Source organism: Mesocricetus auratus, unplaced genomic scaffold (genome assembly GCF_017639785.1).
Source record: "Mesocricetus auratus isolate SY011 unplaced genomic scaffold, BCM_Maur_2.0 Super-Scaffold_100004, whole genome shotgun sequence".
NCBI classification, from domain to species: domain Eukaryota; kingdom Metazoa; phylum Chordata; class Mammalia; order Rodentia; family Cricetidae; genus Mesocricetus; species Mesocricetus auratus.
The window spans coordinates 33,960,795-34,032,883 of NW_024429189.1; the positions used below are offsets into that span (position 1 = coordinate 33,960,795).

At 41.2% G+C, this 72,089-nt stretch overlaps 1 protein-coding gene across 2 annotated transcripts; it reads right to left on the reverse strand.

Annotated features, from left to right (window-relative positions):
* Positions 1-459: 459 nt before the first annotated feature.
* Slc38a11 (solute carrier family 38 member 11) lies at positions 460-51,725 on the reverse strand. Of its 2 annotated transcripts, XM_040745465.1 has the most exons (12): positions 51,532-51,724; positions 50,989-51,109; positions 49,337-49,411; positions 44,711-44,845; positions 43,429-43,494; positions 42,042-42,148; positions 39,222-39,301; positions 18,680-18,750; positions 17,868-18,029; positions 14,474-14,586; positions 10,682-10,813; positions 460-909 (listed from the first exon to the last, which is right to left on the reverse strand). In XM_040745465.1, the coding sequence occupies exons 1-12, from the start codon at positions 51,568-51,570 to the stop codon at positions 616-618; spliced, it is 1,395 nt and encodes a 464-aa protein (XP_040601399.1). In that variant the 5' UTR covers positions 51,571-51,724; the 3' UTR covers positions 460-615. The 2 variants fall into 2 exon arrangements, with proteins under 2 accessions (XP_040601399.1, XP_040601400.1); XM_040745466.1 differs by lacking the exon at positions 17,868-18,029 and having other exon boundaries at positions 51,532-51,725.
* Between the last annotated feature and the right edge of the window lie 20,364 nt (positions 51,726-72,089).

Below are 72,089 nucleotides of genomic sequence, written 5' to 3' on the forward strand. Positions count from 1 at the left end.
AGCCTGGAGATAATTTTGATGTCCTACACAGGATTGCTCTCCCCATTATTTGAGCTTCTTAGCTGGGGTGGGATAGGGTGGGGAAGGGTGGGGGGTGGAGAGGTGGGAGTGGGGGTGGTTGGTTGCTTATTCATCTAGGGACCTGCTTCCTTGTCAACAATGGATGCTCCCAAAGTTACTACAGAGAGCTTTCTTTGTTGCTGGGATAGCTATCCTACTAACAGATTTAGCAGAGTTGTGTTTCATTCTCCCTTCAATTCTACACCCTTTTTAAGCATTCGCCTTTTCCTGAAGGTACCCCAACCCCAGTTCTAATGTACAATCGCCTACTGATTTGAAAGCCCAATACAGTGACTCATGTACAAGATAATAATGATTTGGGCACTGAAAGCAGATACTAATGGTTTCACTGGTCCTCAACTAGATGAGTACAGTCACAATAAAACACCTCTGTCCCAGTTTAAGGTAGAATATATATTCGATTTTCTTTATTTTTCATATTGTTGTGAAGAGTATGGACAAGCAAGTCTTGATACTTGTCAGTGACGACAGGTGACAAAGAGACATAGGCATAGGCAGCCCTGAAAAACATGCATATTGTGTGAAGCAGCCAACTCACTGGAAGATGCTAAGGTTCCAAGGAGAAAGCTGTGTTGTCAGCTGAAGATGAGAATGGGAGACGTTTGTGAGGGAGGTGTTGTCAGGAAAGCAGTAGAACATTTCCTGCCCATGCGTGCAGTCCTGAGGATTTGTAACGGCCATGATGAATCCCACTACCATCACCACCGCACCAACTGGAATCATGATGCAGGCCATTATCTTATCTGCGTGTGTCCTTGGTTCTTCAGATAATTTCAGATAACACACTGAGGGGATGATAAAGATCAAAGGAGCTGCACAGAGCACACCCTGTGTGTTGGAGACAAGACACAGGTTAGTGTTATAGGAGCGAATTCCTTGGGTGACTTTATTCATTTTTTATTTATTTATTTTTTCTGAGACAAGGTTTCCCTTTGATTTCAAGGCTGGCATCAAACTGGTAGTAATTTGCCTGCCTTACCCTCCCAAGTGCTAGGATTACAGAGGTGAGCCATCTCACATATCTTCTCATATGGCTTTTAAGAAGCATTAGAGAAACATTTATGGGGGGCTGATTCAGTAGAGATAGGCACTTGCCACCTTATAATGAAAGCCTGTTGGCCTAAGTTCCATCTCAGGAACAGATGGACACACAGAGGGAACATGAGAAGTGATGTTACAAAGTTGTTCAGTCTTCCACACAGAGGCCATGGCATGTGAGCGCTCCCGTCTCTATATCACACATATACATACACATACACATACACATTGGTAATATGTAAAGTAGTCCAGCGTTTTTAAAGTTTTTTCATTATACATATTAAAAGTTTTATAGGTTCAGTGAAAGCAAAAAAGGAAGGAAACATGTTAAGGAAAGACTTAAATGTAGGTTTTTTTTCCTTTCCAATGGAATAGTTACAAAGAGGGGGGATAGTAATAGTAATGTCTAGCAAGCCTAGGGAGAGATTAATAGACAGTAAAGCAGATGGTAAGATGACCTTCTGGAAAACTTGAAACCCATTTTTTCAGTCACATCATCTTTCCTAATGTTATCTAGAAATTCCTGTATATCTATAATGCCCTTCCAAATCTGAGTGGTTTATCTACTGTTAGTGCACAGAGAGGGGCATTGGGAAATTGGATGGGCATTTCTCTTTTTTCTTCATTCAAGTTAGAAAGTGGTGCCTGTCTGTGTCAGAAAGAAAAGCCTAACCCTCGGGCTTAGCATGAAATCCCATTCCTAGGTCTTCTTTCAAGTGAGGCTAAATACATTAATTACCCTAGAAAATTGACAGCAGAACGAAATGACTGTCACTTGTTACACTCCCCGAACTAATTGCCAATAAATCCAACCTAAGGGGGAATGTCAGATTGAAAATTATGGGTAGTAGACTTGTTTATTGTAAAAAACGGGGACATATACTGACTTCAAAGGGAAAGAGATTTTTCCCCTTCAGTCGAACTAATTCTCACTAGAAACTTTATAAATGTTAAGATTCACTGTGCTTTAGGTAAAACATTTTTCTCATCATGCCAAGTGCTATATGTTAACAAAAACATTAAAATTTTATGACAAATGTTTGTCATACATCATAAAAGTTTTCTTTTTAAGTAAGACTATGTATATTAGAAGTTTACAACATGGTACAATGAGACACATGTAGATAATATTACTATGATGGGACAAATTTAGAATAAAAGTCAATCCCTTTTGCATATATGAAAAGAACTTCTGAATATCTATTATTTAACCAAATTCTCAAAATGTAGTACACTGTTGTTCATTAGTCTTTCTTGTTGCATCTTCCACCTCTAGCCTATTAAGACTGTAAGTCTCCTATCTGCATCCTCACCCCACACCTCTGCTTTTTCTCTTTCCCTCCCCCCAATAACCACGCATCTAGTCTCTGACTCTATTTGTATTTAAAAAATAAGTTCCACATACTTAGTAAAATCATGCTTTTTCATTTCATTCTGTGTCTAGCTTGTTTCACTTAGTATAGTGCTTATTCACACAGTGCTTTGTTTTTAAAGTTGAGTTACATTCCATGGTGTATACAAACTCTGTTTTCTTTACTCATTCGTGTTGATAGACACGTAGGTTGCTTCCATATCTTGGCTAATGCAGATAATGCTGCAGTGAACGTGGTGTGCAGATAAGGGTATGAGATGGTCAGTCTGTCTCCTTTGGGTATAAACTTTGGATAGAGACTGCTGGCCCCGTGGTTGGTAGTTGTTGTTTTGAACTGCTTTTAAGAACCCCCACAATTTTTTCCATAATAGATGACAACCTACATTTCTCCCAAGGGTTGCCTTTACGAATATTTGTTTTCTCTTGTCTTTTGATGGTAGCTTCTTACTAGGTGTGAAATGATCTGTCAGTTTTCTGAGGATTTTATTATACTTGATTATACCTGCCATCTGGTTTTTAAGTTTTCCAGGAGAATGGACTGTTCAGGTTATTTAACTTTTATTTATTTATTTTTAGAAGACAAGTTCTCACAATGTAGCACTGGCTGGTATGTTCTCACTATGTAAACTGGGATAGCCTCTAACTCACAGAGATCTTCCTGCCTCTTCTGTCTGAATGAGTGTTTGGATTAAAGACATGTGCCACCACACTTGGCTTTTTTTCTTGTTTACTTATTTGTTTACTTCTGAGACAGGGTCTCATTAGTTGTACAGTATTTCAACCCGTGCAAGCTGAATTTGAAATTGGGTGATGAAAACTACAGATCATACCTTCAATATCTTTAAAAGTATGAGTTTCTCAATACTAGCCAATAAAATACATTTTTTCCATAGTAAGTGTCATCTCCAGAATAGAAGCTTTCAATAGTATACTTCCTTTTAGTGTTTTTTTTTAAAGTTACAGATAAATGACTTTGTGGAATCAGATTATCAGGTAGCATCTAAAATTTTGGGGAAGAATGCCTAGAAAATATTACTATAGTAAGAGATAGGAGAATGACAAAATACTAAGAGGTCTAATTTTAAAATATATAGGACTAAGGAGAGGGCTCAGTCATTAAAGTTCTCAGCATGCAAGTGTGAGGACCAGAGTTCTGATTCCCATAACAATGTAAATACCAGGTGGATGTGGTGACCTCCTTGTAATTAGTTCTAGCCTCTAAAGTCAGGATGGAGACAGGACTTCAGAGATTTGTAATATTGCCAACATTGGGGTTTGATGGAGAGACCCAGCCTCAACAAACAAGGTAGAAGAACAGCTGGAGATGATTCCCTACATAAACCTCGGGCCTCATATGAATGTGCATACATACTCAAACACACATGTGTCCACATACATGCAGACATGCATACATAACACATGTGTGCCACATACACACATATACACACAAAGATAGGAGAATAAAAATAAATATATACACAGTGTTGTTTTGCTATATAGTACTTGAATAGACATAAATATCTATGAAAGGGACATAACAAATAAAAAATAATCAAATGGCTGAAATTAAGAGGACAATGTAATATTTTAAATGGAGTTATGGAAAATATTATGGAAATGAATCTGCATCTTTGAAGTAAGAAATTGGGTAGTGAAATTAACTCAGCCTGTACACAGTGGTCTGTGTGTATAGACTCTGCTTATTGTAGGAACCATGTGTGAGGCGAACTCATCTGGAACAGAGGGTGTGACACTACTATCAGGAAGGAAACTACCACCTGCTACTGCTCAGACGCTGTCCTCAGCCAGCCTTTGGAGACTCTTCCAAATCCAGCTTTCCAGGCAGGCAAGGCAGTGGGTGTTCCATTTGCATTACAGTCCTTATGAGTTGCTGTGGTGACGTGAATGAGAATGGCCCCCTCAGGCTCATGTATTTGACCGCATGGTCCCCAGTTAGTGGAACTGTTTGAGAAGGATTAGGAGGTATTGCCTTGTGGGAGGAGCTATGTCACAGGGGCTAGGCTTTGAGGTTTCAACAGCCCAAACCATTCCCATTTAAATCTCCCCTTCTGGCCCCACACTTGGTGCTTATGTCTCAAGATGTGAACTCTCAGCTACTGCTCCAGTACCATGCCTGCCTGCCTGTTGCCATGCTTCCTGCCATGATAGTCTTGAGACTCTAACACTCCGGAACCTTGAGAACCAACTAAATACTTTCTTTTATAAGTTGCCTTTGTCTTGGTATCTTGTCATGCCATGAAAATTAATAATAGAAGAAATAATTAAGCTGGGAAAGTGACAGTTACAGAGCAAATGTCACAGCTGATATTTGTATCGGAAGAAACCCAGTTGGCTATCTTGTTCATGTCTAGCTACTTGCTAGATGGCGTCAAAGCTCCATTTTGCTAGAAGTCATGACTGGAACTCCAGACCAATCTGCTCTATGTAAAGGAGTTCACCCTACTAACCCAGTTAACGTAGGTCTGTCTGAGGATACACCACCAGCTTCAGAAATTGCTTGGCAGGTAATAAAACCATAACTGCTAATTAAGGAGATGGTACAAATTTTGTCTTATTCATAAAGACAGTTCAATCCCATCCATTGCTGATGCCAGGACATTTTGTAATCTGCATCATAGAAAGAACAAAAGTTCTGTAGGACATTTTCAACCAATACAGATCATAAAACTGTGTTTTGTTGCCTGAACAGAACCTGTTAAATGTTGCAAGAAGCTAAAAACTAAATAGGAATGAAAAAAATTAATCCTGACAGGACTGTGCAGCCATGGTGAAGAAAATGTTTCCCATCAGCCTCTAGGTGCACTGGGAACCACTCCCACCAGAACCCACCCTGGCATCCCTCCCTGGCATGGTCACACCCTTGGTCCATGAGACACCTCAGAGATTGGTCATCAGCTGCATGTGCCCATCACTGTGGCATGCTGGCTCCTTTAGCCTGGGGGTTGCCAGGTAGACCAGCTGCTGCTGAACACTGTTGGAGATTCCAGGCCTCCAGGGCCTCCAGCAGTCAGGTGGGGGATGGGATCCATTGATAGGAATGAGGGCAGGATCTCACTGGGCCCCTGGCTGCTGCTGTCCAGTAGAAGAATCAGCCTTGCAGGTTGGTGCCACCAGCATAGACCTCAGGTGCCAGGGTTTGCAGACAGGGTTTCCATAGTCATGTGCATCAGTCCTATCTGGGTGGCAGGAGGAGCCCCCAGTCCCTTGAAAGTGATGAGGGTAACCAGCAAGACCCACTTCTGATTGCCCCTGCCTCTGTTCTTGCTCATACCCCTGAAGGGAGTGAGGCATATGGCTTCCCTGGGTATGGGGACACAGCTTCTGAGATTGTCAAAGGTCCTGCAGGGACCAGACTGCCAGCTGCGTCTCTATAGCAACCAGAAGGGGATTCAGGAAGATGGATAGGACCCATGTTCCTTGGATAAAACATAGACTTAGGGTGTACAGGGAGTGGCAGCTGGTGGTTTCAAGGTGAGGCTTTCTCAGAAGCTCCTTTATCCTTGCTGTTGGTCCTTGCCTCCCTAGCAAACCTTCTCTTCAGCCTCCAGAGTATGCCTAATGGCCTCTTCCTCGGGGTGACTCCTGATGAAGCACAATGCCCTGAAGGTCAGGACCACTACTCCCCCATTCCTTCACCCCCCCCCACCTCTGTGGCCATATTCCAGTCGTTCCTTGTTCCTTTGGCTGTGCTGAGGAGCAGGCCTGGATTTCCCTGGGTCCCTTCCTCTGTCCTCCTCTCACGCCCACAACCATCACTGCTAATATTTCAAAGCAGAAGTGAAAAAAAAGACAAAAAAATTACCCATCTTTTAAATTTCTTATTTACAATCAGCTGATACTGGTGAAAGTTATTCCTGTTCCTTAGGAACAATTCAAAGGCTGTATCCTAGGAAGTATGCCAGTGTGGGCTCTGGTTTGCTCCTGCAATGATTACGTCTGTCTGTCTGTCTTCTCCCTGGCCTGCTTTCTTCCTGTCAAGTGAGCAGCACACAGTGCTTTGGCGGCTGGTTCCTGTGGCCACAGCACCAGCTGTTTCTTTTTTTTTTTCCTCTTTGTTCCACAAGTAGAAACCCATAGGGCCCAATTACTGCAGATACCTCTTCCCTAGCAGCACGTCCAGCCAAGATGCTGGAGTGTTGCAGCAGAATAGGTCAAGGACTAATTTTCTTTGCTTTAAAAATGGACTCTTTAAAATTGAGACTGTCCCTGCTTTGAGAATATTTCATCGCTGGCCTCTGCTAGGAAAACAATGAAACAAAGGTGGAATTCTAAACTGGCTTTGAATTTTACCAGATAATCTGAATAATTTAGCCTGTATTTACTTAGTTTTAGCAACGACAGGATTTCCCTGATTTTGCAAGTTCCGACTCTAACAAATGTCTCAAATCAGTGTGGGTGACTATGATATCTGAAAAACCACAACAGAGAAGAATTTCTAAAACAATTAGTGACCGTGACAAAGCTCTGGGTTGTCCTTCACGTCCCCTCACAGAAATCCTATTAACTAATGTGAAAGCTGTGAACAAAAAATAATGACAAAAAAAATCTTTAGTTCCAATTTACTTACAGCCTGGTATTTACTTTAGTCCATTAAAAATGTTTCATATGTAGCATGGATTATTCTTAAATTTAGTCTCTCTGTCTGTGTTGGACCCCCCCCCCCAATACACACACACACACACACACACACACACACACACTATCATTTTTATGTGCTATGGATAGGATGCAGACCCTTGCATAAATAGGAGAGGCAATCCATCCCTAAGCTATATCCCCGGGTTTTGCATGCGCAATGAACATGGTGTATTCAAATGTATGCCAGTGTGTCCATGCATGTGGCAGCTAGAAGACAACCTTGGGTGTCCCGTTACGTCAATCTCGGCCTTATTTCCTTGAGACAGGGGCTCTCATTGAATCTGAAACTTGCAGTTTCTGCTAGACTGACTAGCTATTGGGGCAGGAGAGATGGTTCAGTGGGAAGAGCACTTGCTGCTCTTGCAGAAGACCCAGGTCCAGTTCCCAGCACCCACATGGCCACTTACAACAACAGTTCCTCGCTCCAGTTCCAGGAGATTTGGTGCCCCTCTTCTTGCCACTGTGAGTACCAGGTATGCATTCACATAAGTGCAGGCAAAACATTCATGCTCATAAAAATAAATACATTTTAAAGAACAGAAATGGTCAGGCTGGCAAGACAGCTCAGAGGGTAAAAGCTCTTGCAGCACAAGTCTGACAGCTTGAGTTCAAGCCCCAAAACCTGTGGTGGCAGGAGATAACCAACTCCAAAATACGGTCCAATGACCCTTATGTGTTTAAACAGTAGCATATACGTGCCTGCTTGCTCCCTCTCCCTCTCCCTCTCCCTCTCCTTCCCTTCCTCCCTCCCTCCCTCCCTCCCTCCCTCCCTCCCTCCCTCCCCCCTCACACACACACACACATACACACCATGAATACATAGCGAATAAATAGTTTAAAAATATAAAATCAAGTTAATAAACTTTGGCAACTCAAATGAGCTATTTCATAAAACCAGGAAACAAACAAACAAACAAACAATCAACAAAAACTGTTTGGCAGTATTGTAGCTTGTATGAGAAATAGGCCCATGTATTTGCACACCTGGTCTCCAGATGGTGGTGCTGTTTGGGGGAGTCATGGATCCTTCAGATGTGGCCTTGCTGGAGGAAGTACATTATTGGGGGCAGCTTTGGGGTTTTATAGTGTGAACTCATTTCCTGTTCTCTCTCTGTATTTCCTGTTTGTGTGTGTGGATAAAATGTGTGTTTCCTAAATGCCAGGCTGGCCTCATACTGCTGCTGCTGTGATGTCCCAGTCGTGATGAACTGTGAGCCCAAATAGCCTTATCTTTCTGAAGTTGCTGTGGCAGGATATTTTAACACAGCAACAGGAAAGGAACTGCTGTAGGGGCTCATTATTTCAGACATCTCTACAGTATAGTTGAAATTTTATTACTACTGACAACACTGTGATGTGTGTGTGTGTGTGTGTGTGTGTGTGTTTGTGTGTGTGTGAGAGAGAGAAAGGGAGAGGGAGAGAGAGGGAGGGAGGAAGGGAGAGGGAGAGGGAGAAGAAAGTAGGGAGGAAGGGAGGGAGGGAGAGAGGGAGGGACAGGTGTTTGCATATGTATTCCGTAATTTAGTTCCTGCTTCTATTCAAGTAGATACTCTTATGTTCATGAACATTTCTAGGTCCTAAACTGTGGTCACAAGGCATAGTCATTCATGTAATAATTTGAGCCCAATGTCCTTAGCTCAGTGCCCAGTGTGGTAGGCCATGAAGAAAGTCATTATATATGCTTATCTTCAAAGAATTTACCATTTGGTAAGTAAAGATAATTCATGGACAGTTCAAATGTCATATGGTCTAAGGTCTTACATAAAAGTTATTTCATTAAGTTAAACAGGGACCATTCAAAGAAATCACAGAAATCAAGACTATCATATGATTTTAGTTCTGGTTCCCACCTCCCATTTGTTTTAGAGATAAGGTCTTGCATTACTGCTCAGACTGAATTCAAGAAATCCCCTAGCTTAGTCTCCTGAGAAGCTGACTTGCTGGAACTATTGGACTGATCAACATATCAAAATCAACAAACCCTTTTCCTCTTGTTGATATAATGAAACTTCCCCAGTGTCCATGGTGTCTGGCACTGGGGACGATGGACACTCTCCCTTTTGCATTTCATCTGATATAAGAAAAGTCCAAATTATTTGTTACTCCACAGGCTATCCTCCTGTTTTTGTCCAGAACTTCAAGTCACAATGGCATTGGGAAAGCACAGTGACATGAGTATGAATGATAAACACTCATTTATCCTGCGGTTCTCATAACCAGGAGTGTATGATGAGCTGGAGTCTCTCCTGCATAACTCTACATTCCCTGTGGTGCATGACCAGGAGGTGCAAACTGGTTTCATTCTGATTAGAAATCCTGCAAGTCTTGTGGAGAGGGAAGAATCATGACCCTGCATTAGTGGTTTTCATCTCATTGCTATCTCATCAAATGGCACCATTATCCTAGCTTCACAAAATACAGTGGACTCATTCTTGATGTGCTTTTCTGTCCCTCTATGTTCCCAATGGAATCTGCCACTAAAGTGTGTTAATTTTTGTGTGTGTGTGTTCATCATTTACCCAGCAGTTGAACCTTCATGTTAGTGGGAAAGGTTAGATTCTTTCAAATTTCCTTCCATCTCTGTATCTCTACTGTGTAGTACAGAGTAATTGCTCAATGACTATATGGTCAATGAATAAGTGAGTTAGAAGTTATAGTTGACAATAGTCTTCATAGGATTTAGGCAGATATACAAAAATAATCATTGTAAGAAAGGGAATGAATGAAAAAAACAGACAGGGTAAAGGAGAAGAGAAAAGAGTGATACGGCACAGTCACAGGCTGAAAATAAATCTGGCAGCTAAGGGACACTTTGGAGAAGGGTATTGGAAAGAAGTTTCCATAAAGGCAAGGGCTGGGTTACTGAACAATAACATTTCTGATTGCTTTTAAAGAAAAAGATCAGTGCAGACGTGACACAATAGAGACCTACATCTGTGTGGATAGAGATGACAAAAGAAAGGTCTGGGGAGAGAAAAAATATTTAAAGGAAAATAAAGTGATTATGTGATCAGGACAGAATTTTATTCTTTCTATAATTTCAACAAATCCACTAGACATGTCAATTCCACATACAATGAAGGGTGTAAGTCAACTTGAGAAATACCTGGACAGTACAGGCACAGGACATGCAGCCATGGAATTTTTGACACTTTTAGTCAGACACATTTTTGTTGTGAGGGATTGTTCTGAACATCATGAGATATTACTGTGTTCCTGACTTCTTCTCACTATATACCCACAGCATTACCATTCTGTTAGTCAACCAAAGATGTGATCAGACATTACAAATGCCACCCTCCTGAGTGGGGAGCAAAAACACCCTCTTTGACAAGCGCTGCTATAAACTGTATGCTTCCATAAACAGCAGAGTCTCATCATTATCAATCTTTATTATATGTTGCCAACAGATTTCCATTATAATTCAGAAAGTGAAACTTTAAAAAAAAGGGAAAGCACGTTTTGCATTAGATGGAAACATTTTAAGAGAGATTTTCAGAAAGGACGGAGCAAATCTTTCAATGTACTTACATTGAGTTCTAAAACTATTCCAAGGCAATCAATCAGCAATGACACCAGTGTGGCTGCAGTAATGATAACCACCGTTAAGATGATGCGGAACACTGATGAAGGATTCCCACCAAGAAACACATTGGCAATGACCTGGCGAATAAACAGAGCAGTTTGAGAGGTGTTCTTGAGGCTTACTGGAATCAGCAAGAGGCTTTCACACTGGTACCGTGTCTACATACACCACCAACAGTACCAGTACAGCAACTCATCAAACCTTAGTTTACTAGGAATGTTTCTGACTTTTTGAAGAAATTACATACCCACATACATAGCAATAAGTATTCTTTGCTGTGAAAGTTGTCAGTCAGTGGCACACCAGTGTTATAATATACACATTCTTTTAAGGATAAGAAAGCTCTGAAAGTTGTCTATCCTTCTTGAAATGGGAAGACTGTCAGTAAAACAAACTACAAATACTAATTGATTTTTTTAATGGCCTCTAAGGAAGGTGTTAGTGCTTACCCTCTTAATGATACTGGAGGAGTGCTACTATTTTTTCAATATATGTTTTTATTTAAATTGGAAATGTGCATGCTTCACATGTCAATCCCAGCTCCCTCTCCCACCCCTCTTCTCTTGTCCCTCCACCAGTCCCCTCAAGCCCCCGGCCCAATCCCCACATCTTTCCCCAGGGAGGGTGAAGCCCTCCTTGGGGGGATCTCCAGAGTCTGTCATGTCATTCAGGGCGGGACCTAGGCCCTTCCCCATGTGTCCAGGCTGAGAGAGCATCCCTCCATGTGGAATAGGCTCCCAAAGTTCATTCGTACACCATGGTGAACACTGATCTCCTACCCAAGGCCCCAGAGATTTCTGAGGCCTCCTCACTGACAATGCATTCATGGAGTCTGGATCAGTCCCCTGTTGGCCTCTCAGCCATTTCTACTATCGTTTATTAAGAGGAAATCAATTTTATACAAATGAAACCTACAAAGAGGAAAGACATATTAGATACTTTATTACTATTTTCCAAGAATACGCAGATCAGGAAGCTAATCTATAGTCAGCTATTGGATGTATCCCACCCTGATAAATGTACAATAAGGGAGTGTCAAAAGAATGATTCCTATTCTCAAGAATTGTCATCCCAATAGAAGACCTATAACTGGTATAAAGAAACAAATAGAGATCAGTTTGTGGCAGAATTAAAAGGACCAAGTAGAATTTAGAGGACTGTTTAGTTGTCTAGAATGGTCTCCTCTGGGGAGTTGAGAAGCCCTGGATGAAAGTGCAAGGAGCAGATGAAGCCCCGAATGAATGTGTAATGTTGACATAAGCACAGCCATGTCAAGGGCCCCAATGCCTCAGACTAATATGATTGCAAAACTTCCCCAAGTCTGTGAAAATGTTGACAGAAAGTACACTCTACTGTCTGTTCTTCTTCCTAGATGTTTATACTCTAAGATCTCCCACCAGGACTAGCTATCTCCTCCTTATTCTGTGTATAATAAACACAACAGTTTCTGGGCTGTCATAGTAGGTGCCCTCCATTGGAGCAAGCACACCCCACACAACCTGAGATTTTCTGTATGTGTGTCTGTATTTCTCCATTACCGTGTCACCCAGTTAGGCTTCTGGGACCACGGCACACAGGTCATGGCAGCCTCCCTTCTTTTTGACACTTCTGAAATGTGAGTGACCTATCCGAGCTTGAGGTGGGGATAAAATTTAGAGCAAAATTACAAGCTGAGGTTGTAGTGTAAGGAAGGGAAAAGGAGGAAGGATAGGAACATTATCTATAGAGGACGGAAAGAAGACCTGAACAGGGCAAAACACCAGTGAAGCAAGGACTGTCAGTGCAGAGAGCGCGTCAGCTGTCAGTACTGGGACGATGACAGCTGTTGAAAAATGACCTAGCCAGATGATATCCCCACAGATCATCTGATCCGATGCTGCTGACGGAGACCTAATGGTGATACTAGTAACACAGATGATGTAAATTCACTGTTTCCCCAGATTTATCTTCTTTAAACACAACTGTTCCATACATCTCTAAGATGTCATTATGAGGATGAAATAACCACTTAGGCAGGATCAGAGGCGTACAATCTTTTTTTTAATCCTCTTTATATGTACCTGGCTATTTTATCTACGAAGAGAAATGGTTGTGTTCATGTTGGCTCTGTTTGTGTGTATACGTGAGCAGATTAAAACAGCAACCAGTGAGGTTCATACAGCATCCCTCTGGGAGATACATGCTGCCAGGGAAAAAATCTTGGTCTTATTCTGCTTTCCAGTTATAGCAGCTAGGATGGAAACTCATTTCTACATAGGAAAGACAGACACTGCCGGTGAAGTGACCCAAACCATCCACATACGGTTGACAAGAAGGCATCCAAGCTTGCGCCATCCGATTTGAACCTGGGCGGATGCTGAAGGAACAGCCTTTCCCAATCAATAGTTAGCAAAGTTTTGAAAGAATCTTGAAGCTCAAAAATATGCATAGAGTTTTCTCTGAAGGAAGGGCACGAGCCATTTGTGAACCTGAGTGCCACTGGAAGGAACACACAGCACTGAACATCCCCTCTGTGTCCCTGGCTCTCATTACCAGAACTGGCCTACAGTGAGAAGTCAGTTGCCTTGAGATGCCTTTGGATTAGACAGGGGATTTAAGGCTCTGTTGGTGGTTCTCTTCATATATTATATGAAGTCACACAGTGCACAGCATAAACAGCCCGTAGGGATAGATCCTGACTCAGCCCTTTCCACAGTGCTGTGGGTGCTGCTACTCAGCACAATGGCTATTTAGCCAACAGCATTAGAGATTCCTGACAAGCCATGTTACCCAGTATTGCATAAGAATAGGTTTTCATTTGTCTACATAACTGTATCTAAAGTTTACATAAAACATTTGTATAAAAATATACACCAAAATGTATCTATAGACCTATAGGTTTAAGTTGAAGTTTGATTCCCCATGGAATATAATATGTTATTTTTCAAAATAAAGCCAATTACTCTGTCTGGCCTATGGTAAATAAGCAATGACTTAGGAAACATCCTAACACAAATGGGAACAGTTTCTTTAAACGTTCACCCTTAATTTACTTTTGTCATTTCTTTAAAAATAAAGGCAACCACTTAGATTTGGCTGTTCTGAAGGCTTCTGTTCACTTGGGAACCAACTGGTGTGTTTGTGTTCTTGATCATCTAGACTCGACCTTAGAGCATGACATACAATCATGACATCTAAAAGAAATTTGTTTTGTAAATATTTGAATGAAAATGAGGACATGGCCACTCCTAGGTATGTTTGGGAAGAACGTTTTATTGTAGATATGAGGGAGAGAAAACAACCAGAGAGTCGTCTGGAAGAATCCAGAGTAGGGAGAGAAAGAAGTAGGGGGGAGGGATGCAACCGAGAGAGGAAGGGAAGAAGAGAGGGCAAGCTAGCCAAGAGAGGACCCCACCTAGAGGTCAAGAAAGCATGTGGCCAAAGTGTCTGGGTTATATAGGAATCATTTTATAGGAAGGTCAAGGGATGGAGAGGTTTAGGGTAGGGGGTGGGGGTGAGAAGTGCTGAGATAACCTGGCAGGCCATTTGTCCTGGGTTTCTTTGTGACCTAGCAATAGTCATCTGTAGATTATTCATCTGTAGATTCTGATACGTGTAGCTTAAAGAGAAGGTTGTATGAATCTATCACCTGTCATCATGCATTTAGAGAGTTTAAGCTATTGAATTATCTGTGTCTTCCTAAATAAATGCAGTAGCACAGTCATCAGGGCAAAGGGCTGAGAAGAGCCTATGCTTACCTCTCTAGTGACAAAGCATTCAATCGGGTATGTCAAAATGACAGTGATTCCATAACAAAACCTTCCAAAGGTCACCAGGTCATCACTTCTGCAGTAGTTTTCAAATAAGTCTCCTGGAGAATAGGAAAAAAATATTTATTTGCAAGGTATTGGGAGTAACTGGCAAACGAGATAGTCTTTTGTATAAAAGTGGCGGCCTATTATATTTCATTTCATATAAGTAAAAGAATAGATTGCTAGGTCTAAGTATAGCATACTGCCTTCCATAGCCCTGCATTTATTAAAACTAGTACACGTTCCACTTGAAGGTATTCTCATCACTGGTAGAGTTCTTATTTGTTTTTGGTAAGTTTGCCTTAAAGTTGTGCCAATTTTTGAAAAACTATTTTGTTCATTGTGTTTTTTTAAATAACAGAATCAACTCCCTAAATTCTTATGCACTGCCTTAACAAATGGCTTCTGGTCTTTGTTCCTGGTGATTGTATTATTTTAAACAAATGTCTATTAAAATAAGCAAATTTCTCTTTGAAATACTATTTTTAGATGGAGGACAATCCCACAAGGAAGAGTAGGACCCGGCCATGTGGGGAGCTGAGTTTCCTGCATTTGAGGTATAGGTCCAGATCTTAAGCTCAGGACCATGCCAAGGAATCCAAAAGATACACTGTCTTTCCTGATATTTGATGCACCCAAGTGTAAAAACAGATTTCACTGGCTCAAACCTAAAAATAGTACTGATTCCAGGAAAGGACACTAAATTTAATTATTTCTAAATCAAGTAACAGGACATATATATGTATATATCTTAGGCTGGTTCTTATTGAGTCTCTGTATGCTTTCAGGAGTCTATGAAAAGATTCAGGGCCCTGGCCAGCTCTCTTCCGGCCTCTTTACCTTCTGAACATACCATGGTTAAGTTTGGACACAGCAGTTGCCGTTTCTCAACTAAGCCAATCAGAAACTTAGATGAGAGCTACATATTTTCCCACACTGTTGCAGAAGAAGGCAACACGGCTTGTGCGTATTAAAGAGTGAAGGCGGCGGCCGCTTGAACTCCCTCTTTCCAAGACACACTTTAAGTGGCCGTGTCCCTTCCCCCCCACCAGTGACACCAGATGTGTCTGACTTTCCTAGTGTCCCTTCTGGGCAGAAGAAGACGACAACACAAAGTTGTAGTGGCAGAGAACAGCTCCAGCACCAACTGAGGGTTCAACGCTGTGAGAAAACCAAGAACGGAAGTTCCCGTTGCTTTCCTCCTCTAATAGCCAGGCCCTGGATCTGTTTTGAAGTCACAAGAAATAGCAATGGGGTGCTAGACTCCTGCTGCCTTATTGGCTTGAGTTTACCAGAATAATAGGGGAGCATGTAGCTTGTACGAAAAAGATCAGATCTGCCTAAAGAGAAATGAGCTAAAGAAGCAAAGTTGGCTCATTCTAGCTGGAAAATTAAATGTGTGTCAGGGAATTATAGCTGGGGGGGGTAGGGTGGGGACAAGGGCAAGAACAATGACACCAAATACATGTGAGCTTTGTCACATAAAGATGTGTGTGTGAGACAGAACGTGTGTGTGTGTGTGTGTGTGTGTGTGTAGTGTGTGCACACAGGTGTGTGGGTATTTGCACCTGTGCACGGGCTTCTGGAGGCCAGCAGAGGACATCAGGTGCCCTGCTTCATCATGCTCTGCCTTATTATTTTTGAGACAGGATCTCTCGCCGAAGATAGGCTGTGGCAGCCAGGAAGCCCAAGTGATCCTACTGTCTCTCCCACGTCCCAGAACAGGTGCATGTGGGCACACTCAGCTTAAAGAGCCCCTATCACACTTCTATTTTAGAGAGTGTTTCTATATAGCCCAGGCTAGCCATCCTCTTGCCTTAGTCTCCCATGTGTTGTGTCGGGATTGTGCATGTTAGAGACCACTCACAGCTGTCCTAAATATTTAATTACAGCAGGGCGATTACCACTGCTAAAAACACTAGGGAGGTATTACTAGCAAAACCAGACATCTATAAAGCGCATTCAGGGAGCCCTTAGCCTGTTCAACTTGGCCTACTATGTAGCAGTTGTGATTGGTACATGGCAGTGCTTGAAACAGGTCTTACCTAGACTTTGAAGGTTGCTTTTAACTGCACTATCCTGGTATGAACATATACATGTATGTACATACACATATGTATGTGTTTGTATATTATATGTGCATATATACATTCATGCATATATAACTGCATTGGTATCACATTATCACTAGTTTTTTTTTAATGTTTCTTATTTTCTGAGAAACACACGCACATAATCACGGAGACCTATGATCTCTGTGCAGATCAAGGCATCCCAAGAGTACCACAGTGTCACAGAAAACGAAGCCAAGAAGAGCTGGACTCTAACAGATTATTGGAGGCTCTGTGTTGATCAAAACTGGGGAGGCTGACAGAGGAGGTGGGCCGGAGATCTGAACTCGAGCTTCAGAAGACCACGTGCATTCTGGCTGTTACCGGCCGGCTGGGGCAAGTTACTTCTCTTTCTGTGTAAGCAGGAAGTAGAACTAGTTATTCCACTTACCTTCAAAGGGTTGTGGGAAGGTCAAGTGAGATCCTAGACCTGCAAAAGCTTCGGAATATGTGAATCATAATGCCTGGCCTGCTGTCAGGCTACCCTGAGTATTACACTTTGAAAGATTGGATGACAGGATCTAAAGCTGCAAAGGGAAGACCACTTAGTAACCAGGCCCGAGAGAGACACAAGAAAAAAGAAGTCCCTTTGAAGTCAGGGAGGGTAAGGACTGGCTTTATAGGAAATATGATGTTTGTGATATAGTCCAGAATGAGACAATTAAGCAGAAACATCCTACAGGCTGCAGATGCAAAGGAAGACCTGGGCTAGAAGGAAAAGGAGGAAATCACCCAGACTGTTTGTCAACACAAAAGCAAGCCCCCAATGTCTGCGTGGGGGATTAGAAGTCCTTAGGAAGAAAAACAAATTAGCACAGGAAAAGAAAAACCGTGCTAGTACAGTCATTCTTTCCTCAAGTGGGAGGCAGTTCAGGACAGCTAGCTGACTCGGAGAAGGCCAAAAGGACCAGAACCGGAAAGGTTATCAGCTCAGTACTAGGAAGCTCGGGGTGCCCAGGAAAAGTACAGACTGGCAGTGGAGAGGGGAACCAGAGTTCATGTCTGGAAACAAATGTGTCTGGAAGCAGGGAGTATGGGGTTACAGAACTAAGTCTCAGACGTTGAGAAGAGAGAAATTATGGAGCCGAGCATAGAGAGGCAGGAAGGTAGAACAGAGAGGGGGAGGAAGGGGGATGATGTCGGACAGACCCCCAAGAACACTGGCCCAGATATAGTGGTACCAGTCTCCATGTGCACCAAGATCGATGTGGTTTAGTGTTTCATTTTACCTTGAGTGAAGCCGGTAAAAGTCAAGTACCCACATGTGGCAAAGAGCACACAGATAAATACAGAAACCAAGATGGACGTGTGGATGACCCGGCACCACTTAGCTACCGTGGGCTCTTCGAGAGAACCGTAGACTAGGAAGCAGTTGTGGTGACAAATGAATGCTGTAACACAAAAGAAAAAAATCGTTACTGGGGAAGCAGAAGGGCTGTGTTCTCTACTCTGCATCGAGAGATGCACACTGCCTTAGAATTGCAACTACCTAAAATGAAAATACATTAATTTTGTGACACTAAAAAGCCAGAAAGTAAGTTTTCTATTAAGTCTACAAATGAGCAACTACACAGAGGGCTTACCTGATCTCCTCATGCCACTGTTGACATGAACCAGGCCTGTCCAACTTATTTTCCCCCTCTTCCTAATGGCTCTTCCTATCTTAAGGAATGACCTTCCACTGCATCTGGGACATAGAGGAGCTATCGACATTCAGCCAAGTAGTAGTCCTTTCTCCAAAGACTTTGAAGGAGTCAGTGATATTTGCTATACTTCCCAGTTAGGAATCACACTAACTGTAGTGAATGTCTATCTGGGAAACACTTTCCTCCAATTAGAAGCAAATTTTACTAATGAACGAGGAAGGCCTCTGACAGGCAAGAAAGGCTTGAGTCTAATTTTATACTAACACGAACTAGATTGTGTGCTGCTAAGGGGGAATCCAAACTTAGAAGACGTGCTGTAGACGTACAGGGAACAGTACCTTTTCACAGAACAGATGGAATTATACTGGAAAAGGGTTGTGAAGCCAGGTACTCACCAAAAGACATCACCCCGATAGCCTGGATGGCGTTGGGCTTTGCAAACACCCAAGCATCTTCGGTCTTTGGTCTAGAAGAAAGTCAGTTAATTAGATACATTATTAAGCAAGTATAATAAGAGTTTTTGGGGAATAAGAAATAGTATCACACATAAAAATTTAGTATCTTTCAATGGGAACTTAATAAGGGGACTTAAAAGACAGCTGAGAAGTTAAAAGCATTTGCTGCTCTTGCAGAGGACCCAGGTATGGTGCCTAGCATCCACATGGTAGCTCACAGACATCTGTAACTCCAATTCCCAGGGGTCTAATACCCTCTTATGAACTCCTTGGGCACCAGGTACTGGGGATACACACAGACACAGACACAGACACAGACACAGACACAGACACAGACACAGACACAGACACACACATGCACGCAGGCACCATGCAGGAAAAATACCTATACATATAAAATAACTTGCCAAAAAGAAAGAAATTAATAAGGGGTTTCCATTCATCTCATCAACATACATTTCCTGGGCTCATCAGTGTCTCATCAAGCCCAGTGCTCTAAAATGCCTGTGGATGCTGGTAAGAGTCTGTGCTTACACATGTAAAATATGCACTAAGGCCCTGCTGGATCTAACCCACCTAGAGACTGCCAGCATCATAGTCCCTTTCTCTGCCCACGGGACTAGGTAAGCCTGGGCCTGTTTTCCATCTGCTTTCCTGTGCTCTGAGCACAACCACCAGAAGCCTGGGGACTGCCACTGTGGTTCCCACACTGGCGGGAGCCAACCCACCGAGAAACTACCAGCATCACAGTCCCTTTGTCTGCCCACGGGACTAGGTAAGCCTAGGCCTGCTTCTGGGCTGCCTTCCTATGCCCTGCCCTCAACCAGCTGAGGCTTAGGGACTGCGGACTGCAGAAGATACAAGAGTATTGGACCTATTTGCACCCACCGGAAGGGAACCCTGGTCCTGTACCCACCAGACTCCTTCTGCACCCACTAGAAGAAGGGATGGGAAGGAGACAATATAAAACACACTCAACAACAGAAAAACCAATATGACTGCCAGAGTCTAGAGACTCTATACCAGCAAGACCCAAATATCCCAGGGCAGATGAAGCAGAAGAGAATAACCTAAAAAACAATTTCATGAAAATGATAGAGGCCCTCAAATACGATATGAGAAAATCTTTTAAAGAGATGGAAAAAAAACTAACAAAAATGCAAGAAATGGAGAAAAAGACAAAGCAAAAATGTCAAGAAACAATTGAAACAGTGCAAAGGTTACAAGCTGAAATAGAGATAATAAAAAGTCTGAGGGGATGGTGGAAATGGAAAAATTGGGCAAACAGTCAGGTACTACAGATGCAAGCATAACCAACAGAATACAAGAGATGAAAGACAGAATCTCAAGCATTGAGAATCTCAAGCATTGATGATAAACTAGAAGAAATAGACTCATTGACCAAAGAAAATCTTAAGTCCAACAAATCCCTAACACAAAATATCCAGGAAATATGGGACACCGTGAAAAGACCAAACCTAAGAATAATAGGTATAGAAGAAGGTGAAGAAAACCACCTCAAAGGGGCAGAAAACACATTCAACAAAATCAGAGAAGAAGACTTTCCCAACCTAAAGAAAGACATGCCAATGAAAGTACAAGAAGCTTACAGAACACCAAATAGAGTGGATCACAAAAAGTCCCCTTACCACATAATAATCAAGACCCCAAATATACAGAATAAAGAAAGAATAGTAAGAGTAGTTAAGGAAAAAGGCCAAGTAACATACAAAAGCAAACCTATTAGAATTACAGCTGACTTCTCCATGGAAACTCTGAAGGCCAGAAGGACGTGGACAGATATTCTACCAACACTAAGGGCCCACGGATGCCAGCCTAGACTTTCAACTAGCAAAGCTTTCAACCACTATAGATGGAGAAAACAAGATATTCCATGACAAAACCAGATTTAAACAATACATATACACAAACCCAGTCCTACAGAAAGTTCTGGAAGGAAAATTCCAACCTAAGGCAGTTAACTACAACCAGAAAAACATAGGTGATAGATATTCCCACTTTACCAATAGCCAAAAGAAAAAAAAAGGTGGAAATACACATACCATTCCACCACTACCAAAAATTCCAAAACATACAAGAATGAGCAATCAATTGCCATTAATATCCCTACATATTAATGGTCTTAACTAGTCCATAAAAAGACACAGGCTAACAGAATCGATTTGAAGACAGAATCCACCCTTCTGCTGCATACAAGACACACCTCAGCTTCAAAGACAGATGTTACCTCAGAGTTAAGGGTTTGGAAGAGCTTTTCCAATCAAATGGACCCAGGAAACAAGCGGGGGTAGCAATCCTAATATCTAACAAATTAGACTTTAAAATCAATCAAAAGAGATGAAAGAGGTCATTTCATGTGCATCACAGGAGAAATCCACCAAGATGAAGACTCAATTCTGAACATCTATGTCCCAAATACAAAAGGCAGCCACTTTTGTAAAAGAAACATTACTAATACTCAAAACACACATAAAACCTCACACACTTACAGTGGGAGATCTCAACACCCCACTTCCACCACTATACAGGACTACCAGACAGAAACTCAACAATGTAACAAAAGATTAATAGAAGTTATGACCAAATTGGGTTTAACAGACATCTATAGAACATTCCATCCAAACACAAAAGAATATACCTTCTTCTCAACATCACATGGACCCTTCTCAAAAATTGACCACATACTTGGCAACATATCAAACTTCAACAGGTACAAAAAATTGAAATAACTCCATGTGTCTTATCAGACCACCATGCTTTAAAGTTAGAATTCAACAACACAAATTGTAGAAACCCTACAAACTCATGGAAACTGAATAATGCACAATTACACCATTCCTTGGTCAAAGAAGAAATAAAAAAAGAAATTAAAGACTTCCTAGAATTCAATGAGAATGAAGACACAACATCCCCAAACTTATGGGACACTTGGAAAACAGTGCTAAGAAGAAAGTTCATAGCACTAAGTGCCCACATGAAGAAACTGGAGAATAGTCACACCAGAGAATTAACAGCACAATTGAAAGCTCTAGAACAAAAAGAAGCAAACTCACCCCAGAGGAGTAGACACCAGGAAATAACCAAATTGAGGGCTGAAATCAATGAAGTAAAAATTAGAGCAACAATGCAAAGAATCAATGTAATGAAGGATTTGAAAAAATCAACATGATAGATAACCTTTATCCAAACTAAGCAAATGGCAGAGTGTGAACATGCAAATTAACAAAATCAGAAATGAAAAGGGGGACATAACAACAGACACTGGGAAATCCAGGGAATCATCAGGTCATACTTTGAAAACCTGTACTCCACAAAATTTGAAAATTTAAAGGAAATGGGCTATTTTCTGGATAGATATCATTTACTAAAATCAAATCAATAACAGATAAGCAATTTAAATAGACCTATAACCCCTAATGAAATAGAAGCAGTCCTCAAAAGTCTCCCAACCAAAAAAATCCCAGGTCCAAATGGTTTCAGTGCAGAATTTTACCAGAAATCCAAAGAACAGCTAATACCAATTCTTCTCAAAGTATTCCATGCAATAGAAGCAGAAGTATCATTGCCAAACTCTTTTTACAAGGCTTCAATAACCTTGATACCCAAGCCACACAAAGACACAACTAAGAAAGAGAACTTCAGACCAATATCCCTCATGAACATTGATCCAAAAATACTCAATAAAATTCTGGTAAATCGAGCCCAAGAACACATCAGAAAAATCATCCACCACGATAAAGCAGGCTTCACCCCAGGGATGCAGGGATGGTTCAACATACGAAAAATCCATCAATGTAATCCACCATATAAACAAGCTGAGAAACAAAAATCACATGATCCTCTCATTAGATGCTGAAAAAGCCTTTGACAAAACCCAACATCCCTTCACAATAAAGGTCTTGGAAAAATCAGAGATAACATAATAAAAGCTATATACAACAAACCAACAGCCAAAATTAAACTAACTGGAGAGAAACTCAACACGATTTCTCTAAAATCAGGAACAAGATAAGGCTGTGGCCTCTCACCATACCTCTTCAATATTGTACTTGAAGTTCTAGCTAGAGCAATAAGACAACAAAAGGAGATCAAGGGGACACAAATTGGAAAAGAAGTCAAACTTCCACTATTTGCAGATGATATAATACTTTACATAAATGACCTGAAAAACTCTACCAGGCAACTCTTACAGCTGATAAACACCTTCAGCAAAGTGGCAGGATACAAGATCAACTCAAAAAAGTCAGTAGTCCTACTATATACAGATGACAAAAAGACTGAGAAAGAAATCTGAGAAACTTCACTCTTTACAATTGCCACAAACAACATAAAATACCTTGGGGGTAACCCTAACCAAGCAAGTGAAAGGCCTGCATATCAAGAAGTTTGAGTCTTTAAAGAAAGAAATCAAAGAAGATATCAGAAAATGGGAAGATCTCCCATGCTCTTGGATAGGTAGGATCAATGTAGTAAAAATGGCAGTTTTGCCAAAAGCAATCTACAGATTCAATGCAATCTGAATCAAACTACCAGTACAATTCTTCATAGACCTTGAAAGAACAATTCTCAACTTTATATGGAAAAACAAAAGACCCAGGATAGCTAATACATTCCTGTAAAATAAAGGAACTTCCGGAGGCATCACCATCCCTGACTTCAAGCTCTATTATAAAGCTATAGCCCTCAAAACAACTTGGCATTGGCACAAAAATAGACAGGTAGACCAATGGAATCAAATTGAGCACCCTGATATAAACCCACACACATAGGGATATATGATTTTTGACAAAGAAGCCAAAATTATACAATGGGAAAAAAGGCATCTTCAACATATGGTGCTGGCATAACTGGATGCTAGCATGTAAAAAACTGCAAATAGGTCCATGTCTATCACCATGCACAAAACTTAAGTCCAAATGGATCAAAGACCTCAACATAAATCCAGCCAAACTGAATCTCTTAGAAGAGAAAGTGGGGGGGCGGTGCCCTTGAAGGAACTGGTCCAGAAGACTGCTTCCTGAACATAACTCCAGTAGCATAGACACTGAGATCGACAATCAAAAAATAGGACCTCCTGAAACTGAGAAGCTTCTGTAAGGCAAAGGAAACAGTCAACAAGACAAAACAGCAGGCCACAGAATGGGAAAAGATATTCATCAACCCCACATCTGACAGAGGGCTGATCTCCAAATTTTACAAAGAACTCAAGAAGCAAGTCTCCAAGACACCAAAGGATCCAATTAAAAAGTAGGGTACTGATATTGATAATTCTCAATAGAGGAGTCTAAAATGGCTGAGAGACATTTAAGAAAGTGCTCAACATCCTTAGCCATTAGGGAAATGCAAATCAAAATAACTCTGAGATACCATCTTACTTCTGTCAGAATGGCTAAAATAAAAAACACCAATGACAGTTTATGCTGAAGAGGATGTGGAGAAAGGGGAACACTCCTTCACTGCTGGTGGGAGTGCCAACTCATACAGCCACTTTGGAAATCAGTATGGAGATTCCTCAGGAAAATGGGAATCAGTCTACTACAAGATCCAGCACTTCCACTCTTAGGCATATACCCAAAAGATGCACAAGGACATCAGCATTATTTGTAATAACAGAACCTGGAAGCAACCTAGATGCCCTTCAGGTAAAGAATGGATAGAGAAAATGTGGTACTTTTACACAATGGCGTGCAATTCAGCCGGAAAAAAAAAACCAATGGAATCTTTAAATTTGCCAGCAAATGGATGGCACTAGAAGAAACCATCCTGAGCAAGGTAACCCAGTCACAAAAAGAAAAACATGGTGTGTACTCACTCATATATGGATTTTAGACATGGAGCAGGGGAGTGCCAGCCTACAATCCCACAGCCAGAGAGTCTGGGAAACAGGGAAGACCCTAAGAGAAATATGCATGTTATCCCAGAGAAAGCAATGTGACATATTCAGAGCATGGGGGGAGGGGAGAGAGAGCTGGGAAAAAGAGGGGGGAAAAAAGAGGAGAGAGGAGGACATGGGGGAGCAGGAAGGGTGAGTTGGGGGAAGATCAGAGAACAGGATGAGAGATACCATAATAGAGGCAGTCATTATAGGTTTGAGGAGAGATCTGGCACTAGTGTGATTTCCAGAGATCTACAAGGATGACACCAGATGGCAATCTAAGCAATAATGGAGAGGCTACCTTAAAAGCCCTTCCCCAATAATGAGATTGAGGACTACCTTGTATGCCATCCTAGAGCCTTCATCCAGTGGTTGATGGAAGCAGAGGCAGACACCCACAGCTAAACAGTGAATGTAACTCCTGGTACCCAGTTGCAGAGAAGGAGGAGTGATGAGCATAGGAGTCAAGACCATGCTGGTGAAATCCACAGAAACAGCTGACCTGAACAAGAGGGAAGCTCATGGACCCCAGACTGCCGGCTGAGAGGCCAGCATGGGACTTATCTAGAACCCCTAAATTTGGGTGTCAGTGAGGAGGCATTGGGTAGTAGATCAGTATTTATCCCTCGCATATGAATGGACATTGGGAGCCCATTCCACATGGAGGGATGCTCTCTTCCTGGACACATGGGGGAGGGCCTAGGCCCTGTCCAGATGAAAAGACAGACTCTGGAGATCCGCCATGGAGGGCCTCATCCTTCCTGGGGAGCAAAGTGGGGACTGGGTGGGGGGTTGGGGAAATTGGAGGGTGGTTGGGGAGGAGGGGAGGGAGAGGGTGCTGGGATTGACATGTGAAACATGCTTGTTTCAAATTTAAATAAAATATATGCACTGACTGCGTGATTTGGGGGATTGATTTGTTCAATCAGTTTAACAACCAAGTTATTATGGAGTAATCACACAAGATCCTGGGGGAGATTGGGTGGGGGACTGGGGGGTCTGGTGGGGAGAGCAGGGGAGGAGGGGAGGAAGAGGGAGCTGGGATTGACATGTGAAACAAGTTTGTTTCTAACTTAAAAAAAAGGAAGAGAAAAAAATAAATTACCAACATCCTATAACTATTCTTTATTCACCTCTTCAGTTTTTCAGATTTGATTGATCTGAGAGAAATTTATGTGAGTTGAAGCTGCCTGAGAGGGAAATATACTCTCATCCATTTGTTTTTTGCAGGTGCACTCAAGAATTGTCACCATTTAGGCCAGTCATAGTGGTACACACCTTTAGCCTTAGCACTGAGGAGGCAAAGGCATGGGGATCTCTATGAATTCTAGACCAGTCTGGCTTACAAAGTGATTTTTCAGGTTACCCAGGGTCACACAGTGAGATCCTGTCTCAAAACAAAACCAAAACCAAAAGAATTATTGCATCTATCATTAAGATAGTCACTGTATTATGATCTAGTTTTCTTAGCTTCTTGGTGTGTCTCACTTAAAATCTTTTCAGACATTGGTCTCAAGTTTTCACCTGTTAGTGCTCTTCTCAGAAGGAGTTTTGAACACACACACACATATATCTCAAAAGTTATTTTTCATTCATTCATTTGTTCTGAGACAGTCTCACTGTCTAGCCAGGCTGGCCTCAAACTTGTGATCTTTTGCCTTAGCCTTTTTAGTCCTGGAGTTAAAAGTGTGGCTTCATCATGTCCAGTTAGTCACTCACTTTAAATCCTCAAGTAGCATATATCCCAGTGGAATTGAAATATCCAGCATCAGTGTGGACTGACCTGTCTAGTAAATACTCTTGCCTCTCCCTCCAGTAATGCTGAATATTACAGCCTTGAATCTTTTCTTCTGGCCTCTGCTATTTGTTGGCTAAGGTAGTCCTTTAGCTAAGTTAATTGATCTGTGTTTCAATTTCTACATCTGTGAAATGAGATTAACCATAGTTTCTAATTTCTTGAGCTATTTTAAAGATTAAATGAGATAAAACATGTAAATCTTCTGAAAGAGGGATTATAAAATAGAATATATTCATTATATATATTCATTAGATTTATCAGTACTATTTATTCATATTTGATTAGTATCCTTTCTTACATATTCAAAGGTAAATAAATGTTCGCAAATACCACCTATATCCATAGACAGGTTGAATGAGATTCAGAAGAGTGCATGGAGATAGACAAGATGCCCACTAGAGAGCATGAGGGTCCTGGAGGGTTAAGTAAAAAGGGGAATTCTCAAGATGAAAACTCAACTTTCATGTTTGTGACTCATTGTCTGTATGAAGAGGACACAAACGAAATCTATTTGCTTTGACAAAGTTTGTGGAATTTGTGCGGTATATCATCTTTCTATAAATGAAAGTAGCAGCTCTCAGGGGGGACAAAAGAGCCTTACAGAAAAGCCAGTCTGAGAGGAGGCCTCCTGCTGTTCCCTGACCTGCTGGGAATCTCTCCTCTTGGAGTAGGAACTACTGCCACCTGCTGCCTCCAGGGCTCTTTCCAACCAACCTGGAAGACTCCAGCCTTCATGTGCAATGTGCACACTTATTTAATATGCTTATAAAACGATCCACACTGGGCAGTACTCACTGAAGATTATCTAACTTTCTGATATGCTGGGTGAGTAATGTGTTCCAAATCTAGGGGAAGGAATGAGGTAATGGGATGTTGCTTTCCAATCATTTGCAACAACCTAGGAGTGAGTTCAGAAACAATTAGCTCTACAGAGAGGGAGGGAGGGAGGAAGGGAGGGAGGGAGGGAGAGAGAGGAGAGATGGAATGAATATTTCTCCTGGTATAATTTATGGGATGCAATAAATTTTGATACCCAATCTGGATGAAAACAAATGAAGTTATGGTTCTTCTATCTTTAGACTATAGATATCAAATACAAAAATAATAACAATGCATCCAAGCAATGTGTATGATTAAACTGTCACCAAAAATGTCCTTCCTAATTATTGCCAGGGTAGTCTCATAGAAACATCTGTTAATGTGTTTACCACATTAGTAGATTAGTGTGAGGAGGCATATGGATTTTAGCACACACACAGAAACATATGATTCAGTCTTTGTTTTTATCAACACACCAAGCAAGCTGATTAAGAACCCCCGTATCCCAAGGACGAAAATCTACAACAAGCATATGTGTAATGAATTTGGAACTTAAAGGATAGAAATGTTACAACCAAGGGAAGAAACCAGATAAGACGATTTTATATCCAATTGTTGGTTCTTAGTTCAAGAAGTCAATGAGAAAATGCCTAATCACAAAAAAAGTGAACATAGACAATCCTAGGGCTCTTGTGGTCAGCTGTTGGAGATCGTAGGGTATTTAACAGAAGGCTGAATATAAATTCAGTTCACACACACACACACACACACACACACACACACACACACACACCAGTAAAGTTGATGTAGACTACTGACATGTTTTAAAGGCTGGCAGTGACAACAAAAAGCCCTATTTTGAGGGAAGTTTTAATATCATGTTATACTTCTATTAAATATATAAAGAAATGTAGAGATATACATTTCTTGCCTATATTTCTGCAAGGAAGACTCAATATTGCACACATGCTAATTCCTCCGAACTTAGTATTCAAAGAATAAAGTGTATTGAAGAGCAACTTATGAAAAAAGATAATATCGGAATCTTAAGGCCAATACTGGTAAATGACAAAATCAATTAAAGGTGGTATAAAACATTTGTAAATGATATGATTCATGTGCAAAGTTAAGAATATAAATATTTAATTGGAAAAAGAGATTGTGGATTGATCATACATAAAATAAGTGAAATGTTTATTATCTAGTTTATAGTAAATATTCTGTGATTCAATACGAAAAATAAAGCATAGTGAGCAATGGGTGAATCGATTGGTAGGAATGGAATCAAGACCAAGCTAATAAATATTAACCTTAACTTTGAGTGTGTCAGATGCCAGGGAAATGGCCTTCTGCATGCCAGGCAAGTGTCCTACCACTGAGCTATATGTCCAGATACTTCTCACTTTTTTGAGATGGAATCTTGCTAAGTCTTAATTGGCCAGCCCCTCTGTAGCCCAGGCAGTCCTTGAATTTGCCATCTGTCTGATTAAGTTTTCCTAGTAGCTGGACTGACAGATATGTCTCACCATGTCAGTTGCTTCAGTTGTTAAGTGTTACATATATCAAAATAGAAATGGATGAACAAGTGTGGCCACTGTAACCTGTTACATTAGGTTTCATCAGTTTCAACCTTTCTTTTTTGAGTCTAGCCAAGGGTTCACTTGGTAGCTGAGGATGGCCTTGAACATTGATCTCCATCCCTCCAGTTCCTGAATTTGGGGATAACAGGTAGGCACCAATAGGCCCAGTTTGATGTGGGTGCTGAAGGTCAAACCTAGAGTTTTGGCCTGGCATTCCTATAGATCTGTCTATTTCAGTCTGCCACGTACTAGGAGTAAAGGCATGTACCACCAAGCCTTTAAAAATATCTCATAAATGAGTGAGGTCATGTGGTACTTGTTATTCTGTTTGTGACATATTTTGCTTTTCCAGTTCCATGTTATGGCAAGTTGACACAACTTTATTTTTTATGGTAGAATAGTATTATGTTGTATGTGTTTGTCATATTTTCCTTATTCATCAGTGGGTGGACACTTAGATTTCTTCTATATCTTCATTATTATAAAAATGTTGCAATAAGTAATTAGGTAATTTTGATGGCAACTCTTGGTTGTCAACTTGACTGATTTGGAATTAACTAAAACCCCAAAATGGGGCATACCTGTGAGGGATTTTTGCTTGCTTTGAAGTGGGAGCATCTACTTTTAATCTGGCTCTTTGAGGAGGTAGGACACATCTTTAATACAGATCTTTTGAGATGGGAAGGTCTCCTGTAGAGAGCTGCGAAGTGCCGCACCTTTAAGATGGTGCTGGCTTCCGCCTTCTGCTAGCCCGACAGCAGGTGCTCTCTGTGATAAACAACTCCTTATTTGGTCAAGGCTGGATATCAGGCTTGCTTCCTCGTATGTGGACCTATCTGCTGTCGCCACATGGCTTACCGGGGTTGGCCGCCCAAGGGCCTTTTTAAGCTGTGGGCGGGCACTCCCTGGGGTCAGAAGATTTGTTCAAGGTTCCTGAATAAACTGCTTGGAGAAGAGTTCCTGAGTTGCGTCTTCCTTGCTGGTCGAGGTGGGCGTGACAATCTACCTCTAGACTGGGCCATGGCTTCTGCTAGAAGCCTATATATGGACCTGGAAAAGGGAAGCTTTTGCTTTTCACTTGCTTGCTTTCCCCATGCTAGAAAGTCCATTCCTTCATTGGTCTTGGAGCCTGCTTCTTTGGGATTTCATATGTAATGACGATTAACTGAGAAATCCAGCCTCATAAACTAAGTACTAGATTCTTGGAACTTCTATTCCTAGGCAGCCATTGTTGGATTAGTTGGACCACAGCCTGTAAAGATAAATCTATCTATCTATCTATCTATCTATCTATCTATCTATCTATCTATCCATCCATCCATCATCTTCAATGATACGTTACTCTAGAGATCTCTGGTGAATACACCATCCTTCTCTATTAGATCAAGTCTCCTATTCTTCACAGCAGAATATAAACTCCACATGAAAGGAAGTAAACTTCTCTAAGGCATAAACTGTCTTTTCAATAAGTGATTGTTCACTTAGAATTTCATGCAAACCAATAATAAAAATTTAAACCTGGGTGATAGAGAGATGGTTTGTGAGTTGAAAGCACTTCCTGCTCTTCCAGAGGATTCCAATTCTATTCCCAGTAGCCATATTGGATAGCTCACAATAGCCTTCTGGCCTTCCTGGATACACACACACACACACACACACACACACACACACACACACACTCACTCACACTTAAACTTGGCTCTTTAACTAAACCAAAGTAGAAAGGCCACATGGATTTCCCTTCTGTCCTGAGATCGTATTAAAGAAATTTAAATGGTTCATAAGAGAGAAGCTGGTGGCAGAAGAGACATCAGTGGAGAAAAGGAAAAGTGGATGCTTATGTACAGAGGACACTTGCTGTGAGAGAGAGTGGCTTGCTTCATGCCAGCCAGGAGTGTGTGGAGTGTGCGAGGCTCAGACAGAATAGGGAATAGGTAAAGAGGAGCCCTCAGGTGGTGGGTGGTGGGTGGTGGTGCAGGAGCAAACTGACAGGCTGTCAGTCTGTCTATAAGGCACAGCAGGACAGGACTCCTGTCAGGCTGACCCATTATCTGATCTGTCTGAGTATTTGGAAGAGGCTTAACAAGAGGGATCAAGTCTAAAAGTCAAACAGGGTAAACTGGCTAAAACAAAACCAAAGGCAGGAATTGAGCATGGAGAAAAAGGAGAAGGCTGATGGGAGGAAGGGTAAAAGAGGAAAAAACACTTAATTGTAAAAGCTTTAGTGTCTATGAAGTACACGATGTGAAGACGGAAAAGATAATTGAGAGCCTGGCATATAGCAGTTTGCAGACTTCAAAAAGAATGATTGCTCCCTTTACATATAAATGTGAACAGATGTTAATTGAGGGGGTACTGGGGATCAAAGTCAGGGTTTCCTGTATGCTAATCACAAAGCTATACATAGTCCTATATGCTTTTTAAGAGAAGATTTATTTTTAATTGTTTTTTGTTTTATGTATGTCTATGGGAGCACGTGCCATGTGTGGGCATGCCTGTAGAGGCCAGAAGACATGAGATCCTCAGGATCTGGAGTCCCAGCTAGCTGGGAGCTGCTGGATGTGGGTGATGTTTGCATTCTTGGATCCAGTCATCTTATCTTGATTGGAAACTTACATTGGTTATCTTCGTAACAGCTGAGGAATCAGCAGTGATGTCTTGTCAAATAAACCTGTCTTCACAGAGTGATGAAAGCAAGCATCAGGCTGCTAGACATCTGGACATGGTGTCTCACCTGAAATCCCAGCACGTATGAGGCAGAGACAAGTGGATGTCTGTAAGTTTTGGGATAGCTTGGTCTACACAGAGCACTTCAGGATAGCCTGGGCTATATAATGAGTCCCTGTCTCAAATAAATAACAACCAAGCTTCAGGGTATTGCTCCTGGGTGTTAGATCAGGAGGCTAGGGATCTTTTTGCCCTCTGAGAGCACTCAAACCGTTAAGCTTGGGGAGGGGGGACTTCACAATAATCCAGCGTGGGCAAAGCCTGATTTTTTTGTTGAGCACTTTGCTGATTAACGGCTTCCACCAGACACAGCTGAGAGTTAAATGCTCTGTATACCCCCAGGTGGTGTAGCTCCGGGTTTCCTGTTTTCTGCCAAGTTCTGAAGGACCAGCAGATCTAACCACCACCCTCATCCCCCAGCTCAGTATCAGTTGGCTCCTCGGCCACTGTCTGCCTTCCCAGCTCATTTGTGTCTGGTTCTGGGATGCAAATCTGTGTTGGACAGAGTTGTCTGGGAAAATCCTTCCTCTCAATTACTCTCAATGACAAAATGGATTCACTTACTTTAACTACAATTTTCAAAGGTGGATTTTGAACTTTCAGAAAATTTAATGGTGATTATTTTTGCCAAAATTTACTTTTGGTCTTACAAAACATGATCCCTGAGAAAAATCTTGTAATCATGAACATACTTAGTTATTAGCTGAAGATATTAACTTCCTTTGGTTCTTATTTATCATCTGTCCTTTGATTCACCTGCCAACTCTTCACCAAGTGTTGGCTGGTTGACTTGGCACAGACAGGCAGGTGGGGAGTAGAGTAAGACTTTACTTTTACAAATATTGATCATTATTATCATTGTTGTTATTAGTATATATGTTTTTGTGTGTGCATTTGTAGGGGAACATAATTGTGGGAGTGTGTAAGAATGTGTACATGTAAAGATGAGAAGCCACCACTGGTGTTTTCCTCAGCCACTTCCCACCTTACCATTTGAGACGGGTCTTTCTAATGAACCTGGAGCTCATTGGTTGGTTTAGACTGGCTGGCCAGAAAGCCCAGAAATCTTCCTGTCTCCCACTTCCTAGCACTAGGATCACAGGTATACACCAATGATTTGACGTTTCACATGGGGTGCTGGGGATTTGAACTCAGGCTTATGGTGCAGACACATTACTGACTTAATTATCTCCCCAGCCCCCTGATTTCTTAATATTATGAATATTGTTAGAATTATTAGTGCTATTTTGTTTTCTGATGTTTCTATCTCCAGCTCTAACCCCCAGTAAACTTTAATAGACCCACATAGGGTGACTGGGTTGCACCTCCTTTGTAGCTCCACAACCTAGAACAACTGACTCAATAGATATTTAATACATTGATTGACACTAGACTCTTCTATTTCTCCCTTTGGTACTGAGTTCTGGACTGCCTATCAGTCTAGTTGTCTAAGCTGAAAACCTTTATGCCAACCATCACCCAGAGTAACTCCTGCTCCTTTAGAACCTTCAAGGTGACACTAAGTCTAACTAACTCTATCAGCTTAAAGGTTCCCCCACCTGCTAGTCACGTACATACACTGTACCAGTTGTCCTGTGCCTAAACTCTTCCCATTGACAGCCTTTTCCCAAGCTTCTGTGTTCCCCTTTACCCTCACGTGGGCTGTAAGAAAAGCCCACATTAAAACGGAAGCTTTGTCTGGCCACTCTTCTGCTTCAGAACTGTCAGTGTCCACCAGCTAAAGAACAAGCCAAGATTTCTACACTGCAGCAGAGCCTTCCCTTCATCTTGATCTCTGCCAAACCATCTGTGCTGATTTCTTGATATACTCTGGACAGACCTTCAGCCTACAGCCACCAAAACTCCAGTTGCAACTTAAACTCAATATGTATGTGGTGCTGGGGCCAGTGGTTGTCATGATCTGGGTGTCATGAAAGTCGCCCTAGGGAAGTTTTCCTTGATAGTACATACTTTTTCCATGAAAATTTCATTGCCTCAAGACGATTCTTACTCTCTTGTTCGGTCAGTCTCCAGGATGAACTGAGGAGTGCAAGAAGGCACACGGATTCACCTAGCTGTTAGCTGATTATGCAGCAATTCCTTATGGAGCCCCAGGTTTGTGTTGAACACTCTGCTGAGAGATGAGCATGTAGTGTGAAAGCAAATGTGACCTCTGTTTCCAGCCTGTTTGAGACATGATGAAAGATGTGAAATACCCCTACAAGAAGATGCCTAAGTGGTGAATAAAGACAGTTCAACAAGGGACGTGATCATTTTACTTCTAAGTGGACAACCTTTCTCATTCCCTATAGCTCCAAATTTACAAAGCCAAAATACTCAACTCCTGAACCCATTCCTGATCACCATTCCAGGATGACAGTACAAGCTCCTGGCATGAAGCTCACATTACCTACCAGGATTTTTCATAATGGACCCACACAGTCCCCTCTGTATCCTTAGGCCATACTTTCAAGAATGAGTATCCCAGCTGCTACGCAACCACCACACAAACAATGCCCTAAAATGCCTTCAAGGGTTCTTGGAAGCTGGATATGATGGCACATCGCTTTAATCCCAGTATTTGGGAGACAGAGGCAGAATTTTTCTGTGAGTTTGAGGCCAGCCTGGTCTACAAGAGCTAGTTCCAGGACAGCCTCCAAACCCACAGAGAAACCCTGTCTTTTGTATGTGTGTTATACCCATACCATTTAATGGAAACCACTATCATCTAAATGGGTACTGCCATTTTTAGGGCACAGTGTCTCTTCCACATTTCTGATCATTACTACTTTGATATCTTTTAGGACCACGCATTTTCCTATTCAGTCTGGATGCATTATTGGCCACAGTGACCCTATTCCTAGCTCTAGGGGTGGGAACCTGTGACCTGATCTCAGGCAACTCAACCCAGATCCTGGGATAAGAATCCTTACAGATCCTCATCAGAGCCAAGTGGAAATAATCCTAGCAGTGGACTGGAATCCCCTGAAAGTGAAAACTCTTTCTCTTTCTGTGGACTTAGACCTGAATAGATATAAGTTGAGACACCTGCTGTTATCTTGTGACAGCAAGAAGGCATTCAGAAATCTCAAAGAAGAAACAAAACAAAGACATGGATGAAGAGTAAAGCTGTGCCTGACTTCATTAATTGAGTTGCTGGATACAACCAAACTCATAACCACACACAGCAACTGACCTTGAACCTTATAGTTAGGTTAGTAAAAGTTCAGTGATTGACACCCATCATTCTAATCATTCTCTTCCCCAAATATGTACTCTTTCATATTTTTACCCCCGTTTCCTGATTCTCTCTTGAATTCCTTCTAGTTTATTAAATTGTAGAATTTTAGGCTTAGAATGGACAGAGTAATGAAATTAATGATTTCTGGGCTCTAGGGTACAGTTTGTGTAACTAAATGTCTGTAAAAAGTATGGGTGTACTTATTACAGTTATATTTAGAATGCTAAGTTATTGATTAAAATGCCAAAACAGAGACATAATATGAAGGAAAATAGTTTCAAGTTTGATTTCATGTTATCATTTCCTCACTGGTTGTAAGATAGGAATATTAGTGACATCCTAAGTAGAGATTTAAAAAAAAAAACAATGCCTCATATCTAACTTAGAAAAAAACAAGTGTGCTACTGAATTTTTTTATACTTATGAACTTTCTGGAAAAAAATTAAATTGCCTTGCTTCCTCAGTTTTTATAAAGCAAAGACCTAGAAAATACAATAAAACTGAACATAATTTCCAAGAAGAATTGAGAGTCGTGAGGCTGTGGCTATTTGAAATCATATCAGAAAGCAGAATTTATGGCCCTATGAGTTATGGAAAAGGAAATTGAATTGTGTTTTATTTTTAAACACAACCACTAAAAAGGTGTTTCCATGGTAACAAGGTCAATACCAGCAGCCGTTACTGACCGCCTGTCTTCTGATAGTGGGTTTAAAGACATTTTTTTTCAAATACCATTTTAGAAGACCTAGGGGGAGAGAAATCTACAGTTTTTCTGATCACTCCTCTGAACTGAAAATGAAGAAAAGCACACACGGTGTATTGTATTTCTCATGTTTTATGGATGGTAAACACCCATGCCTGTCTGATTTTCAGAAAGAAGCCTGCTTGACTAGCTTCTGTGCCAACCTCTACACAGATTTCATTAGCCTGACTGTAAACAGGGCAAACAGAAGTTGTTTGCAGAACTGTTCAAACAGAAATAAAGGGTGGCACCGTATGAGAGAACATGCTTCTTAGACATCTAAATATTGGAAGAGTTAAATAAATATTCCTCCGTTATTGTTCAGACTCGGTCTCAGATAAAATATTATATCACCAGTAGAGGAAATTAAGGCTACATTTTGTTTGGGACCAAAACAAACAAATAGCTCTTTAAGCTCTTTGGCCATGACATCTGGCTTTTTAGCTAGACAGGAAGTGCTCATCCCTTCCTCTTTCCCCCTAGTAGTTATCCACAGAATATTATTTTCCCCATTAAACTGGAAGACCCTTGAGCAAAGACATTTCACATGACAGGTTCCATATTTAAAAAAAAACAACAACCATGAAAAACACAAATAAAGAATGATTCATCAACCATAGGGCATCAACTAGAAACAAAAATCTCTGGTTTCACTTTGGGAATGAGCTGCAACTGTGGTATGCTTGTGGCTAGTCTCAGGGTTAGAGGCTCTGTCTAGCTCCTTGCTCATGGACCCTTTAACTGTTCCATTAGGAGTGCAATTGCCTGGCCCCTAGACAGATGAGTCAGAACCTCTATGGGTAGGGCCCTGGCACCTCAGTCAGGTGAGTATAATGTGCACTGGAGATGGGGAATCAATGTTTGCCACTTCCGGACCATAATTGAGTTCTGATTCATTGACTTCTCAAAACTAGGTAAAAATGGGGACCCTAAGAGGGACACACATGGATGGCTCCAGGAAGAGAAGATAGTTAATATCTCCTGGGTAAACTGGGAGGTGGGGTAGAAGGGAGGGAATAGGGGATGGGAACATGAGGGATCAAGAAGACCAAGCTGGGGGCCCAGAGATGGACGGGGAGAGCAATGAAAGAGATACCTTGATAGAGGGAGCCATTACAGGGTTAGGGAGAAACCTGGTGCTAGTGTAATTCTCAGGAATCCACAAGGATGACCCAGCTAAGACTCCTAGCAATGGTGGAGAGAGTGTCTGAAAGGGTCTTTCTCTTTAATCGGATTAGTGACTACCCTAATTGTCATCATAGAACCTACATCAGTAAGTGATGGAAGTAGATGCAGTGACCCACAGCCAAGCACAGAGATGAGCTGCTAGAGTGGAAGAGAGGGAGGAGGGGTCATATGAACAAGAAGAATCAAGAACATGATGGGGAAAACCACAAGACAGCTGACCCGAGCTAGTGGGAGCTCACAGACTATGGGCTGACAGCTGGGGAAACTGCATGGGACCGAACTAGACCCTCTGAATGTGGGTGGCAGTTATGTGGTTTGATCTGTTGGAGTTGGGAGTGCTGGCAGTGGCACTGGGACCTATCCCAGGTGCATTAACTGGCTTTTTGGAACCCAATATGCTAGGTTGTTCAGCCTTGATACAGGGGGAGGGGCTTGGACTTGCCTCAATTTGGTATGCCAGACTTTGTTGACTCCTCAAGGGAAGCCTTAACCCCTTCTGAGGAGTGGATAGGGAGTGGGAAAGGGGGGAGGTGGGGGGCAGAAGAGGGGGAGGGAGGAGGAACAGGGATTGGGGTTGGTATGTAAAATGAAAAATATTTTTAATTAAAAAAGATTAAAAGCAAAAAATAAAGTTTCCTAATTTTCTCTCTACCTTTCCACTCCTTGATATTGTCTCATTGTATTATATATACCCAGTGTATAAAACCTTTTATTATAAATGGCTGATTAGAATCATTTTTCAATATAAAGCTTTCAATCATTATTGTTAAGTCTCACATAAATCACAATTTTGCCTAAATTATTACTTGTATTTTTTACTGCATGGGTCATCTTTTTGTTCCTGTAACTCAACTTTTGAAAACCAGGATGGAATTTAGTGTCAGTGCAATGAATACTGAGTAAGAAACAATAGAACTGGCCATACACATCTGTGTTTCCATGTGTGCGTTTCCTGAGCCTAAAATGCCTTTTATCCTCTTATCTATCTAAAAAAGTACCAGTCCTTCTTTCAAGATAGCAAGATCATACATGTCCCTTCTTTGAGAAAGCACTCCTGCGTCCAAGGTCATCCATCATTCCCTCTTTGACAAAGCTCTCCTATATCCAGGACCATCCATGGTCCCCTCTTTGAGAAAGGGCTCCTATATCCAGGACCATCTATGGTCCCCTCTTTGAGAAAGGGCTCCTATATCCAGGATCATACATGGTCCTCTCTTTGAGAAAGCGCTCCTAGATCCAAGCAGGTCATGAAGCCCTGGTTTGGACAATGCCTTTGCCCCTTTTCATGTATCACATTGTACTGGATTTATTTTTCTTCGGTTTGTAAATCATCCTGCTGAAGACAACTTGCAGCAGATGCCGATCTAGACAATATGCTCTTTTCTCCCAGGAAACAGTACAATCACCAGACACAGTAAGTGCTCAATGCCTGCTCCCTGAAAGAAGGGGTAAATGGCCACTTGGAAGCTGAACTGAACCAAATGCATTTCAAAGCTGCTGAGGCTATGTAAGCGCTGGATTAATGATTTTTTCCCGACCCCCTCCTCTTGCCCTCTCCTCCCCTCCCCTCCCATCCCCTCCTTTCTCTTTCCTTTGTTGATCTTGGGAATTGACTTTTGAGTTCCCTTGTATCCTAGTCAGGCAGTCTTCCAAGGGGCTATACTTCCCTAGCTACCTGCCCCAATTCATATGCTAAATTCCTGATATTTCAGTGTGATGGTGTCTGATAAGAAGACCTTTGGGAGGTAATAAGGGTCAGACGAGAGCAGGCAGGCAGCAACCATAGAGCTGGCTGCTATGTAAGAACCTGTAGCAAGGAGGCAAGAGTCCCTTGCCTCTACTAAAATCAAAGTGTGTTAGCAACCTGGTCTCAGACTTCCTACATACTTGAGTCACATTTTTTGGCTCTCCCCCCTCCGGCAAGCTAAAAAGATTTTCATAAGTGCACGCACTAAAGGAAGTGACTTTACAGAGCAATGGTTAATTACGAGGGAAACACATTGCCTTGTGCGCTGTGCTATCCGTCAGATGGGTTTGCCCTCCCTCTTCTTTCTTAGAGACCACTCATAGAAGATGCAGCATTTCTTGCATTCCTTAAGATATGACTTAATTTCTTTATTGTTTAGTACATTTCAGGTCCCTTGATGAATTTACTGACTGCAAATCTTTCTCTGATTTTTCCAAGTACTCACTGTATAGTGTTTCTCATTGCTATGTATACATAACCTTTTCCTTTCTTCCTTTCTCTCAATCTTTTCTTGTTTTCTATTTTGAAATCGAGTCTTCTGTATCTCAGCCTGGCCTTGATCCGGCTACATAGCTGAAAATGACTTTGAGCTCTTGATCTGGCTGCCACCATTCTTGGGCTCTGGGATTATAGGCATGGCCACCATATCTGGCCATATTTGTATTTGTATGTTTTCCTTATGTTCCTGAATGTGCTATATTTTAGCAAATGTTGATATAAAGTCAAAGGTACAACAGCACTTACATGTTTGGCCCCAAGGAAACTGCTCTTGTCATTACTATTCCAAGAATTACAGTTGTTAAAATTGTAGAAATGCAAGATATCTGCAAAAAAAGAAACATGAAGACATCGTCAGTATAAGATGCAGATAATTTATTTAAAAGCCGTACATCATTTTTATTAATTGGGTAAACTCATTCATAACTGTTTTTTTTAATCCAGTTCCCTAAGTGGTTTATAACCTTAAAGATCTGCCCCCACATTAGTTGTGTGTGTATAACTACTTAGCAGATTATAATCATCCCTAAGACCCAAACAAAGGATCGAGTGTCCACTGTGATTTTGTAACAAAAATTTAAGCCCTTTCAGTGACTTCCTGCACAGAACACAAAGTGAGTACTTTTAATTTATGAAAGTTAAAATGAAAATGTCTTTTTTTTCAGTTCCCATTTTAGTATTGAATTAACTGCTTTCTATCTGTAGTTGCTTTTTCTGTTTTCGTCTCCCCCCTTTTCTTTCAACGTAACATGCATACACTTGTCTCCATTCTGTTTTCTTTCAACGTAACATGCCTACACTTGTCTCCATTCTGTTTTCTTTCAACGTAACATGCATACACTTGTCTCCATTCTGTTTTCTTTCAACGTAACATGCCTACACTGGTCTCCATTCTGTTTTCTTTCAACGTAACATGCATACACTCATCTCCATTCTGTTTTCTTTCAATGTAACATGCATACACTGGTCTCCATTCTGTTTTGAATGTCTGCCTTTCCCTCCCTGCTCTCTAGCTCAGTTGGTGTATTTTTTCCTGTGTGGCTTGCCCTTTGCTCCCTGTTTCTGGGTCTGTTCTTTGTCTTCCTCTCAGCACTGTGCCTATTTCATCTGGCTAAAACACAAGTCGCTGTGCGTGTGCACATGCCCTGTACACTCATTACGTGGGGTTTGTGAATCGATTCTCCACTTCAAATGTGTAAGCACATTTGAGATGGTTTCTATGGCAAGTGAAGTCTTAAATCACATTTATTTCCTGTGACTATCGTTAACATTGGCTTCTAAGTTTTTAATGTCTAATTTGAAAGAAATATCTATGATTAGTTCCCTGGTCATACAAGGAACAGAGAGAAAAATTAGCCAATCAAAGTTCACACAGCTAGAAGGTGACAGGTGGAATCCAAATGCAAGCAGCCCACTCCAGAGGGAGGCTGCCCTGTGCTTTGTCAGATGGGATTTCAGTATGACATCTTCAAGACACATGTAGGTAATTAATATGTTAAAGATTATCATTTTTATAAATGCTTTGCTTTCTACTCTCAGAAAATACCATTTATGTATATATATATACATATATATATATATTGAACATTTATGTATCAATATTGGATATATATTTTTCACTTATAAAGTGAAAAATAATCATTCAGATACCTGACACATAAAACATTTGCTTTTGGTACACTGTTTTTCTTCTTTTTCTTTCTTTCTTTCTTTTTTTTTTTTTGTAAGATCTCACCATATAGCCAGGTCTGGCCTGGAATTATGTATAGACCAGGTTGGTTTCAAACTCATAGAGATCTGTCTGCCTCTCTCTGCATTTCCTGAATGTTGCGACTACAGGCATGCACTGCCATGTCTGGCCTCCGTTTTGGTACATTCTTGCTTGTCTCCGAATGGCTGCTAGGTATGGAAGGCCTGGTGATGAGAACACTCCCAGATGCTCGCTCTATGTGCAACTCTGCCTGAAAGAAGCGACCTCATCACTGGATGCACTATGTCAGACAACAAAGCCAGGAGTAAAATGTGGTTGATGGTTGCCGTTTTCAAAGCAGACCATAAACGTTTCACGTGATTAATCCTTTTCAAAAGTGTATGATCAGAATGTTTGATCATGTAGACATAGTGCCAGTTATATTTTGGATAAAATAGAAACATTCCTTGGTGGTAAGAGAATAAAATACAGGCAGATAAAAGATAGTCTAGTAAATAAGCTTATGTGGTAAGTCAAATAATTATTTAGTTAATTTTATTAGAAAGAATTTAGTAACACTGGCAAAATTCTCAACAATTAATTAATCAACAAATTGATACTTAAATTCACTGAGTGGATAGCCTGGTGGTGGGGGCACAAGTCTTTGATCTTAGGACTTGGGAGGCAGAGGCAGGCAGATCTGAGTTCAAGGTCACCCTGGTCTATGGAGCTATTTCTAGGACAGCCAGGGTACACAGAGATAACTTGTCTCAAAAACCAAAACAAAGCAAAGCAAAAATAAAAATTCACTGAATGGAAACATGTATAATAGACATTGTAATTTATAAATAAAAGCATCTTACATCATTTAAGTGATTCACCCTTACATACAATTTTATTTAATTTTCATTTTAACTGATACATAAAACATAGCAATTGTATAGATTAGAGGTATCACACAAAGTACGTTACATTCGTATATTGTGCATTGCTTAAATAAGATTAAATGCTTATCTCTTATTTCTTTGTCATGCTTAGTTTGATTCAGTTGATTAAGTTATCTACAAAAGATGAGCCATTCACAGTTTGCTAGGCATAATTGTGATGACAGATGAATAGACTGTAGGTCTACAAAGTTAAAATGGGGCTGGAGAGATGGCTCCATGGTTAAGAGCAGTGGTGCTCCTGCAGTGGCCCTGAGTGGGATTCCCAGCACCTAAATGGCAGCTCACAACCCTCTGTGACTCCAGTTCCAGGGGATCTGTTGCTGCCCTCTTCTGGCTCCTACAAGTACATGGTACACATACATACTTGCACGCAGAACACTCATATACATAAAAATACAAATAAATAAATCTTTAAAATGTAAAAATTACCTTTCCAAGCTTTGCTATATCTCGATACAACGACAAAGGCAGAGTAAATGTAACTGTTGAAACCACAATAATGAAGTGTCGGCCAATAAACAAACTTCCAGGATCAACTAAAATATAGTAAACATTATTTAGTATTCACAGGTATAAATATCACATTGGTGACACATTAACTACCCAAATATTTCAGTATGAACAATGAGGTTAAAAAAACCCACAAATCATATACAAAGATTATTTTGAGTTAATAAACAAAAGAATCATGTTAAAAGAGAAACATACCACAAGAATATAAATATAAAATAATCCGATTATGAACCTGTGCTTTATATGATGTCATAGACTTTTACATTCCTATGAGTAGCTTCTTTAAAAATTATTTATTTATTTAATGTTCATGACTGTTTTGCTGTACGTTATGTATGGCTGTTCATCATGTGGACGCCTGGAGCCCATGGAGGCCAGAAGAGGGTGCTGGATCCCCTACAACTGGTTACAGATGGTTGTGAGCCACTACGTAGGTGGTGGGCATTGAACCCTGGTCCTCTGTTAGAGCAGCCCATGCTCTTAAAAAGTGAGCCATCTCTCTGGCCCCCAAAGCCTTGCAATCAGTTTCTCTGTTCCTAAAAGACAAGCAAACATGCTCATCGTTTCCAAATCACTCTCATAGCCATGGCATGGTGACATGTTGAAGAGGAAGTGGGTTGTGACACATGCTGAAAATGTTACCTGAAGATATTCACAGCAGCTTTTGCATAATTGCCCCACAGCAGAACAACACAAATGTCCCCTGACTGACTGACATGCTAGTTTTTTGTATTTCCATAGTATGGAATGCTCCTAACAATAGAAATATTAACAGTCAGACTCCTGATGGAATCACAGGGAGTGACAAATCTTTGCTACATGCAATCTGCTAAGTGCAAGAAGCCAGACTCAGAAAGTTACGTGTTTTTGTTTTTGGATTTTTAATGGCGTTTACATGGTATTGTGAAAAAAGCAAAACTGCAATGAGAGAAATAAAATGGAAGTTTATGAAAAATGGCAATTATTTTTTTGAGACAGGTATTTTCTGTGTAACCCTGACTATCCTGGAATTCACTCTATAGACCAGGCTAGTCTGGAACTCAGAGATCTGTCTGCCTCTAATTCTGCAGTGTTGGGATTATTAAAGGCATGTACCTCCATGCCTGGAGAAAAATAGCAACTTTTAAAAATTGGTTAAAAACTAATTTAAATTTGTGCTCTAGGATGAACATGGATCCTGGGAATTGTAGGGTCAGTGAGGTAGTTCATCTCTGCATCCAAATATTTATTTGTAAACTATGAATGAATTACATTGCAACTATGAAAAATAAACTTATTTAAATGTATCACATTTCTCACGTACCTCCTGGGATCCTTTGAAAAACTTTGCTCAAAGTATCTCCAGTTATTATGTTGTAACTTATCATGGCTGAAAACACAACAACAAGAATGATCATTAATAAGTCTGTACATATTTTTATCACACCTATTTTGAGCACTGGCAGTCACTACTTTCTAAATAGTGATACGATTTTTAACATGTATTACATATAATTTCTAGTATGTACAAGGGAAAGAAAGCATGATAGATTCATGCCAGAGTGCCAATTCAAACTTCAGGAAGATTTTCATTTTACAAATTGGTTCATCCCAGAATGATCTTGAACATTGAGTTTTGACACTTATTTGAAATGTGCTTTATTTTGTTGTTGACGATTAGTTTCCAAACACTTTTTGGAAAGACATCTGCTGCTTACACTGAAGAACCAATAACAATAGTAAAATTTGAAGCACACACACACACACACACACACACACACACAAAGCCTTCACTTGAAAATGCAAGGCTTTTGAAGGAAGCTGATTTTTATAGGCTTCTGTGGGAACATGTAGACTTACTTCAACTGTAGCTTCTTTAATTTTAATAAAAAATATGAAGTAAACATTGTTTGAAGTTTTCAAAGAATTAATAAGATGTTTTGTGAGTAAAGTCTCTGGTCATTAATTTATATGAAATTTTATCTATTTAAGAAAAATGGGTGACATTTTCATCATTCTGGTGCAAGTATTAGTACATGGCTCCCTCAAATCATTATGTTTCCAAAAACTAAACTAAACTAAACTAAACTGGGCTGTATTAAGCATTAAGAGAGACTTATTTGTTGTTTCACTCACCTTCAGTCCCAAATCATAGTGTGTGTGTGTGTGTGTGTGTGTGTGTGTGTGTGTGTGTGTGTGTGTGCATGTCTGGGTAGGTGTGTATATATGCTTGTGTATATGTGTATGATATTTGTGTGTGTATAAATGCTATTTAGGCATATAAACATTTATCAGAGAGAGGGAGGGAGGGAAGAAGGGAAGGAGAGAGAGAGAGAGGGAGGGAGAGAGAGAGAGAGAGAGAGAGAGAGAGAGAGCACATACCAGGTAAGGGAAACCAAATGAACCAAATCTTCATTTTATTTTTTTTTAAAAAGCTTACAGAATAGGTGAAATGTACTAGAAAATAAGCAAAAAATGTTAATTTGTAAAACACTTTAATGACTAATTGTTTTTATGGCTCTCAAATGCCTATTAAAGTGACTGTTATTGAGAAAGGACCACGTGGGAACTAATCATTGTAGCATATGTCTTCACAGCCACCTTACCTATAAAAGGGTACATAAACTGTAGGGCAGAGAGCAGCAGGTATCCTGGAAAGCCGAAGGTCTTGTTAACCAAAGATTGGTAGGAGTCTGTTCCAGATAGGGCTCCTCCTTTTATCAATAAAATGAGGGAGAAGTCTGTCGTAAAACAAAACAAAACACAAATCATTTGATACAAGGGGTTTGCATGTTTTGACTTTGAGAAAAAGAGAATCATTTTTCAATAAAGGTTTCATGTAGCCACAGCTGGCATCAAATTTGCTATGTATTCAAGGATGACCCTGAACTGATCTCCCTGCCTCAACTTCCTGAGTGCTGAGACTCTAGGCAAGTACCTCAATGCTGAAGTGTGGGAACTCCATCCAATAACAGAGTTGTGGGAGGGGCATTCTGGGTGCCTTTAAGACAACAAGAAGACAGTCTTGTGACTGTTTCTTCAAAAACATGGACTTGCTCTTGGAATGTGTTTTTGCTGCCCTCCGAGGTGTAGCACATAGGAGTGAGTTTACAACAGAATATTCATTACATTGTTAAATATTTCTATGCCTCTGTAGAAAACATGTTTTTGCTACCTGCAGCTTGTCCTTGTGGTTATACGAAGCTTGAATTCACGAGAACTTTGCCCATTTGCCTTTCTTAGCCCTCACAGTATAAACTGTCTGATGCATGAGACTTTACTTCCCCTCATTTACTGACTCCATCTCCCAGGTTCTACCATCTCCAGCGTAGTTGGCGCTGGGTTTCTGATAGTGCTGGGAATGCTAGGGGGTTGGAACCAGAACCCCATCCATGTGAGACAGTCACTGTACTGATGTAGCTTTATCTGCAGCCCCGGAAAGGGGGAATTCCAAGAGAAGAGCTTCAATGGTGCAGTGTTACCATGACAAGGCTAACACCCTTTAACAAAACATCGCTTTTCCTGAAACTATACTCGTCTAGTTACGTGTTTTTCAGTCACAGTGCAGATATCCTTGAATATCCAGGTGATGACCGAGACAGGGCAGAGACAGTGATGACAGCCAAAGGCCAGGGCTACATGTAACTTTCTAACCCAAAGATGTGGCCACTGTTAGGAGGATGTGACTACACCACAAGTGATATAACATAGGTACTCAGCAGGTGAACACCAGCTGAGAAAGGGTGTGAGTAACTTAGAATTAATAAATATAGACTCAGAGCATTTGATTTGGAACAAAATAAAACCAATAACTTAATTTTGAAGCTATTATGACTAAGAGTGTACTCCATGGATTTTTTTTTAAATTACATTTTCAAATTTTAGAATTAAAGTTGGAGATATAAACATACAGAAATTATATAATTAAAGATAATTGTTCCCCAAGGCAGCACTTGGAAGGCAGAGGCATGTGGATCTCTGTGAATCTGAGGCCAGCCTGGTCTACAAAGTGAGTTCCAGAACAACAAGAACTGTTATACAGAGAAACCCTGTCTCGAAAACAAACAAACAACATTTTTTTCTTATTTATCATTTATCTTGAAGTCACATTACTGAAAGGCTTGGTGCCTGTATTGGGTACAAATGTGTGCCAAAGTTTGGTACCTGCTTCCTTTATTCCTGTTCACCCTAATTTCTTCATATTTTAACTGAATTGGAAATGCATTAAAATAAAGGGGGGGAATACTGATCTGTGATCTCCAATGAATCTAATCTAGTCACTGTCTCCTAACTCCTTTTTTAAAAAAAGATTTTAAATTTATTTGTATTTCATGTGCGTTGGTGTTTTGCTTGCATGCATGTCTGTGTAAGGGTTTTAGTTACAATTGTGAGCTGCCACATGGGTGCTGGGAATTGAACCCAGGTCCTGTGGGATAGAAGCCAGTGTTTTTAACCAGTGATCCACCTTTATGGCCCCCTGCCTCCTAACTCTTAGAAAGCTCTTTCATTGGTTTGTTTTCGTTTCCACTTTGAGTCAACTGTCTCAGGAGGTTGTTAACAACAGGGCATTCTGATAGCTTTCCTTCTGTTGAGGGCACTTCCATTGGCTGCTGCCAACCTGTTTAGCTGTGCTCATATCCTGGGCTCCAGCTTTCCTGCTGTGAGCCTAGCTTTAGTTTTCACGCAGATGTTAGTAAAACATACATGCGTGTTTTCAGTTCCCACTGTCCAGATCCCTACACTTAGCTGTCTTGTACCTGGAGATTTCATAGATGTCCCTTGGAGATCACATAGATGATGAACCAGTTTTAAAATGTCCACATTCTAACTTATGTATGTATTATGGAACTTGATTCTGTACTTATTTTTCTCCAGCGGGTGAAAACTCTCAGTGGAATGTTCAGGATTAATTGCCCTACACTCCTGAATATTCTTTACTCACCCTGATCCTTTCATTCCCAGTGCCGTTACCCATCACAACGTGGGTGTAAAACCGCTGCTCTGAATTTTGTTTCAATCTGCTTGCAGCAGAAACCCAGTTATTTACTACCTGTTGATCTGAATTTTTCATCAGAGGTTTCTAGGAGGCAAAAGAGGCTGGGCATGGTGATGCACATCCTTAAACTTACCATTAGCAAGGCAGAGGCAACTAGATCTCTGTGAGTTTGAGGCCAGCCTGGTCTACAAAGCATGGCTCAGGTCAGCCAGAACTGTACAGTGAGACCCATACATACACAATCACAGGCAAAAGAAAAACTCTAGAGGCCTGGAGATGTAGAGCTCAGGTGTAGAGCGCTTGCCTGTCATATTCAAACCTTGTATCTAATCCCCAGCAACACAGACTAGGCCTGGTGGCCCACGCCTATAATCTCAGCAGTCAGGAGGTGGAGGCTAGAGAAAGATGAAGCTCATCTTCTGCCTCACAGCATCTTTAATGCCAGACTGGATATGAGGCTTTGTCTCAAATAAATGTAGAGATAAGCCACTGTTCAATTGCAGTGTTACTAAGTAATTTATTTCCATTGGGTCAAATGGACAATAAGGATCACACGGTAAGGACGCAGGATTTAAATTCCAGCCTAACTGCAAAGCTTAAGATTTTAATTACCATGTTGCACGATAGATCTGCGGCACCTGCATAATTTGTAACAAAGGCTGATTCCATTAAAAAATAATTGTAGTGTTAATTTAAAAAATTAATATACTGTATTTGTAGGTTTTGCGTTTAAAACAAAAAAGAGAGCAAATCTTAAGATACAAACTGTTTGACTTTGTGAGGGGAATCTTTTATTTAAAGATGTGGATGATGTTAGTGAATGAATGGGTTAATCATTCCTACTAATAATGAGCTTGCAATGCACGACTTGGGCAAAATTGCACATCATTGGTACACCATTATGATTTTTTTTACATGTAATATAATATGGGCTTCCTAACTATTCATTTTCTTCCAATCCCAATTCACGGGCGAGATGTTTAATTTTCTTTGTCTGCTGATCTATAATTATATGTTTACAATGCACTAAAGCTATGGTAATACACCTGCATGGAAATTAAATATTTGCCAGCACTGACTGGGAAGCAGGCAACTAAAAAAATGGGAAGGCTTTTAAAGATACTTGTATTCATATGCATAAATGATACCTCTCTCGGTTCTGACCAGAAAAGCTTGTTTTTGAGTGGGAGACAATGCAGAAACGAAGTGAATGCTGAGTGCTGGACCCTGACTGGGGCATCTTTGTTGCTGCCTCTACAGCTCAGGAACCCTGGTGAAAGGCAGCCCAACAATGTAGGAGCCAGAGGAAGGGGAGAAGCGCTACACAACACTGTCTTCTGCAGGTGACCGAACACTTGCGCTCGTGAGCTCCGTACAACCTGCACAAGACGGAAGCTCCTCAACAGTCCATCATGGCCATGGGGAAGAGGTTCAGGAGACCCTGCCCTTCCTTGTGGAGCTACAGGCAGTTAAAGGTGGCTGAGCAAGGGAGGTGTCATTTTCTTCAGTGGTGCAGCCCCTGATACGTTGTCCGTGTTCTATTACTAACCCCTGTCTCCGATCAGACAAGCAACTGTAGCTCAATTCAGTGGATCACCCACATCTCTCTCTCTCTCTCTCTCTCTCTCTCTCTCTCTCTCTCTCTCTCTCTCTCTCTCACACACACATACACCATGCAATGAATGAAAGGCAGAGGAAATAGGCAGCAAAGATGTAGTCTACAGGAGCCAGGAGTCGGGTAGACAATAATTTAGAAGCAGCTTTCTGTTGCTTAGGAAGGCGGTGGCAGACAGAGCACACACTGGCAGCACTGGCAAGGAGGCTAGGAGACAAGGGGGCCAGCCTTGCCACGTAAATGCCAAGATCCCAGCATCACCTACACAAACAGCCGACAATGGCTGCTCATCAGCGTACACCTGCCAGCCCAACCCTGCCATGTGCACCATGGAGTCATCACCACCCTTGGAAACCGCTTTCTCATCCACCACTTTCTGTATGACATGAAAAAGGCGCATGACCAGGTTTAGGCTTGGTGATATAGCATGCTGCTTTTACTAATCTGTTTAAAGGATTAGGGAGAAAAGCAAATCTCCTCAGATGTGATGCTTAAATTCCTTAGGATCTTTTGATGCACTTCTTAATTAACTGGGAGACCCAACTGCAGGGTATATTTGTGTAGATGAAGAAGTCCTTGAACAATTTAAATGGCAGGGATATGCAGCTATATGCTATTTACCTGTAATATATGAGACCCAGAATAAAAGCAGTATTCCCAAGGGAAATCCAGCTTGCTTCATCGAATAAGGCAATCCTGGAAAAACATAAAAATATCCCAACCCTCATATTAAAATGATATATAGAAATGCAAAAGTCTCCCACAATTTATATATATATGAAGTAAAGTAAGTTATATATATCAGTGATAAAAAGTTATAACATGGGACAAGATAGTCCTAAACCAACTATTAGCATATTAGCACTTATTCCAGAGTGGGATGCCATTAAATTAATGACATGTCAGGAAAGCAAGCACATGAGATGACTGAAGAATTCAAAAGCAGAAAATGAAGACATGATTCCAGTTCACACAAGCAATGCATATTTTGGTGTGATGGTTAGTGCCTGGGACTCTATGCAGAACAAAGACCCCAAGCCTTTCCCGACACGCTGCTGCAGGAAGCAACAGGCAGTGGTTGTGGGGTTCTAGGGGAGATGGATTCTGGATCCCAAATGAGGGAACCAGGTAGAAAATGAGATATTACAGGGAGAACAGGCATGTACAATTACTTTTCTCAAGCTAAACGGGGTTCATAAAATTATTTTTACTGCTCTGTGGATATGATAACTTTTGATTACAGGCTACACAATATAGAAATAATTTAAACACTTCTGTTCAGAGCATTTCTTTTCCAGAAAAGATTTCTCTTTAAAACAAAGCTGTGGAGTGCAGTGTGCGCTGCTAACCTGCATTAACCTGAAAAGCGTTCATACCAGGAATAAATTCCAGAATTCTGGCAAGTTGGACTTGTCCATACTCCACAATACATGGACACAGGCTTTTTTTTTTTTTTTTTTTTTTTTTTTGGTTTTACGAGACAGGGTTTCTCTGTATTGTTTTTGAGGCTGTCGGTCCAGCCCGGCCTCGAACTCACAGAGATCCGCCTGTCTCTGCCTCCCGAGTGCTGGGATTAAAGGCGTGCGCCACCACCGCCCAGCCCTGGACACAGGCTTTTAAAGAAGCCTTTGTCCTTGCTTGCTTCTGCGTCACCACAGGAATCTACAATTTATTGTTCATTTTAAAATGTGTATATCTGGATTAGCGTAGAGCCAGAAAGCATATAAGCTTGTTAAAAAAAATAAGAAAAACTGCTGAGAGATGGCTCAGCAGTTAAGAGCGCTTGCTGCTCTTGCCAAATACTCATTTCCCAGCACCCACACGGCGGCTCACTAGCCACCCTTGAACTCCAGTTCCAGGGGATCTGACACCCACTTCTGACCTCTGTTGGCACCAGGTATGCGTGTGGTGCACATACATGCAGGCAAAACACTTACACATGCAATACAACGATGAATAAATAAATTTGAAAAAGAAAAACACTGGACAAACTTACAGTTTTAAGCAGATAAAAAGTGAAATTGTTGACAATGATAAATAAATAAATAAAAAGAAAAAAATATGAAAAGCTTATTTCCCTCTCCTCTATGCCCCCCTCCCCCCCTTCCCCAGTATGCTGGTGGAGTGAAACACAGTCATCTATTTATGAATTTTCCTTTAAAAACAACCAGCAAATGCTAACAGAATATTAACATTTTTAATAGCCTGCCTTTAAAAAAACAAAACAAAAACTAAACTTCACAAACAGAACTAAGTGGACATAGATAGTTTACCTATTATCCCGGATCCTATAACAGAATTGACTACGTTGAACACCGCTGAGGAGTGACATGATTTCCCCTGGTGTTCATGTCCGGAGACCAGGCTTTCTCTGTCACTCAGGTGTGTTTCTCTCTGTTTTAATAGATAAACGAATGATTAAATATTTACTAGTTTGAGAATGGAAAAATGCCCGATTAAATAAGCAATGCATGATTCAAACATAGTTATGACATCAAGTAACTGCTATAGCGTTAATAATATGACGATAAGGGGAAATGGGAAAGGCTAGTCATCCAAAAGAACTTTACAAATTTCATCCCGTCAAGTCTCCACATTGTAGCTGCCCAACTGCCTTCACCTAATTCCAGAGTAGGGCGTCTGTTGGGAGTCAACCACATGATCTCATGAAATTAAAGAGGTTATACAAAAGTCTTTACTAAGAAGGTGTAGGTCAGATTAAGTTGGATAAAAACCTCTTCTCCTTTTTTCCAAACGGAGACCCCAGCCTGAAACTTGACAGGAACTGTTCAGCTCCTTCCCATTGCCGGTTTTACCTGCCGCGGGTCGCTCAGCTGCGGACACTGGTAGTTCATATCTGCACAAGGGAAAGTTCTGGGGCTGGGAAGCCGGTTCCCACCTTGCCAGACTCCCCTGCCGTTTTGCCTGCAGCCAAGGTTACCAGAGAGATGGAGAGAGCCGGTTCCGCGGGTCCCGATACCCTGAGCGGCAGATTGCAGCTCAGAGGTCTCCGCCTTCCCTGGGGCGGGTTCTCCCTGTGGCTGCTGATGGTGAGAATGTGGATGCTGTAGGATATTTCTTTCTGCAACACAGTCTCCCCTCACACAGAGCACACGGATTATCTCTCCCTGAAACTGCAAAAGCACAGCCTGTTCCTCCCACGGCGCCCTAGCTTGCTTCCGTTCCTTACTCAGCTGTTGGTTCCTAACCTGGAGTCTGAAGCTAGCTAAGAACCCAGAACAGAAGCACCCTGATCCCTACCCGGCTACCTCTTTCAGGCAGAACAGGACGGTGAAATTTTAGGACTTTTATATTAAGTGGGAATGGGAGGCCTCAGAAAGAAGCAGAAAACACAACACAAGATGAAACACTGTTCCTGGGATTTTAGCAAGCTTGTTTGCTTGGCATGCCTCAGTTAAATGCGTCCTGGTAACGTTTCAGAAGAAGAAACAGAAAAAGAAAGGCATGATAGATTGATACTGGGTTCCCTTTGAAAGGAAAGGGGCGAACAGGGGATGAAGAAGGGATCCTAGAATATCTGAGCTAGGAAGAAACACAAATGAATGTCTATTTAACCTTTTGTGTTCAGGAGGATGAAACAGCTCCAGAGTGTTTAGTCGCCCAGGTAGAGAGCAAACGAAGAATGAACATTGGGGAAATAAGAATAATAATACATGAGTGCTAACTAAACAGGTTTTTTTTTCCGTGAACATTTAAAATTGCGGGGGACTTTTTTTTTTTAATAGGGAGAAATGGGACTGGGGAGGTAGCTCCGTGGGTAAAGGTCTTAGCATGAAAAGATGAAGGCAGAGTTTGGGTCCTCGGGACCCCTTGACTGCCAAGCGATGGAGACAGGATTCCCAGAGCAAGCTGGACCACTGAACTTGCTGGTGGACAAACTTCAGGTTACATTGAGAGATACTGCTCAGTGAAGGAAGTGTAGATCCAAGGAGGAAAACACCTCAGCTCCGGGTCTCCACACATGCACATACAGGCACCCACACATGTGTACACAGCATACAAGAGAGGAGAAAAAACAATTTCTAAAAGCTAGAGTTAGATAAAAAAATTCTTTATTACTCTGGACCATCGGTTGAAGGAGTTTTAACATTTGTTTTTGATTTTTAGTTTGTAGAAATAAACAATTAATGCTATAGTAGACACCCCATTGACTTCCTATCCCTTCCTCCTTACAACTCTAGAGCCACACAACTCATGAAGTTACAAGTACCTTTTCCATCTATCATTCATAAGTATTTATTTGTAACCATGAACATATATACATATATATGTGTATGTGCGTGTGTGTGTGTGTGTGAGTGTATATATGTAATGGTATACAGTGTTGTAACCCACATGCAACACTGCAATCTTTTTTCAAGATTTACAGGAATGGGAGGTACCACATGACACATGATATTTTCCCATTGACATTTTAATTGTTTTCTGGATATTCTGTTTTAAGATATGTACATTCGTGGGCTAGCAAGACGTCTCAGTGAGTAAAGTGGCTCACCCCTGAGCCTGAGGACCTTCATTTGTCTTCTGGAAGCCATGTGGTAGAAGGTGAAAACAGAATCCTAAGGTTTCCTTTGACCTCCACATCTGTGCCATGATCCATTCGCCCCCACACATGCAGGCACACACTAAATAGGTAAGTAAGTGTAACATGATATAATAATTAGACACCCGCAAATACAGTTCATCTACTTCATCTAACCTACAAGGGCATTTCTTGATGGGAATCATGTCTGGTTGCTTCTCTTTTTGCCACCTTCTGGAGCATATAACATGGAGAACTGTTCCCTGGGCAGCAGACAAGAACGTTTTAACTTTGGAAATGTATCTAAATTCTCTACATGTTGATAATCTCGAGTATACTACCCCAGCAGGGGTGAAATCCTTGGTTTTCTGCATTGTCAACACCAAAACATCAAGAAAGGTTTGTTTCATATTTTGTTTAAAGCATTGCTGTTTCTGTGAGTTTTAAAATGGGACATGCTGAATGCTTACATTTCCATTATCTTATATTGAAGTAAAGGGCCTTTGCACACACTCAACATCTAATGGTTCTGTCCTTCTCGCAAACTTAATTTTGCAATTCTTGAACACTTGGTTTGGCTATTTGACTGACTTTCTTTCCTTCCTCCTCTATCCTTCTTTTTTTTTTTGCTCATTTTTAGACAGTGTCTCACTGTACAGCCTTGTTGGGCCTAGAACTTACTATGTAGGACAGCCTCCTGTGTGCTGGTATTAAAACTGTGTGGCACTATATATACCTGATCTTCTTCTTGTTGATTTGTAAGGATTAGTTATACATCTGGGACACCAAACCCTATGTCAGTCATGTATTTTTTTATACAACTTCTTCTAGCTTCTTCAAAAATTATTTTCCTCATTAATATTTGTATACATAAAATTAATAATCTTAATCCAGATGCAAAAGTCTTAAAGGAAATAACAAATTGGATTAAATTTTAATGTTGAAATGTTAGCAGCATCTAATATAGGCTATTGAAATTCAAGAATTAAGAGATAATTTGGTTTTTAAAACGTTCACATATAATTTGCAACATTCACAGAAGAGGAAATTATGTTATTTCACTAGTTGCAGAAAAATATTCAGTAAGCCTGCCTATAATCTTGAACTCATGATTAAACCTTTTTTGTAAATGGAAAATTTCCTTAAGTTCATAACCAATAATACATATTTTTAATTATGAGGAAGTTTTGGAAGCATTCTCATTTCTTTAAAAATGAAATAAAAAGATGCAACTCATGACTTTTACACAAAGTGGAATTGATGTTACAAATGATAGTAAATGAAAGAGAAAGAGAAGAAACAAAGGTATGAGGATTAGAAAGACAGAAAAAAAAAACCCTGCCATTATTTTCAATTGATAAGATATTTATAAACAAAAGTCCAACAGAATTGAAAAAAATACTTGTTAAAATAAGAGCACACATAGAGATTATCCTAAGCATATGCTAATTCTTGAATTACAATAATAAACTACCAGATATAATTTGAAAGAATGTAATACTATCAGAGTACCAAATCCTTGCAATAAATATTTGAGACTGTAAACTTGAAAGCTTTGTAAGAACTTTTATCCTTTTTTAAATTTAGAAACAATCTTATTTTACATATCAATCCCTTGCTTCCCTCTCCTGCCCATTCTCTCATGCCGTACATGACCCACCCAACCCTCCCCCCCACTTACTCCCCAAGGATAGTGAGGCCTTCCATGGGGGAATCATCAAAGTCTTTCACATCATTTGGGGAAGGACCTAGGCCCTCCTCCATGTATCTGTGATGAAATAGTATCCCTTCATAGGGAATGGGCTCCCAAAGTCCATTTGTGCACTACGGATAAATACTGGTTCCATTGTTAGAGGTTCCATAGACTGCCCAGGCCTCCTAACTGACACCTACATACAGAAGGCTTGCTTTGGTCCAACACTGGTTCCCCAGCTTTGTGACTATTGTCTGTGTGTTCTCACTAGGTCAGGTCAGCTGTTTCTGCGGGGTTTCTCCAGCATGGTCTTGACTGCTTTGCTCATCTCTCCTTCTTCTCTACAGCTGGATTCCAGGAGTATGGCTCAGTACTTTGCTGTGGGCATCTGCTTCTGCTTCCATCAGCTACTGGATGAAGGCTTTAGGGTGGTAATTAAGGTAGTCACCAATCTCGTTATAGAGGAAGGCCATCAAAGGCAGCCTCTCCATTACTGCCTAGATTCTTAGCTGGGGTCATTTTTGTGGGTCTCTGAAGATTTCTCTAGTGCCAGATTTCTCTTTAAATCTATACTGTCTTCCTCTATTGAGGCATCTCTTTTCTTGCTCTCCTCTATTCTTCCCGTGACTCAGTCTTCCTGATCCCTCTTGTTCTCCCTCCCCCTCCTCTTCTCCTCTTCTCTTTTTCCTACCTCCCTCCCCTCTCCCCCTGTGCTCCCAATTTGCTCAGGAGTTCTTTTCCCTTTTCCCTTCTTTGGGGGGACATTATTTCTCTCTTAGGGTCCTCCTTGTTTCCTAGTTTCTCTGGTGGGTGGTGTGGTTTGTAGGCTGGTAGTCCTTTGCTCTATGTCTAATATTTACATATGAGTAAGTATATACCATGCTTGTCTTTCTGTGACTGGATTACCTCACTCAGGATATTTTCTTCCAGTTCCTTCTATTTGCCTGCAAATTTCAAGATTTCATTGCTTTTTTCCACTGAGTAATACTCCATTGTGTAAATGTACCACATTTTTCTCCATCCATTCTTCATTTGAGGGGCATCTACATTGCTTACAGTTTCTGGCTATTACAAACAACGCTGCTATGTACATATGTCCTTGTATAAATGTGCATCCTTAGGATATGTGCCCAAGAATGGACTTGCTGGATCTTGAGGTAGATTGATTCTCATTTTCCTGAGAAACTGCCATAATGATTTCCAAAGTGGCTGCACAAGTTTACACTCCCACCAACAATGAAGGAGTGTTCCTCTTTCTCCATATTCTCTCCAGCATAGACTGTCATCAGTGTTTTTGATTTTAGCCATTCTGGCCCGTTTAAGAAGGTATCTCTGAGTTGTTTTGATTTGCATTTCCCTGATGTCTAAGGATGTTGAGCACTGTCTTAAGTGTCTTTCAGTCACTTTAGATTCCTCTATTGAGAATTCTCTATTTAGTTCTGTACCCCACTTTTTAATTGTATCCTTTGGTGTTTTGGTGGCTAGCTTCTTGAGTTCATTGTATATTTTGAAATCAGCCCTCTGTCAGATGTGGGGTTGGTGAATATCTTTTCCCATTCTGTGGTCTGCTTTATTGACTGTGTCCTTTGTCTTACAGAAGCTTCTCAGTTTCAGGAAGTCCCATTTATTAATTGTTGATCTCAGTGTCTGTGCTACTGGTGTTATGTTCAGGAAGTGGTCTCCTGTACCAATTAGTTCAAGGGTACCTCCCACTTTCTCTTCTAAGAGGTTCAGTGTGGCTGGGTTTATGTTGAGGTCTTTGATCCATTTGGACTTACGTTTTGTGTATGGCGATAGATATTGATCTATCTGCAATCTTCTACATGCCTGCATCTAGTTATGCCAGAACCATTTGTTAAAGATGCTTTCTTTTTACCTTTGTATAATTTTGTCTTCTTTGTTAAAAATCAGCCGTTTCTATGTGTGTAGGTTAATATCAGGGTCTTCAATTTGATTCTATTGGTCTACCTGTCTGTTTTTGTGCCAGTACCAAACTGTTTTCAGGACTATTGCTCTATGATAGAACTTGAAGTCAGGGATGGTGATGCCTCAAAAGTTCCTTTATTGTACAGGGTTGTTTTGGCTATCCTGAGAGTTTTGTTTTTTTCCATGTAAAGTAGAGTGTTGATCTTTCAAGGTCTATGAACAATTGTTCTGGGATTTTGACAGGGATTGCATTGAATCTGTAGATTGCTTTAGGCAAGATTGCCATTTTTTACCATGTTGATCCTACCTATCCAAGAGCATGGGAGATCTTTCCATTTTCAGGTATCTTCTTTGATTTCTTTCTTTAAAGACCCAAAGTTCTTGTACAGGTCTTTCCTTTGCTTGGTTAGTGTTACCCCAAGATATTTTATGTTAAAAACTTAACTTCTCGATCAAAACAAAAATAGTTTTTAAAGTGTATAAAATAAAGGGAGAATTATTAGGAAGAGGAAAAAGATAGAAAGTGTGGAAGGAGCTGGGAGGCAGGTAAAGGGCGGGATAAAAAAAAACAAAGTAACAATGACATCAGGAAATTTGAAGGCAAATAGATGGAACTAGAATGAAAAAAATCATCCTGAGTGAGGTAACCCAGACCCAGAAAGACAAGCATGGTAAATACTTACTCATAAGTGGATATTAGCTGTAAAGTAAAGGATAACCATGCTACTATCCACAGACCCAGAGAGGCTAGGTAGCAAAGAAAGCACGGGGGGGGGGTGCATAGATCACCCTGGGAAGGGGAACTAGAAGAGATGTCCTGGGTGGACGTGGCATGGGTGGGGATGGGAACATGAGGGATCAGGTTGGTGGGTGGATGGAGGGAGAGAGTTCTTAAAGAGATGACTGGAAAAGGGGAGCATTTCAGGGTCAAGTAGATAACTGATGCTAGGGAAACTCCCAAGAATCTACAAGGATGACTCCCGCCAAGACTCCTAGCAAAGCCTGAACTGACCATCTGTGATTAGGAGAAATTAGGACTCCAAGCCAGTCACATAACTTTTGACCTATGGCCAGTCCTATCTATGGAATATGTGGAGATAGTGGGTGGGTGGGTGGGGAAGGGTGGTGCAGAGATTGTGGAGTGGCCAACCAATGACTGGTCCGTCTCACACCCAGTGATCCTTCCTTCCCCTGACACTGCCTGAAGAGCCAGGACCCAGTGGCTAGATGGCCGGGAGTCCGAGGATAGAACCAAACACTATTGGAGAGAAAAAAATTATGTCAATGTAATGTTGCCTAAGAATATTCTGCTATACTCATAGATTGGTGACTTGCCTAATTGCGGAGAGCCTTCATGCAGTAACTGATGGAAACAGATGCAGAGACACCCACAGCCAAACATTAGGCCGAACTCCTACTGAATCCTACTAAAGAGAGGGAGAAGGATTGTAGGAGCCAGAGGGGTCAAGGATGGCAAAAGATAACCCACAGAAACAACTAACCTGGGCTCATAGGTGCTCACAGAGTCTAAACCTGCATGTGACCAACATAGACCCTCTACATATATGTGACAGTTGTATAACTTCGTCTACTTGTGGGCTCCTAACAATGGAGCAAGGGCTGTCCCTAATGCTTTGAGTGACTCTTGGAATCCTGGTCTTCACACTGGATTGCCTTGCCTAGCCTTGTTATAAGGGAAGGTGCTAAGTCCTATAGCATGTTGTTATGCCAAGTTTGGTTGATACCACTGGGAGGTCTGCCCCTTTCTAAATAGAAACAGGAGTGAATGGGGGGCAGAGGAGAGGAGAAAGGGGAAACTGGAGTAGGGATGTAAAAAAACAAAAACAAAACCAACAACAACAACAACAAAAAGAACAGGACATCATGAAGCCCATTGCTTTGTGTGCTGAGTTAAAAATTCTTGGAACAAAAGGGTGGAGGGACGGCAGGATGGTTCAGTCAGTAAAAGTGCTTGTCACACAAGCCTGGTGATCTGAGTTCCATTACTGGAATCTGTGGTTGAAGGGCAGAAGTGACTCTAGAAAAATGTTCTCTGGCCTTCCCATGAACACTGTGATGTCCATGCTTCTTTGTCCCACCCACTAATAACTAAAATAAAAAAGTTTAAAAAAGAACAGAAAACAAACAAAAAATAAGATATTTTGTAATTGTTTTATTCCTTCTCCAGAGATAACTTTAAGATGAAGAAAAAAAAAGTGCCTGCCTGTTTGTGTATTTGTTTTTCTATTGGAGAAAATTTTCTCTTAAGAGTCTGTGAGTTTTAAAATGTATTTACAAAGTCTCTCTCTGATACTCCTTTCGAGAGCCATTTAGTTTATCTTCTTTTGTGACTGGGAAAGGCTCAATGATCTCCTGATGACTAGCTTTTGATAAAAGTGATGTGTGCCATTTCAGATACCAAGCCATAGATGTCTGTCACCATTGGTTTGCTATTTCTTTGGTCACATTAGGAAAAAATTAATTGCATGTGGAGAGGCTTGTGTGTTAAGGAACTGTAGACCCCTATAATGCCATGTGACTGAGACATACATGTCCTCTGACTTCAGTCTTTAAATGCAGCCCCTTACAGCAGCCTATCTGTAACCTCATGAATGACTCTGAGCAAGGGTGCTCAACCAAAAGCTCCCAAATCGCTGATACACAGAAAATGTGAGATAACAAGTGTGATTGATTTTCTAGGGAGGCCACTAATTTTGTAGTTGAATGTTACCCAGAAATAGATAGCTAAGATAGAATGTATGCATGTTTGCATACATGTTTATGTATGTATAAATAATTAATGAACAACTTTGCTATACATATTTTAATGATATTTCTTAAATGGGTCTTTTCAGAATTTCAAAATTATTGTTATTTAGTATAACTTCAAAAATACTAGATCCTCAGTGATGAAAACTGAAGAAAAGCCAGCACAGAATCACCAACAGTCTTCCACTGCAGAGGTAAACATCGCTAACGTGCTGGAACCCTTTGGTTCAGACAGATTACACAGTGCTTTCTCGGGTAAGTGCATATTCACATGCAAAAGGAAAAACACTCACTGAAGTTACTGAGTCTGTCTGTTGTAGCATCAGACTGAGGCCAGAAAACCAGACTTTCAGGAACACAGACAGCCTTAATTTGAGCTTTTTATAGAATCACACAATTACATAAAGTATATACTTTGCTCATGTAGGATAGTGTTTTCCCATTTGTTTCTTTATAAATCAGGCTAGCTAACTTCTGAAGCCCCTAGCTGTTTTACAATTGATGGATGAAGGTCTATTCGTGAAGAAGTCTGGATCTAGGAAACTCTTCCTAATGGTTAATCCTATCTGACAGTATTAATGGTTCAGTTAAGATGTAGCTGAAGAATTTACTTAGTTGGTCTATAATATAACCTTCAACAATGTCTGTAGCTGCTGTATATAAACAGGAAAATACTTTGTTGGGTCAAAAATTTCCAAGACAAGGGAGCAGAAACTATCTCTAAGTGTCTTGTTAGGGTTTCTTTCTTTGTTTCTTTTTCTTTTTTCTCAGAGTAATTCCCACGAATCCTCAAGGATGACCACAGCTAAGACCCCTAGCAATAGTAGAAAGGATGCCTAAGCAGGCATTCCCCTATAATCAGATTGGTGATTACTCTAGCTGTCATCATAGAACCTTCATCTAGTACCTGATGGAAGAAGATGCAGAGATCCACAGCCATGCACCAGGCCAAGCTATGGGAGTTCAGCTGAAGAGAGGAAGGAGGGATTATATGAGCAAGGGGTGGTGTCAAGATCATGATGGGGAAATCCACAGAGACAGTTGACCTGAGGTTTTGGGAGTTCCCTGACTCTAGACTGACAACTGGGGAGCCTGCATCGGACCAAACCAGGCTCTCTGCATGTGGGCGACAGTTTTGTAGCCTGATATGTTTGTGGAACCCCTGGCAGTGAGAAGAAGTGGGAAGAACAAGGAGGAGGAGGAGGAGGAGGAGGGGAATAATCTTGTTGTGGAATCTGTAGAGTGGCCCATTGAGTTACACAGTTTACCCTTTAGTCTCTTCCTCTTTATTTGCAAGTGTTCATTACCATGAGTCATTCATCTGGCTCGAGGCCTCTGTTTTCAGCTATACCATGAGTTATGGACTCTCACTGGGCCTCCTCTTGGATAGCCTGTTGTTCTGTGCCTTGGAGATCCTGCTGTTTTGGATCTGTAGGTTTGTTTTCTTTACACGCTCCAACAGTTCATAGATAAGGTGGATGCTGGAGTTGGCAGACTCATAACCCTGGTTCTGGGCCTGGGTGGTAGCTGTGTTGCTCAGCTCTCTAGCTTTCCCTCACTACCCAGATGAGCTCTCCAGCACTGCGTGGGCTAGCTCACCCAATGCAGCCTACAGCAAGGAGCAGGGCCAGTTCTGCTCTGGGCCCTTAGATCCGGGTCCCCCTTATATAGACAGGGCTAGCTCTACTATTTTGCCCAGGCAAGGAGAAGCCCCTCCCTCCTTGCTCTAGGGGGAATATGGGGAATGGTTAGCTCTCTTGCTTTCACACGCTCAGGGTGGGAGGTGTGTCTGTATATTTAGTGGATGTGTGAGGTTTGGAATGAATGATTTTTAATATTGTCTTAACTAGTGTTAACCTGAGGCTTTCTATCATTTGCATTTATTGCATTAATTAATATACTGTCACAGGATATTTATATTATAATTCTAATAGTCAAATGGGATTCATCCAATCGAGATATTTCTACACGGTATAACCAGAAATGGTTGTCTTACTTAGGGTTTCTATTGCTGTGAAGAGACACCATGACCACAGCCAGGAAAACATTTGATTCTAGGTTTAGTTCGTCATCATGGTGGGAAGCATGGCGACACACAGGCAGATATGGTGCTGGAGAGGTAGCTGAAAGCTCTACATCTGGATCCCTAGGCAGCATGAAGATACATGGAAGCCAGCCACTAGCCTGGCATGAGCTTCTGACACCTCCAAGTTCAGCCTCGAGTGATACAGCCCCTCTAACAAAGCCACACCTACTCCAACAAGGCCACATTTCCTAATAGTGCCACTCCCTGTGAGCCTATGGGGGCATTTTCAAACCACCACAAGGTTCTTTAGTAGATTTCCTTTTGGAAGTCACAGGAAAGTTCATTTTGTTTTATTAAAGTCTACATTAATAAAAATACCCAAATGGATATATCTATAAGGATTATCTTGAATAAGTTGATTGAAGTGGAAATATTCAGCCTAAAAAAAAATACCCAAATGGTTCACCACTTCATGCGTCAGTAATAAAACAAAAAGCATGGGATTCTGGGATGTGTAGTTTTGCCTCCCCATCAAACTGGTAAGGACTCTTGGCCTACAAAGCCAGGATAATACTCTTTGCCGGTTCTGCCTGGATCACCCTTTGCAGGTAATATGTGGGTTTTATCTGAAATACTTGGGTATGTGTGAGATCAGTGTGACTGGCTTGCTTTGGGATGTACTGAGGTTTCTCAGTACATACTCAGATTATGGATGTGAGGGCCGAGTAGGAAAAACTTCAGTCTGATTTGACAAGGGGGTTACCTGTTATGTAGTTGTCATTCTTTCCTGGAGATGGAGATTACAGTTTGAAAACTTCATGCAGAGTGTTTCTACAGGGAGTCGGAACTAATTAACCCTTCTTGCTGTCATTTGTAATTTTGTCTTTGGAAGATCATAAAACATTTCTCAGGCTCTAGAAGTTGAGGTGACCATCTGTTCTTTGATGCTCACTCTCAGCTAAGGAAACTGAAATTTATTTTAAAAATATTAACTTTTATTCATTAATAATTTTTTGAAGACATACACAAAGTGGCAGGATTGAAGAAATGAAGTTGGGTGCTGTATGCCCTTGAATATCTGTCAAACAGATCTGTGGATGTTAAATTGAAATAATTAAGAGCTCACATACTTAGCTTTTACTCTTACTTCTTCTCATTTAATAAAATTTGATTTGCCACATTTTAGTCTTATCTTACTAGTGTTAGACTAAGAGAAAGGATATTATTTGCCATTAGGATGTGTTTTTTAAGATGCCAGAATTCCCAAGGTAGTAGTTGTGATTCTGTTAGCTAACACAGTAAAAATTAAGTAGAGACAGGCATAGAACTCAGTAAATGTTAGGGACAATGTGGCTGCATTTTCTCTGAGTAGAGTGTTGTCTTCTCATACATGCTGCTTGCCAGAAACACGTCTGTCATAAGGAACAAAAGTGGGAGAACCAGGATGTGAGCAAAGGATCAAGGGGACCTCATGACTATAGCTTTCCCCAAATCTACGAATCCTGTAACATCTGTGTGCTGGTTAGTTTTGACAAACTTGACAGAGACTGGAATCTTGGAAGAGAGAAACTCAACTGAGTAATTACCTCCACCAGATTGGCCTCTAGGAATGTTTATGGAGCATTATTTTTTAAATTATTGATATGGGAGGGCTCAGACCTCTCTGGATGTTGTCACCTTTGGACAGGTGGTCCTGGCTTGTATAAGGATGGTAGCTGAGCAAGCCACTTTTGCTACCATTCTTGCCTCCAAACTCCTGACTTGAGTTCCTGTCTGAATTTTCCTCAGCAATGGACCGTTATCCATGAAATGAATCTTCACTCCTCAAGTGACTTTGGCCAGTGCTATGTCATAAGAAAACATCAAATTAAAACAATTTTCTTCCTGGATTTGAGTAATTTTGTTTACTCCTGAACTATATGCTAACTCATTTTTTTTTTTACTTCACATTAACTGTATGTGTGGTCATATCTGTGGGAGTAGTAATTCTATTGAGGGAAAGATCACATTTGTAATATAGATTGTAATTGTTTTCATCAATCCATGCAGTGGTGATTGATGTCATTGTTGTTGCTCATTAAAAGTTTACCAAATGCACGTTACACTATAGAATACTTTTCAGCTGTGAAGAAAAATGAAGTCACGAAATTTTAAGGTAAATGGATATAACTAGAAAAGATCCTATTAAGTGAGGTAACCTGGTTCTAGAAAGAGAAATGTCACATGCTCTCTTATCTGAGCTTCTTAGCTCCAAATCTTCAGATATGCATATATAATGTAGAATAACTTAATAAACCAGAAAAGCAAAAGGGACCACTACAGGGCAAGGGGTTGGGGAGAGCAAAGAGTGGGAATAGCACAGCACTGATGATCTTAAGGAGGAATTGGGAAAACAAGTGGGCTCTAATTAGGGAGGGGAGAGGGAGATTAACACAGGAGGAAGGAAGGATGGGAAGTTAGCAATAAAGATATCTAGAGAAGTCATGATGAAACTGTAGTGATCTGAAAGAAGGTGGGCCCCAAAGGGAGTGGCACTAATAGGAGATGGGATCTTGTTGGAAGAACTGTGCCACTGCAGAGGTGGGCTTTGAGGTCTCATGTATGCTTAAGCTACATCCAGTATCTTAGACAACTTCCTGTTGCCTGTAAAAATATGTAGGACACTCAGCTACTTCTTCAGCACCATGGCTGCCTGCATGCCTCCATGTCCCACCAAGATGATAATGTACTAAACCTCTGAAAGTGTAAGCCACCCCAACTAAATGTTTTCCTTTATAACAGTTGCTGTGGTCATGGTGTCTTTTCACAGCAATAGAAATCCCAACTAAGACAGAAGCATACTTTTTAACTATCTATCCAAATACACCCATAATAAGTGAATATACATGCTCTCTCTCTCTCTCTCTCTCTCTCTCTCTCTCTCTCTCTCTCTCTCTCTCTCTCTCACACACACACACACAGACACACAGAGTTTAGGTGATGTTTTCCTATCTGGGCTGCCCCCACAACCCAAAGGGCCATATAATATCTAACAAAAGCCCCAACATGTGGAATGAGAAGACCTCTTTTGAATTGTTGGCCAGGAATGTCTTAGAGACTTCCAAAACATGATAGATAATTGCTGTTGTCATGTTGACTCCCAGAGGTAGAAGATAAGTCCCTATTGCTGAAGATACCATGCGCTTCAGACATAGGGCCCAGAAGACCCAAGATGGATCCGACCTGAAAGCCGCCTCACTGAGGACCAGCTTCATGGTACCATAAGGTGCCATTTAAGCTTCCAAAGGAGGGAGGCAACCAAGAATCCTACCCATCCATGATACCTGTGAACTACAAGGAAGAGCATGACACAATAACCCTAAGGATGAAGTAGTGGCATGCATATATTGGTGGTAACCTAAGTCTAACTGGACTTCAGTACATTATCAAGAGGGAAACCATGCCTTGTACTAGAAACCTAGCCAACACAGGGCTAGTAAGGATTTGAATCTTGGAAGAGAATCTTCAACTGCTACATTACTAAACAGGCACAATCCCTGATTATTGTCTAAATAGTTATCCTTATACCCACAGATAAATGTAGTTTTCACCCCTGCTCAGGGAACTTTCTCTTTGCAACAGATGAAGACTGTTATAGAAAACTACGACTAATCAAAATACAAAGTTGTGGAGCCCAGTCCCAACGGATCCTCTCCAACACAATGCCTGCCCATAAGGCTCAGGGATCATTGCAGAAGAGGGGGCAGAAAGACTGTAAGGAACAGGAAGTGGGCTGTGAGATTGGGTTTCCTAGAAATAAGAGAAGGAACACCCGTCGAATCTCATCCACATGACTGCTGAGGCATGAGTGGAGCAAGGACAGCGGCAGACGTGGCAAAGTGAACCAGAGGAAGGACCACGAGGCCTCAACCCTGCGCAAAGAGCGATAGGCAGCTAAGGAGAGTGAGAGAATAGTCTTCTCCAAGGAAGAGCACACCAACTGGTTACTCAGTTCCAAATGGTCATCCCGAAAAACATACATACGGGAAGCATTATACAGACTGTGCAAGAGGGGGAAAAGAGAAGAAATGGCATAATCATATTTTAATCTCACACAACAAAATTATTTTTAAAAGGGCACGTGTCACTGTGACCCATCTAAAAGTAATGCAATTTTATGTGTGTATTAAATTTTTTTTGTGCTGACTCTTTGGAGTTGTGTGTTCTCTTTTTGAAATGATAAAATAAAAACCGAGTTTAAAAAAAACATATCAAATGGAATGTTCTCAGAGGAATCATCTAGGAAAAAGCTTGGATATTAAGTGGCAGTAAGTTAAGTGTAGACAAAAACAAGGAGCATCAGGAGAACGTTTAAGTTGTGGAATTGTGACACTCATATGCCTCTAGGGTCTCTGAGAGGCTGAGAAATGCCTGTCTTACCTCTGTTTATTGACACAACCAAAGTATAAAAAGGTAACTGTTTTTTCTGTTTAAGTCTTTCTTTCTTTCTTTCTTTCTTTCTTTCTTTCTTTCTTTCTTTCCTTCCTTCCTTCCTTCCTTCTTTCTCTCTCTCTCTCTCTCTCTCTCTCTCTCTCTCTCTCTCTCTCTCTCTCTCTCTCTCTCTCTCTCTTTGAGGAGGGAAGGGATGGACAGGGTCTCACCATATAGCCCTGTCTGGCCTGGAACAGCCTGTATAGACCAGAATCATCCTAATTCACAGAGGTCTGTTTGCCTCTCCCTCACACATACTGGGATTTTTTTTTTTTGTCTTTTTTAAAAAATTGAAATTAGAAACAAGGTTGCTTCACATGTCAATTCCAGCTCCTTTTCCCTCTCCCTCCCCTCCAGCCATGCCCTCGCCCTCCCACCAACTCCCCCAGTCCCCCCTCAATCCCCACTCCTTTCCCAGGAAGGGTGAAGCCCTCCATGGGGAGTGCCCATCGTCTATCATTTCATCCAGGGCAGGGCCTAGACCCTCCTCCCAAGAGTCCAGGCTGAGACAGCATCCCTCATTGTGGGATGGGCACTGAAAATCCATTTGTATGCCAAGGATAAATACTGATCTACTACCCAAGGCCCCATAGACTGCCTAGGCCTCCTACATACTGGGATTTAAAGGTATGTACCACCATGCCTGGCAAAAGATATGTTTTAGAAACAAAGAGCTAGGCACAGTACCTTACCATTTTCATCCAGGTACTTGGGAGACTGAGGTAGAAGGATTGCTGTGAATTTGAGGCTAGCCAGAGCTACTGTCTTAATCACTGGTCTATTGTCATGAAGAGACACCATGACTCTTGATAAAACCAAACAAAACAAGAAATTAAAAAAAAACATCTAATTGAAGGCTTACAGTTCAGAGGTTAGTCCATTATCACAGCAGAGAGTGTGCTGGCACACATGGTACTGAAGAAATATCTGAGAGATTTACATCCTAATCTTCAGACAAAGAGAGAGACAGAGAGAGAGAGGGAGGAAGGGAGGGAGGGAGGGAAGTACAGAGGGAGGCAGGGAGGGAGAGAGGGAGGCAGGGAGGGAGGGACAGATGAAAGGAGGGAGGGAGGGAGAGCTGGCATGGACTTTTGAAACCACAAAGCCCATCCCTAGTGATACACTTCTTCCAACAAGGCCACACCTCCCCAACAAGGTCACATTTCCTAATCCTTCTAATCCTTTCAAACAGTTCCACTCCCTGGTGACTAAGCATTAAAATATATGATCCCATGAGGGTGGGGGCATTCTTACTTACACAACCACAACTACAGAGTGAGACTCTGTCTCAAAACACTAAAGAAAGGAGTAACATAAAATCATGATGCAATTTAAAATGTTCCCATTTAATAGGTTAATGTTTTCCTTTAAACACCAAGTATAGTAGAATATCATTATTATTGAGACAGCAATTAGAGGATGTGGTTGCATCCCCATGGTTCTGGAGATGAGCCTAAATGGGATGTCCAGAGAATGAAGAAAGGACAGACAGATATTTGAACACATAGACACAGAAAAGTGGAGGTTGGGTGGACTGGGATCTCTGACAGAGAAACCACAATATGCCAGAAGCTCAGTGTGTTTATTATATATAGTTGAGTAGGGAGATGAGATTAGTATATACAAGTGAACACAAAGGCAGGTTTGGCTAATCTTGCTAGGAGCAGTCTCTGTAGGAGAGCAATCTTCAGGATGTAAATATCTGTAGGGTCTGAGAAAATAATGAAGACACCAGACTCAGAAAAATATGTAAGAGTAAAGAGCATTTATTAATATTCCAGCATGCATGTGGGGTTGTTCAGCTGTTAGGTCATCTCATGTATAATTGGCTAAGAATGCAGCAGTTACACTAGTGTGCTTTCAGTTGGCTGAGGTTTAGTCTTATTATTTTTGGACATACTTGCATAAACTTAGATAAGCCTGGATGTGACTCAGAAGGGGCTGCTGGGTTTGTCCTTGAGACCTTGTGAGGCTGGCTCAGGCCTTGTCCTGAATGCAAGGGCATTGTGGGTAAATGACCTTTTGTGGAGAGACGCCCATTTCTGCCCTAAACTCAGTTGTGAGAGTTTAACCCCTTCACATCTAGAGGCAGAAAACTATGGCGGACATTGTCTGTATATACTCAATATTCACGGTTGGCCTGATGAAAGCATTGCCCTCCCTCTAGGGAAGGCTTTGCTGCTCCCATGGGGGTGAGACATTGCTCTTTGATGTGACTGTGTTCTCTGTTAAACAATACACATTTACTCAGAACTTCACTTGTTCCTTATAGGATGTGGTAAAATGTCCTCTCCAATCACAATGTACGTAAACAGAGTGGGTTATAGTGTGGCATGGGTTTAGAGGTGCATATGAATATACATTTTAGTTCTAGTCCATGTAGCTGCACAAAAAACCTCTCCAAGCATTGAGGGCTAAAGCCAGTGGCTCTTTTCAGCCTTCTTGTGTGGCCCATCTATCTTATAATCCTGCTTAGTAGAAATATAGCTTAAAAGAACTAACGATGCCCAAAGAGTTAGGATTGAAGTTTTAAGTTGTCTGCTCACAAGTCCATGGGTTTGTCCACTTGTTCTCTTTGTAAGGAGGTGGAAAAATGTAATCAACACACTGCAGTTACAGGTCTAGACAATTCCAAGTGTTAACAAGAAAACACTGTAGGATTACCTCAATATGCATAAAATTGAGGTTGAATCACTTGGAGTTCAGTAGAGGAACATAACTAAGAGAATGAATATGTATTACCAGCATATGAATTAGACTGATTTATGTGATATGGGATTGGCAGTCCAACAATGGCTGGCTGCATGTTGTAGAGGCTGAGATACAATAGTTGCTCAACCCACCATTCTGGGTATCTCAGTAATCTTGATATGGTGCTGACAGCCCAAGAGATTTATGAAGGGCTGGTTGTCTTCTGTCCACATTAGGGGCTGAAAAACTTGGGTTCTGATGTCAGGGATGGATATAGCAACAAGGTAGATATACTCAAAAGGAAGGAGGAAGGCAGGAAGGCAGGAAGTCAAAGGAGTTCTGATTTTCACTCAGTTCTTTATATCTAGGCAGCCAAGAAATTTGTTGCCCAGAATGGGGATGGGGTTCTCCATTCAGTTAACCAAGAAATATTCTTGTAAACCTATCCAGGCACAAGATTCTTAGTTAATTTTGGATTCTGTGGCATGCTTTCTTTGGGCCTCCAACTAACTCCCAGATGAAGAGATGGAGACTTATTATTAATGATCAATGCTCAACCTTAGCTTAAGCTTGTTTCTAGCTGCTGTTGCTGCTGCTGCTGTTGCTCCTCCTCCTCCTTCTTTTTCTCTTACTATATGATGACCCAAGGCTTCTTTACCTCATCTACATACTATCCATCCTACTTTCCTACTTCTCCCACGACTGGCTGGCTGGCCCCTGGCAGTCCTCTTTTTCTCTATATCTGCCAGCCTTGCCTGTGCAGCACAAAAAATGCAACCCGTCTTTACATAGTTAAACAAATATTCTGCATCATTAACAAATGCAACATGTCTTTACATAGTTAAACAAATTTTGTATTCCACAGCAAGATCGTATTAAGTTGACAATTACGTTTAACCATAACACTGGTTAAAATTTTGTTTTCAAGAGAAGGTCTCATTATGTAGCTAAGGGTGACCTCAAACTCAAGAACTGCCTAGCCTCTGAGTACTGGAATTACAGGTGTGTGCCACAATATCCAGTATAAGGTTGTATAATACAGCATGCTATAGGTTCTAAAAGTAAAGTATGTTATTATATTCTTTGGACTCAACCTTCATTAATACATGGTTAAGAACTGGTAGTAATATAACAAATAAGCAAATTAGATGTATTTTGCTAAAGCAATTTAGAGGAACAAGAGATCAAAAGAGGCTGGGGAAGGTAGTCAGGGACACTGAAGACTGAAAGCATCAGATATAGCTCAACAAAGATAAAATTTAACAGACAAATATAACATTGTGACATTGGATCTAAAATCCAATTCCTACACACAGGTATAACGTGGAAACATATAGTCTATCTCATTTGAAAATTGGTGCTTTAAGTTAACAAGTTTAATTTTTTTAAGAGTGTGAGTGTTTTGCCTGCATGTATGCCTGTATACCACATGCGTGTCTGGTGTCCACTGAGGATAGAAGAGGAAATTCGATCTCTGATCCCCTGGAACTGGAGTTACAAGTGTCTGTGAGCTGCTATGTGTGTGCTGGGAAATCAAACCCATGTCTGGAAGAGCGAATAGTGTTCCTAATGAAAGCCATCTCTCCAGACCCCAATTAATAACTAAAAAATCAACTCCACAATGTAATGGGGCTGAGAAAGCAGTTCAATGCAGTTTTAGGCAAAAAAAATATGGGGACTAAATGACACATTCATGAAAACAAGGAAGTCTGCAGTCCAGACATTTGTGTTTGGTCATGCTGCACATGGATGGCTGGCTACAGTTCTGGCTACAGTGACAGTTGTGCAAGCTACAGTTTGGGAAAGTTACAACAAATGAGGCATTTTTAGAAAGCAATAGGAACAATGAGAGGCCATAGCATCTTGATATGCCTAGTAGCTGCAGAACACAAGGATGACCTTGAACTTCCGATCCTCCCTGCCTCTGCTTCCTGAGCACGGGTATTACAGACAAGGACCAGCCTGACTTGTTTATGAAGTGCTGGGGACCAAGTCAGGGCTTTGTGCAGTGCATACTGGGCAAGCACTCTACCCACTGAACTATGGCCCCAGCCCAATTACTATTATTTTTGAAGAATATTGAGAGACGGCTCAGTGGTTAAGAGTGCTTAGTGTGCAACCATGAGGACATAGCACCTATGAGGTAAGCCAGGTGGCCAGCCTGTGAGGACAGTCTCACCTAGGAGGGGCCTAGAAACAGGAAAGTACTTGAGGCATGCTAGCTTTCGGTCTAGTGGAGAAAGCTCCACTAGGTTGAAGGAGTGATGCTGCCTTGAAGGATAGGTGAAGAGTGATAGAGGAGGACACTTGGCATCCTCTAATGGCTTTCATATGAGGAAAGACATGAGACCCACAGATCTATGTGTGTGTGTGCGCGCGTGTACACACACACACACACACACACACACACACACAAAAGAATACATAAAAACATAACAAATCGTTACAGCAAAGATTTCAGTGTACATGGACCTAGTTTAGTAACAGATTATTTTCCAGCTTGTCAATGTGACTTTTCTAGCAGGCCACAGGTTTTATACTTGAGATGTTACTTATTCATTGATGGCAATCTCAGCATCTGTCATTACAGCTGGTCCCGGTAGCTTCTGCCAACTTCCTTCTTCTCTCAATTAACTGTACATAAACAATGGCATGTCTTCCTTTAGACTGAACACCACTGCCTACCTTCTTTTTGATAATGCTATTGGGAACTCCAGAAGACACAGGATTGGAAGGAAAATAGCCCAGTGTTAGTCCATAGCTGTGGGCCATCCTAAGTCAGTGGGTAGTTAATTCAAGGCATGGTGAACTGGGCAGCCACGGGAGGTACTTTCAGTGCTGTGGAGGGCAGCCCTTATCCATGGATTGCTGGATTTAATGGGGTCTAAAACAGATAAAGTTGTTTTTGAGGTGACTGTCCTGGAAGTACCAAGAGCCTCCGGCTCCTTCTCAAGCAAGGCAGTTACCATCTTCTTGGTCTCCTACTCCTCTGGGATTTCAGTAACAGCAGCCATGTTCTTCTTTCTTCCCCTCATTCTTTTTGGTATATCAGACAGATAGAAGAAAAGGATAGCAATTAATTATTTCAAAGAAGCCAGGGGATGATCACTGCTTGAGCTTAGCATCTGCAAGGGACAGCTGGACCACTGGGCTGAGGAGGCTACTGAACCTGCCCTCCAATCAGAGGCAGAGTGGTAAAGGAGAACTTCTTGAGCTAGAGGTGGGAGTTGTCGGCGTTACACCACAGCAGCAAACA

Bases quoted from the DNA above. Each gene is read 5' to 3' on its own strand.
- Slc38a11 (XM_040745465.1), bottom strand. From the start codon at position 51,570: ATGAACTACCAGTGTCCGCAGCTGAGCGACCCGCGGCAG. The intron at 14,587-17,867 runs GTAAAATGAAAC...CCTATTCTCCAG, and splicing joins TTTTACCGGCTTCACTCAAG to GAGACTTATTTGAAAACTAC. The intron at 10,814-14,473 runs GTAAGCATAGGC...TTTATTCGCCAG, and splicing joins AATGCTTTGTCACTAGAGAG to GTCATTGCCAATGTGTTTCT.